General features: G+C 39.3%; 2 protein-coding genes and 1 long non-coding RNA gene across 3 annotated transcripts; all 3 read right to left on the bottom strand.

Annotated features, from left to right (window-relative positions):
* Positions 1-22,025: 22,025 nt before the first annotated feature.
* On the bottom strand, positions 22,026-22,895 carry LOC130990677 (uncharacterized). The gene has a single exon (XM_057914900.1). It carries the CDS (start codon positions 22,893-22,895, stop codon positions 22,026-22,028), a length of 870 nt encoding a protein of 289 aa, XP_057770883.1.
* Positions 22,896-41,752: 18,857 nt separating this feature from the next.
* On the bottom strand, positions 41,753-47,659 carry LOC130990933 (cytochrome P450 81Q32-like). The gene is made up of 2 exons (XM_057915154.1): positions 46,572-47,659; positions 41,753-42,507 (listed from the first exon to the last, which is right to left on the bottom strand). Exons 1-2 carry the CDS (start codon positions 47,439-47,441, stop codon positions 41,896-41,898), a joined length of 1,482 nt encoding a protein of 493 aa, XP_057771137.1. The 5' UTR covers positions 47,442-47,659; the 3' UTR covers positions 41,753-41,895.
* Positions 47,660-53,577: 5,918 nt separating this feature from the next.
* LOC130990931 (uncharacterized) lies at positions 53,578-55,235 on the bottom strand. Its single transcript, XR_009090984.1, has 2 exons — positions 54,576-55,235; positions 53,578-53,818 (listed from the first exon to the last, which is right to left on the bottom strand). It is a non-coding gene; the product is annotated as an uncharacterized LOC130990931 (long non-coding RNA).
* Between the last annotated feature and the right edge of the window lie 16,854 nt (positions 55,236-72,089).

The following is a 72,089-nucleotide window of genomic DNA, read 5'->3' as shown; positions in this document are numbered from 1 at the left end:
TAACTGATTTAAAAAGTAAGCATTTAAAATACTTACTGATCAACTGAACATCGTAGTCAGTTGATACCACTTGATCCTGGTTGTTTTCATCAGGATGACTTCTTCTTCAGATGAGCATTCGGACTTCATTGCTTTCCACGTTGGCGATCGTTGAATCAGCAGTTGGTTGACCACCAGTCAGCATGACTGTTTGAGAAGATCTTCAAACACAGCATCACTCTTCAGGGTTGATGAGGCCGATCTTTGCACATAGATCATTGAACCTCTCTTCTGGAAGAGCCTTGGTCAGCAGGTCCGCTCTCTGAATAGCAGTGGGAATCCATTCCACAGAGACATTCTTCTTTTCGACATGATCACGAATGAAGTGATGTCGAATTTCAATATGCTTTACTCTGGTGTGGTGAACTGGATTCTGGGAGATTGCAATAGCACTGGAGCTGTCGCAATAGATAGGAACTTCCGTTTTGTCGATCCCATAGTCCTTTAGTTGATGGACTAACCACAGGATTTGTGAGCAGCAGCTTCCGGCAGCAACATATTCAGCTTCAGTTGTAGAAGTGGCGACTGAAGTCTGCTTCTTTGAAAACCAAGAAATGAGCTTGTTGCCTAGGAATTGACATGTTCCGGAGGTTGATTTGCGATCAAGCTTGCATCCACCGAAGTCTGAATCTGAATATCCGGTGAGCTTGATGTCGTCGTCTGCTGGATACCACAATCCTAAATCGGGCGTGCCTTTGAGATATCTCAGAATCCGCTTTGCTGCATTCAAATGAGCTTCCTTAGGATCTGATTGATATCTTGCACATACCCCGACTGCAAATGCGATATCTGGTCTGCTCGCAGTCAAATACAGCAAAGATCCAATGATTTCTCTGTACTTCTTCGAAGAGACAGAGTTTCCTTCTGAACCTGGATCAACATTCCAGTTTATGTTCATTGGAATCTTGACTGACTTCATGTGCTGAATACCGAACTTAGATATCAGTTCCTTGGCATACTTGGACTGACTGATCAGTATTCATTCGTTGGTCTGCTTGACTTGCAATCCGAGAAAGAAATTCATTTCTCCCATCATGGACATTTGAAACTTGTTGGTCATGATGTCAGCAAACTTCTTGCACATGCGTTCGGATTTGGATCCGAAAATTATGTCATCGACATAAATTTGAACAAGCAAGAGATCTTCTCCTTCTTTGAGAGTGAACAGAGTTCTGTCCACAGATCCCTTTTTGAAGCCTTGTTCAACCAGATACTCCGAGAGAGTATCATACCACGCTCTTGGTGCTTGCTTCAATCCATAGAGCGCTTTCTTCAGCTTGTACACCTTTTCTGGTCCAGCAACCTCAAACCCTGGAGGTTGTTCTACATAGACTTCATCTGTGAGCACTCCATTGAGAAATGCACACTTGACATCCATTTGGTGTACCTTGAAACCTTTGTGAGATGCGAAGGCTAAGAAGAGTCTGACTGCTTCCAATCTGGCAACTGGGGCGAACGTCTCGTCGTAGTCGATTCCTTCTTCTTGACTGTATCCTTTAGCCACTAGCCTTGCTTTGTTTCTCACAACGTTTCCTTCTTCGTCTTTCTTGTTCTTGAAAATCCATTTCAAGCCAATCACCTTTGCATCGTCTGGTCCATCCACAAGCTCCCAAACTGAATTTCGGTTGAATTCATTGAGTTCTTCTAGCATTGCGATGACCCACTGAGTAGACTTCAGAGCTTCTTCAATATCTTTGGGCTTTGTAGTTGATAAGAAACAACTGAAATTCTTATCTTCGTTGATGCAGTTCTGATTGATGTCGAAGACGAGGTTGCACATTGATCTCTGAGTCTTGACGCCATCTGATGGTTCTCCAATGATGTTCTCCTTTGAGTGGAGTTCATACCATCTTCGATATTTCTTGATCTCTTCTGGAGATGGTGGGGCTTCTTCGGTCAGAATGGTTCTGGGGTGTTGAGTACCTTCTGGAGCAGGGGAGAGTTGAGCTGGGGAGGCTTCTGCGCGTTCAACTCGAACTTCAGCAACTGGAGTTCCCCCTTGACTAATGCCGTCTACATTGGCTCCAGTCTGAACTTCAGACCTTTGGTTGATCTTCTGATACTGAAGCATCTCAGTATCTTCATCTTTGCCTGGTCCCCACACCAAGACAGTAGAGGGCTCGGTGTCGTGGATTTCAGCTTTGGAACCTTCAGTGTTTTGAACATACTTTTTAGCTTCTTGTTCCCTGAAACCATCTGTAGACTCATCAAAGATCACATGAGGTGTTTCTTCAACACAAAGTGTTTAAGTATTAAACACTCGATAGGCTTTGCTTGAACGTTCTGTTCCAGAGTATCCAAGGAAGACTCCTGGATCAGCCTTGCTATCGAAAGTGTTCAACCTCTTCTTATCATTGTTGTGTATGAAACACTTAGAACCGAAAGTATGAAAGTAGGCAATCGATGGCTTTCTGTTCTTCCATAACTCGTATGGAGTTCTTCCATGTCTCTGAGTGAGGAAGGAGCGATTCTGCGTGTAGCATGCGTTGTTGACTGCTTCAGCCCAAAACTTCAAGGGGAGTTTCGACTCGGCTAGCATCGTCCTTGCTGCTTCCTTTAGAGACCGGTTTCTTCTTTCTGCAACTCCGTTCTGCTGTGGAGTTCTTGCTGCAGAAGTTTGATGACTGATTCCTTGCTCATCACAATAGTTACGAATGACAGTATTGAGGAACTCAGTCTCACGATCTGATCTGATGCTGATGATGTTGACTTCCTTTTCAACGCTTAGTCTTCTCAGCAGCTTTGGCAGTTCCTCCAGTGTCTCTTTCTTTTTGAAGAGAAAGATAACCCAAGTATATCGTGAATAATCATCCACAACTACTAAGGTGTACTTCCTACCGTTGTAGCTTCTTGGAGTGATCGGGCCAAACAGATCCATGTGAAGTAGATGCAGAATCCTTTCAGAGGAGTGTCCTGACTTTAACTTGAATGACATCCGCGTCTGCTTTCCTCTGAGGCATGCTTCACATTCTTGCTTCTTCTGGAACACAATAGAAGGAAGGCCTTCTACCAGTTGATGTTTAGCAAGTTTGTTGATCGTCTTGAAGTTGAGATGGTTGAGTCTCTTGTGCCATAGCCAATTGAGCTCCGAGCCGCTCTTGCTGATGAGGCACGTTTCTGGTGGGCTGCCTTCCCAAGAAACGACGTAGAGACTCCCTTGTCTGAATCCTTTCAGAACCACCTTCTTTTGATTGTTTTTAACAGTGAATTCATCCTTATTGATCTTCACTGTGAAACCACTGTCACAAAATTGACTCACAGACAACAGATTATGTTTAAGACCAGAAACAAAGCTAACAATACTGATACTGGCGTTACCCATGTTGAGCACACCGTAGCCTTTTGTTTCTCCGATTGAGTTGTCTCCGAATGAAACTTTGGATCCAGTTTTCTCAACATACTGAGATAGATATTCTTTCTAGCCCATCATGTGCTTCGAACAACCACTGTCCAGATACCACGTTCTGATTGAAGCTTTGGCATCTTCCTTCTTTTTGTGTTTCCTGACATTGACCTGCAAGGAAGAGTTGCTTCAGGCACCCAATCAAGCTTTGGGTCCTTCGATGTTAGCTCGAGTTCCCTTTGGAGATCTCTTGCGCTTTGTTGAATGTCTGATTGACGTCATTGGCGCTTCCGGTGGCACATGAACATTCTTCTGTTGAGAAATCCTTTTGAAGGCCTCACTCTTGTAGCAGTTCTGTCTGATGACTGGTTGAGGTCTTCTTTGCTCGGTGAAGTATCTTCCTTGAGATACTCTAGTCTTTGCAGACTTTTGGAGACTTGGCTGATGTCCAGTAGCTAGTTGTCGTGGATGGCTCTTGGCTCGTCGGGACTCTGCATTGCTTGGTCTCCATGGATGTTGTTCCTTTTGAAATTGAACTGAAGATGTCAGTTTCTGACTGATGTGGCCTTTCTTCCCCCTGGATTGATGAGGAAGATTCTTCCTGACTCCTGATGTTCCTTCCCCGATCTTTGACTGAAATCTGCTTTCCAGCCTTCTTAGTAGGATGATCTGATTGGGGGCCTCCTTAGCTCGTCTGTAGCTTTGTGGAGGTGGAACATTTGATCTAGCCATCAGTCTGCGCTTGCGAACTTCATCCATATCATGATCTCTTGATCCTTCTGAGGTTGTGATTTCAGAAGGATCGTCCTTTGAGATGATCATGATATCCTTTCCTTTGTCAGCTGCAACCTTTCCTCCGATGCTGTTGAGCAAGCCCTTTGATGGAAAGTTGCTCATCATGGGAGACTGCATCATGCAGTTCTTGACTGTTTCTTCCAGCTTGTGATTTAGCCTCTTGATTCCCTGAGATGCTCTTTCACATTCTGAGTTGGAGATTCTGATCTCTTCTTCCAGTCGGTTGTTCTCCATGATTAGCTGATCAAGACAAGTTTCATCCGAAAAGTAGATGATTGTCTGATTCTTAGCTCGTTCATCATTGATCTCCTTGTCCATTTTCTGATTCTGCTTGAGGAGATCTTCGAACATTTTTCTCAGCTGACAGTGATCAGTCACGAGCTGATCAAACTCGTCAGTTTCATCGGATGAGCTACCTCCAGATTCTGAGTGGTCTCCTGAAAGAATCAGGAAGTTATCAGTATAAGGAGTTTTTGAGTGAGAGTTTACCTCTGAGCCATTCATTCCATTGTCGTAGCTGTTGTCAGCCACGCTTTCTGATTCATTGGCCATCAGGGCTCGGCTCTCATCATCTGAGCTGGAACTGTCGAAGTCGGATGATTCTGATGTGTCTTTGGAAGAGTCAGCATCGTCAGCAACCATCGCTTTCTTCTTCGAAAAACTACGATCTTTCTTAGCTTTCAGTTCTCTGCGCTCAGCTGGAGTCAGATCAGGGCATTCATGTCGAAAGTGCCCTTTCTTTCTACATCCAAAGCATTACATATCTTTGATGTTGTAAGCGGCTGACTTCCTTTCTCCGCTTCGATCTGTGGAATGTCTGGAGTTGTCTTCTCTTTCTTTTCCTTTGTAGTGCTGCTTGTGGAACCTTCTGTACTTTCGGAACTTGGATTCCATCTTGTTGAATCTTTCAGTCAACAAAGCATATTGACTGAAGAAGTCCTCTGGGTTGAGTTCCGTTGGCTCCTTGATCTGCTTCTTGCCTTCTCTGGTTGAGGCCTTCAGTGCAACTCCTCTTGAGGTTGATGGACCATCTTCGTCTGATCGTCCAGCCTTCTTGTTACCAAGATTTCTCAGAAGGTCGAACTCATTTGCCATGAGATCGGGGAAAAGCTTGTTTGTTGGGAGCTGACTGAATCCTGGCTTATGCTGATGAGCGACTGAGTAGATCTGCCATTCTCCACGTGGCAGTGCTCGAAGAATCTTCAGGTTGATTTCTCGTTGAGTGTATTTGTCTTTGGAAATGGATTGAACTTCATTCAAGATAAGATTGAATCTTTGTTCCATTTCCTCGACAGATTCATTCTTGAGCATGAGGAAGGAGTCGAACTTCTGGCAAGCTATTGATAGCTTATTCTCCTTGATTTCCTCGGAACCTACGCACATTCTTTCCAGAATGTCCCACATCTCCTTTGCAGTTCCGCACTTGATGATCTTCATGACATGTTTGTCGGGAACGGTGCCGGAGATGATGCTTTTGGCCAGGTTGTCTAACTCATCTTGCTTCCTTTCTTCTGTGGTGAAGTCTGCCTTTGACTTGGGCTGGACCTCATCGTAAGGATCCTGATGGAGATCAGCAGGAACCCTTTTGATAACTTCGGTGATGGTGATAGGTTCGCTGGTGATGACTTCCCACATTCGGCAATGTTGGGCGGTGAGGAAGCTTTCAAGCCGAAACTTCCATATGTCGTATTTTTCAATACTAAACATAGGTAGAGAAGATAATCTGCTGTGGTTAGTCTCCATAAAAAAAGAGAGAACAGATGACAGCAGATAGAGCAGAAAGCAAGCACAAAAAGAAAGAGTAAACTTTTTCGAGACCTTTAAGAAAAATGATCTAGTTCAAATAGAACCTAGTCAGATGCAGATAGTTCTTGCGAACAACCTGCTGTGATACCAATTGTTAGGTCCTGAGGGTCTCGAATAGGTGTATGGGGGGAGGAATACACCTATAGGCTATTTTTGCACAATCTATTGACCTCAATCAGAGGGATCTCAGTCAGAGATCAAAACGAAACTTTGCATGCAAACAAAGACTCCTGTTTTACTGAAATCAGTTTTGACCAACAGGGTTGACGACTGATACTGAAAGCTCTTCAGTAATGAGTTATCAGTTAAGTTGCTGGAACTTAACTGATGCAAGTAAGGGCTTCAGTCGTGTTTGCTAAGATAGAGATGATATCACTCTTCCTGACTATCAGAGGATAGTTCAGTCAGATCAATATCATACGCAGCGGAAATTAAACTTTGTTTCGTAATAGCCTTGGTGGAGCAGGTTGTTGGTTTAAGGTTTCTCTTTGCTGTTAGTCAGTGTTCAGTTTTATCAAATGAAATAGCACAAGTAAAAATGTAAAACTGAAAGCTGTAAACAACATAGAGACTTTTACGTGGTTCGGAAAAACCCTTTCCTACATCCACGATTGGTTGATCAGACCAACAATCCACTCCGCAAGTGCTTCACTGGTGCACTGCAAACCGTACCCGTGTGCTTGCCTGGTGCACACAGCCGTGAATTGAAGAAAAACCCTTCTTCAGCACCCACACTACCTCGCGTAGGATTTCCCTGCTAAGCACACCTCGTGCTCAGACTTTTCACTCAGAGTTCAGAGTACCTTCCTGAACTCCGAACCACTTAAACACTCTTATGGGGGGAGGTTTGAACGAGTGCCAACTATACTTACAAAGAACAAGTTCTTTGAAGCAAGTTTGACCTTTGGCTTCTGGGTAAACAGATATATGCCTAGGGTATAAGAGAATGTATGTAATCAGCAGTGACTGATTTTGGCTTTGGAATTCTCTTCTTCGATTCAAGCTTTGGGGCGGTTAAGCTTTAGGCTGAGTAGCAATTTTGGCAGAGCTTCAGCTTATGTCGTTGAATCGGTGAAGGTTGAAGTGATCCTCGAGCGCTATTTGTAGGAGAACTCTTGAATAGATCCGTTGGCGTAAATCGTCCTCATGATTTCTTCCGTTGGAGAGCAATTCGAATTTGGGCTGAGGCTTCAATCTTCGAGGTTCCTTGTCTGTGTGGAAACGGCTCTCTTTGATGGACAGGAGATGTGACGTCTCTGTAAAGTAACCACCAGATAGGAATGACCTCTGCAGAGATAAGATATTCTGATATCTCTGCATTTAATGTGGCTGTACTTGTGCGTACGTGGCTTCCTCTGAACGTTGGAAGATCAGTCCTAGGAGGAATAATGTTCAACTGATACTTGACTTTAGTATCAGTCCTTTGCGCGCATTAAATAATCAGTCTTCAACTGATTCTTCAACTGATACTTCAGTTGGTATCTGCAGTCTTCAGTCTTCAGTCTTCGTTCTTCAGTCTTCAGTCTTCAGTCTTCGACATCGCAACTAAACTAGAAACGAACTCTAACACTTGAGTTCAAAAACGATTCTAGTCTATTACATATAAGTCCTATGAATTTTGGTATCATCAAAACAAGGGTTAGGATATTCCACAAGGTTCCCAACATATTTATTTTATATAGCCAAATTCAATTGAATGTGGATAACTATTGCAATTATATAAAAAAAATAATATGAAAAACTATGTTCTTGAAATACATATTTAAGTATTTCTTTATCTAGATCTTCAGTGATTAAGTTCAATAGAATATTAATGCGAGAATGATGAAAAGCTAAAATATGAATGAAAATTAAGCTTTTTATAAGGTTATGAGTTTAATGTGAAAATGATGATTATTTCAAATTATATACATGATCAAATTAAATTGAAGAACTTATTTATTTAATATATATCTTACTATCATTTTCTTTATTTTATATGACCAAATTAAATTAAATTACTTATTTATTTAAAATATATCTAACGATCATCTTATTTACTTTAACCAAGTTCAATTTAAGATCTATTGCAGTTATAAAAACATGTGGAAAACTATTTATTTGAAATACATATTATAAGTATTTCTTTATCTATATTTTCCAATGATTAAATATAATATCAATGTGGAAAAAATAGATGGCCTAATGTCTACATGAAGATTGAGCCTTTTATATAGATTATGAATTGATGGAGTTTAGGATAATTTCAATGTGGGATGGATGAAGAAAAGATGTAAAAATGCCATATAATATAGAATTGAGAATGATCAAAATACTAACTTGTGGGAGTGCCACATAGGATAGAGAATGAAGGAGAGGTCTTCAATATATATGGACTGACATTATTGAATAAATTTTATTATTGGTCAAAGTAATATTAGATAAATTAAATTATTTTTTAATAAAAATATAACTATCTATTTGGCCAACTAAAAGTTAATTGATCAAATTAAATTGATGAAGCAAATATATAAATGATGAGATACTACACAAGTATTTATATAATCTTTGATCAAGATGGAGTTTAATTAAAAATCAATGTGGGATAAGAGATATGACTTGTGAAACGATGAGAATGAAGGAGAATAGAGAATTTTTAAAATTGTGAGATTCTAGATATGATACATTAGCAAGCATTTTGACTAATCGATATTTAATTAACAATTATAGAAATATAAATATAATCGATACATTTCATATTTTGTATTTTTTTGGATTGATCGTATGCTTCTTTATTGATTAGTATTTTTATATTTATATGTATTATGAATTACTTCATTAAAAATAGTGATTAGATATTATGTAAATATTATTATTATATATTAAATAAAAAAAGATAGTGCGAAAATCTGAAATTACATTATTATATGTATAATGGATATGAATTTTTCAAATTTATATGCATCTTGTATAAATGCACATTAATATTGCTTATGTAACGGTTAAATATATAAGGAAAGAAAAACAATTATATATATAATGATTAATTGAATTAATAATAATAATTTAAAACATTAAATGTAGGAAACAAAGAGAATACATAATACTTGTAGAATTCATAGAGTGTAAAATAAAGAATTGTGAGAGTGCCACATAGGAGAGAGAAAGATTGTGGACTCTTCAACATGTACTCCCTCCGTCCCATAATAAGTGGCCACATTCTTTTCGGCACGGAGATTAAGAAATTGAGTGTTATATGTTTTAATAGAGTGTGGCCTACAATTGTTGACCAAATTAGTGAGTAATTGTTGACTTAATTAAAGTAATTTTGGCATTTTTAGAAAGTGGCCTACAATTGTTGACCAAATTAGTGAGTAATTGTTAACTTAATTAAAGTAAACTTTTGCCATTTTTAGAAAGCAGCCACTTATAGTGGGACAGACGAAAAAGGAAATGTGGCCACTTATTATGGGACGGAGGGAGTATCTCTTTTATATATTAATAATAGATAGATAGATAGAAAGATTTGAGTTAGAGGGTTTTTTAGGACAGTAACTTAGATTGATTTGGAAATTAGGACAATAACTTTTGGACTTGTAAAAATAGGACACTAAATCTTTTTAGAGTAAAATAGGATACTAATTAATAAGTGTTGCATCCGCATGATATTTTTCGGCCAATTATTGGCTGGGAAATGTCTTATTTTTACGACGCTTATTAATTAGTATCCTATTTTACTCTAAAAAAAATTAGTGTCCTATTTTTACAAGTTCGAAAGTTTTTGTCCTAATTTCCAAATCAACATAAGTTATTGTCCTAAAAAATCCTCTGACTCGATAGATTTCTTGATAAGAATTATTGAGTTGTAAAACACGTCAAAATGAAGCAACACCCATAATTGTCAATATATGTATTAACGGTGATGCACGGAGGTGGGAAACCCTAATATATGATTATGAATCCATTGAGCTTTTGCACGGATCCCAATCAACCATGATCAAATTTATTAGTCAATTCAGTAGAGCTTCAGAGCCTATTGAGTTGTAAAATATAGAAAGATGATTTAATGCCCCACTTTAGTGTGGGCACGGAGACTAAGAAAGCTGAAAAAGGTGATATGGATGAAATATAAGGGTAGTTGACTAAAGTGATAAAAATAGTTGACTAAAGTGATAAATGTGTTGTGAGTGAGTCCATTAGTGATAAAGTGTAGTAAATATATAATATAAAAATGATAAAGGTGTTTTAAGGTGAGTCCATTAGTGGCAAATGGTAGTAAATATAGGAAAAAAAGAAGAGTAAAAAAGTACAAAAAACATAATAGGACTTTAATTTGTGGACAAAAATTTAAGAGCAAGTAGAGCTTTAAATTGTAGACGGAGGGAGTAGTTTTGATTGTAATTAGGTTTATGCGGTTTTACTGTTTACATTTCAAGTGTGCTCTTGGTTAAGGTTGGTATAATTCTATGATTGCTCTTGGTTGTGCTACAATTTATGAATTTTAGCTGGGATTTGAGTGATTTTTATGAGTTTTTGTATTGATTAATATGTTCAGCGACCGTGAGTTGCGACTTGCGAGTTTGCATATGAATTTTCTACTTGCATTTATATATATTTTTTGAATTTATTTTAATTTATATTTATTACTCCCTCCGTCCATCAAAAGTGGGGCACAATTACTATATCGGGCGTTCGTAAAGAGTGTACCATTTTTCTTTTAAAAAAATGGTCCCACCATCCCCTTTAATCTTTTAACCTTACAAACACTCTTTATTTACAAAAAAACTCACCCCAAATTCAATATCAACCACACATCTCATAAAGTGGTGGGACCCTTTCTCCACTATATCAAAATCATCACTAATTTTATTAAATCTCGTGCCCAATTAAAGTGCCCCACTTTTGGCGGACGGAGGGAGTATAATTTTGATAGATATTTTTTATTTTAACAATCTATGAATTTATAAAGTATATGAAAATAAAGATAAATCAATCTACGTAGAATTAAAACAATCCATGAAATTAACAGAATTCACGAATTATAAAAACTCTGTCAAAATCTTTTAAATTCTTAATTGAAAAGATTCTTAATTGAATACACCCCCTAAACTGAAGCAATTAGAACTTATGGTGTTGTGTGTGTGTGTTCTGTTGGTTGTGCGTCGGAGACAGAGGAAGGCCACGGCACGGCAGCTCCGCCCGTTGTTGCCGGGCCAAGGACGGAGAGGGAGAGATGAGGCGATGGAGCAGGGGCTAGGGCGCGGGGGATGTTTGGCCGAGTGCAGGAGAGAGGCGGCACTGTCGTCTGAAATTTGGGCGACAGTGATGTCGTTGAGCCAGAAAGAGAGATGGGGCCCTGGGTGGTGGTGGTTGGCCTCACCAGCTGTGAAGAGAGCCAAGCACAAGCGGCGACCATGGTGGTGGTGGCTGTCGCCAGAAATTTTGAGGGAGAAGGCCGCGGCGTGTTCCATTGTGTGTGTGTGTACTTCCGTGAGGGAGAAAGAGAGAGACATGGGAGGGGTTGAGAGGCAAGAGGGCGACGGCAGTCGGGCGGCGGAGGCGACGACGCTACCGTCGCCGGAGAAGAAGAGAAGAAGAGTGGGGGGAGGGTGCCTGCTGCGGCACAACTGTGTGTGTGCGTGTGTGTTTAAAGAGATGAAGAAAGAGTTTGGGCTTTAGACTACCCACAGTCGTGACACTCACCCAACCCAACCATACTCCACTTTTTAATAAAATATTCATTTCTCTCTCATCCACCTACACAACCCACAACCTAACACAATTTTTACTCCCAATGGTGACACCAACCCAACCTACATATTTTTCTTTTCACTTTATTTTTAAATTATCTTAATATCTAAAATAAAATATAAATTAAAATTACATATTTATTTATTATATTTAATAAATAAAATAAATATTTTTTTTAAAAAAATTGTAATTATATTATAATTAAACATTGTCATATATTATAATTGATATTTAACTCAATCACAAAGGAAGATTACAAGAATTAAATACACAACTGAAATTAAATATAGCAAAGATTTAAAGTACAATACGTGAAATTTAAAAATACAATTAGAAAATACTAATTGTCAGTGCCAAATTTTTCCCATATGTACTCAATCAAATCACCATGAAGAGTCCTATGAGCTTCTCTATTGCAAAGTTGATCTCTATTAGTCATATAAGTAGACAAGCTCGCAATACGTTCAGTAGAATAGCGAAAATGTTCGTCATCTTCTGTTTGTACTCTTGTAGGTGTATCCATAAAAAATTCTATTGGATGATAATAATTTTGGTAGGTATCTCGTGAAGGAATATTAAACTGAATTAATACTCTAATTGGCCGATGATCGTTTCTTGGATTATTATTAATTTATCATACAACGATTAATCCCTAACATGCTCCTATGAATTTAAGTGCTGCACGTTGGAGTTCAGAAATACCTGAAGAATTCAGAAGAATTCGTCAAAACTCGCAGCTGAACAGACCAGTCAGCTTCAAGCCTTCGTTTGAAGCCTCAAACGTCCTCAAATCGTATTTTGTCCAGAAATACGACTTCTTCATCTCCGAGGGAGCTTCCGTGGCCGCCTGTTTCGCCTGAATCAGAGTTCTGTGGAGGAAGTTATGGTCGTTCTCCCGAAACTGCCAGAACTTGATTTCCTACGAAAATCTGACTCCAGCTCAGATCTTCTGAACTGTATCCCGCTCAGCTTTCACCGTTGGATGGATAACGAGCTATGAAAGTCCCAAGAGAGAATTCTGCCTTTCACGCTGGCGCCACTCTGCTCTGCTCTCAAAACCCTAATTTTGTGTGTATTTCCTGAGAGCAGACAGCTGTATTTAAAATAAATAAATCAAGCTGTGGGGCACCAGTTATCTTGTGCTAGGCGATTTCTCTCCTGCTAGGGCAAGGAGACTTTGGGCTAGTCCAGGGACCAGATACAATGGGCCTCAAATAAATTAATTCTCCATGGTCAGCCCAGACCATAATTAATTTATAAATATTAGTTCATTCCACTAGAGAACCAATACTGACTTACCCCTTTATTGCCGGGGATGAGTCGGGGCTTGTATTTAGACTTATTAAATCCTCGTATTTAAAATATCCGACATCCACTAATTAATTACAGCTCTGACAGCTTAAATTAATTAATCTCTTTGTAATCCTTAAGTAGTACCACTCAAACCTTATTATTGCGCTTGAACTTAATCAACCTGCAGGGTTTGACGCAATAAACCTTATTGAGTTCCTTAAGGGGATGCCATTATCCTATACCGGATACGGGTACTAATACAGTTAACCAAATATCATATATTGACCGCTATCACCCAAGGTACAGAGTACTCAAGTTACTATATAACTCTCACCCATAGTAAATCAAAGTGATATACGAATCAACATATATATTTGAAATCTTATTAGTATTAAGATCTTATAAGTTACCGAGATCTTTGATTCTTCACTTAAGTCAGATAGAAGAATACATCTCATTGTGGTCCTATCAATACGTTATGACGTACCAGTATAGACAAGTAGTCAAGACAAACTACTTCCATCTATACCGCAGCCTAAACCAATGACTCGTCCTGAAGTCATCTCGGCTGTGATCATTTTTATATCTCTTAAGGTTATTCCAATTATATGATCTTCTGTGATCTACAACACACCATATAATATACTTATAAAGAGATAAGGGACATACATGTGCAATCATGAACACAATCAGATAGGAGATTAAATAGTGAACACAAGAATCATTGTATACAAGCATAAAACGTTCTTGCTTTCAGTATACAAATCCAACAATCTCCCACTTATACTAAAGCAAACTTTTAGTATACAATGTGTCTATTTACTCAACTCCTAACACTTCTCCCACTTATACTTAAAGTTTCCTAAGTGGGTGGCATCAATCGCATTCCCATCCTTCAATGAGCATTTGCGATAAGCCCTTTGTGAAAGGATTAGTTAGTTTCTCCAATACATGTTAATTCATTCTATGAGCACATAACCTCGATTTATGAATAATCGTATAACTTGGTACTTACTCTCCATGTGTTTGACCCCTTGTGGTTCTTGGATTCCTTAGAGTTTGCAACTGCACTTGAAGTATCACTAAGGTGATGCTCTAACGCAAACTAGGAATCACCTTAGATCCTGAAGGTAGTGGTCAAACCAAAAGGTTTTACCTCCCAAGGAAAACACATAGCTCGAGGTAATTATTCTTTGTTCCGGTCAGCATGGAAATCCAAAATCATATAATCCAAATAGGAACTAAACTGTCTAACTGGTAAACTATCCTTATTCTCTAGTCATGGACTTGAGAATATAATTTACCACAGTTCAGTGTCCTTAACTAGGACTATACTGATATCTTACAACCATGCTAACTGCATAGCAAATATAAGATCTCGTACATAGCAATCCATACATGAAGCTATCTACTGCGGAAACGTAGAATACTGCCTTCATTTCCTCAACCTCAACAGGCATCTTAAGACATAGTCTTTAGATAAAGGAACGCCATATCTAAAAGGTAGCAATCCTTTCTTGGCGGTATTCATACTAAAACGAGCATTCACAGTATCAATGTAAGACACTCGAGATAAGCCCAACATCCTTTTCTAGTGATCCCTTATAACCTTGATGACAAAGATGTATACTGTACCTCCTTAGTCTTTCATCTGAGACTGTTCGGATAACCATTACTTTATGTCTTGACAATAGCTCCATATTGTCGCCAATTAGGAGGATATTATCTACATAAAATGCAAGATAAACCACATCACCGATGACACGAGAGCGATTGACACGAGATACTTCTCTCCCTCCCTCACGTAACCTTCAGGTTGTTGCACATGGATGTCCTTACCTTTTTCAAGGTAATATATATGACATCCATTTGCCAGACCTCGATGGTTTAAGTGAGCTGCTATGGGTAAAATGATCCGAATGTTCTGAGCATGGCACTGGCGAAAATATCATCATAACCTATACCCTTATACTGGGCATAATCTTTCGCCACCAGTCTACCTTCGAAAGCTACGACCTTGCTCATTCGGGCTTGTCATTATCTTGTATACTCACTTACAACCTAAGGCTTTACTGCCTCCTGGTAGCAAGATTTTTCTAGTATACACCCATATTCTTAATGGATTGCTCCATTGAGGCGTGCCAAGAATCCACATTCTCGTCTCCCACTAATTCCAAGTAGAATCTGGGTCGATTCTCTTATATTCACTACCGGGGACTGAATCCAAAGATCTTCCCAAGAACATAAATCGATCGGGTTGTCCCACAACCCTCCCACTACAATGGATCTGTGGTGGCACATGTGTGTCAACAGTGCGTGCAGTGTCTTGTGGTACAAAACTCTTGCACACTTGGCTTGGGTGATGGAATCGCCCGTCTAATGTCTTCAATTTCTTGAAGCACACTATCTGACTTGGATTAGTGATTATTCCCATAGTCCACTTCTAAGAATCGTGTGTCATTGCTAATAACCACCTTCTGATTCTTTAGGACTAATTGCAAAGGTGCATAACTCATCATCGAACATATTTTTTCAAGAGTGACCTATTTCTTCTCTCCACCACACCATCTTATATAGGGATTACACGGTGTAGTAAACTGGGTTGGAATCCCAAACACTGATAATGAATCAGAAAAGATCATTCCTAACACATTATTGGCTCTTTATCCCCTTTGCCATGAATGACCCGGTCTCCATCTTTTCCTCTATACAGGATTCGCAGGTTCCAAATGGTACAACCTGGATTGAATCCAATGTACTATTTAGACACGAGTCTTTGGATCCTGTTAAGATAGATGTGACCTAATCTAGGGTATCAATATATGTGTAAGATCTTCATGAGAGATCAGCCTTAACTTTTCTCTTTCTTTTGTTCGATGATGTAAATGCAATATAAAGGTATTTTGTAGACAAGTTATAGTATGAAGAGAGATGTTCAAAAATACTAGAATAGACAACTTTGTCATTTCTTATGATAGAAACACCACTATCAAAAATGACATAAGATCCATCTATTCAAAATTTTGGAACATGATAAGGAACTCTCAAAAACTAAAACTATGTCTTTAGTACTTAAAGACAAGTCTCCAATTGCAACAACTGCGACTCTAGTCACGTTGCCTATGAAGACAATCATCTCATCACTTCTCAGCTTCCTTGTCAGCCTAAAAGCCATGCAAGGTGCAACAATCATTATCAGTTTCTCTCGTTATCCACTACTCACAACTGAGTAGAAAACGAGCTGACATGTCTCAGTTACTATAGCAAGTGAAGTACCTTAAACCTTTGCCTTGAGTATTGAAAGAAGAAATCTCCAATACTCAATCTTATCACACCACTACTCCCACTATTTCCCTTGTCTTTCTTGCCCCTTGGATCCTTCTTCTTCCCGTCTTTTGACGGAGAAGATGGCCATCCTTTGGCAATAACAAGTGTTTGCACATCTTTTTCCCATAACTTCCTTAGCTGTAACTAGAGCATTCAACAACTCAAAAAGAGTATCATCTTTCTTGCTCATAACAGCGTTGAGGCGGAAGTTCTTAATTAAAAGACTTGGGAAGAAAGTTCAGGATAATATCGACTTTTGCCTCACCGTCGATACTCCCACTGAGCAAGTCAAGTCCGTCAAAATTTGCATGACATGCTCGTGCACTGAGCTGTGCTCACTCATAAAAATAACAAGATTACTCTCATCAAATTTAAATGAGCAGCTCAGTCCGACTCTCCGAACACTTTCTTGAGATTCAACATGATGCTAATAGCATCGTCCATGCCCTGATGTTGGAGCTACAAGGTTTATGACATTATACTCATAATATAGCATATAGCCACATTATTCGTCTTGTGCCACCTTTTATGTAATTTTTTTTTCTCATCAGTTGACTCATTGTTCGGACCATAAGAACGTGGAGTAGTAGGCAACACAAAAAATTGTGTTTAGTTTGTGATAAAGATAAAAATCTAAAACTGCGTTTCCATTTTATATATGTGGACCGGTTAAAAGACTTTGTGCAAGAATAAATAAACAGTAAGAGACATAGACATATTTGAAAGTAACGAACATAAAGCACATAATTCGTAACAATAATATTGTAACATTTTGATAAAACAATATTAATGAAACCTCCAACTGCCCAAGGAATCTCATGAGTAAGCCACGATCGTGTGGACGTTTACACATGAACCCCTCAACCAGACTATTTACCTAGTCGTTTAATTTCCATCCATGTCAACTTAACCTTTTGACAAAGGAAATTAATAGTTGGACCTTAACTAGACCATATCATATTCAAGAAGGGACTCCGATGGGGAGTTGTACATTGTACTTGAAATGATATCTAAGCAGCGACCACAATTTAACCTCGATAGTTAAATTCTCGAAATTAGCATACTCACGAGGACCATACCGCTTTCAATTTAACCTCTTGGTTATCTTATTTAAAATCCATCCTCTAAAGTACTTATGAAAATCATGCGAGTAAGCCACGATCGTGTGGACGGTTACCGCATAGCTCCCACTACTTAAATGGATTTAAATATTTTTAATAGAAACATCAACTTAACAAACTTGTGAAATCGAACATGAAGTAAGCCACGATCGTGTGGACGTTTACTCACATCCTCAATCACTTTGTCTTGAGACCGCATGTGGAGGTCTATATAATTTTAAGAATAAAAATTATTAAACAATAACCACAATCTAACTTTGAAATTAAATTCTCGAATTTGACATACACACTAGGACCATGTCGCATTCAATTTAATTTCTTAGTTATCTTATTTAATTCCATCCTCTAAAGTACTCGTGAAAAAATTATACGAGTAAGCCACGATCGTGTGGACGTTTACCGCATAACTCCCACTACTTAAATGGATTTAAATATTTTTAATAGAAATCTCAACTTAACAAACTTGTGAAATCAAATATGAAGTAAGCCACGATCGTGTGGACGTTTACTCACATTGTCAATCACTTTGTCTTGAGACCGTTTGTGGAGAGTTTAAATAATTTTTAATCATCTATAAAATTATTAATAGCATAGTCTTTTTCTTTCAAAAGGTTTGATCATGCTCAACACATAATCCTAAACATGCTCATCTAGAACGCAACATGTAAAACATGCTCGCAGAATTCTAAAACATGCTTAAGAAAACGATAAACCTAGCATGCTTGTCTAAGCGCAGTTAATAAACACATATTAACAAGCAAAGACAAAAACAACATGCATAGAGCATAAAGGATTAACACCACGACATGTAAAGAACAGAATAAAAGAATAAAGTTCTTCGTGACCCATTCGTGGAATCCCAATACTAATCTATTACTCCCTCCGTCCGTCAAAAGTAGACCACTTTGGCTGGACACGGGATTTAATAAAATTAGTGATAATTTTGATGTAGTTGAGAAAGGGTCCCACCACTTTATGAGATGTGTGGTTGAGATTGAATTTGTGGTGGTTTTTTTGTAAATAAAGAGTGTTTGTAAGGATAAAAGATTAAAGTGGATGGTGGGACCATTTCCATAAAAGGAAAGTGGTATACTCTTTGCGGACGCCCGATATAGTAAAAGTGGTCCACTTTTGACGGACGGAGGGAGTACATTTTAAAAACAAATGTAAAACTCGGCCCGAACAGCTCCATCAAGCCCGTCTTTGAAATTAGGGTGGGTTTGAGAATCGCGCCACCTAGGGTTTGAGACCCCCTAGGCGCCGGCGCCGCCGCCGCTTGACAGCAGCCAGACGGACTCGGCAGCAGCAGCCCGGCGCGACAGCAGCCTACCCGACGCGGCAGCAGCCTGCCCGGCGCGGCAGCAGCTTTCCGGCGCGAGCAGCATCCTCCCCGGCGCGAGCAGCAGCCTGCCCAGCGCGCAGCAGCAGCAGCAGCAGCACCTGGTCTCGGCGGTCTCGGAGACAGCAGCGGCAGCGCAACGCCTGACCGGGCGCGCAGCACGCAGCGCGCGCACGCGCAGCCCTCGGCGCGCGCAGCCCCTGCTTACCGCCTGTCCTGCCTCGCCTCGCCTCGCCTAACCAGCCACGGCAGTACCCAGCACCGAGAGCAGCAGCATCCGCACGGCACCGGACCGGGCGCGCAGCATGCAGTGTGCAAGCACACACGCACGCGCAACCCTTAACGGCGCACGCAACAGCGGCCCCGTCTGCCCTCGGTCCGCCAGCAGCCATCCAGCCCAGGAGTTTGTGCGCGCGCCGTGGCGCACGGGGCTCACTCAGTGCGCAGCCCTTCGTGCCCTCGGTGCCCGCCGTCTCCCGGCTCTCCAACCTCCGTTCATTCGATGTTGATTCGTCGTCGTCTTCGTCTCATTTTGCAATTTTTACAGATTACAATGGAAAAATAAATACAATTTGAAATCCTAATCTAACCACAAATTTTCTCGTGGTGAAAAACGATTACAACGTCAAAACGACGTACCCCACGAATCAACAGACCACGAAGAACAGCAGCAGTAAAAATAACGCATATTATTAATCGTACATAAATTAATAATAGAGCCAAGAAATTAATCCTGGGCTCTGATACCAATTGAAGGAATATTAAACTGAATTAATACTCTAATTGCCCGATGATCGTTTCTTGGATTATTATTAATTTATCATACAACGATTAATCCCTAACATGCTCCTATGAATTTAAGTGCTGCACGTTGGAGTTCAGAAATACCTGAAGAATTCAGAAGAATTCGTCAAAACTCGCAGCTGAACAGACCAGTCAGCTTCAAGCCTTCGTTTGAAGCCTCAAACGTCCTCAAATCGTATTTTGTCCAGAAATACGACTTCTTCATCTTCGAGGGAGCTTCCGTGGCCGCCTGTTTCGCCTGAATCAGAGTTCTGTGGAGGAAGTTATGGTCGTTCTTCCGAAACTGATATACGAATCAACATATATATTTGAAATCTTATTAGTATTAAGATCTTATAAGTTACCGAGATCTTTGATTCTTCACTTAAGTCAGATAGAAGAATACATCTCACTGTGGTCCTATCAATACGTTATGTCGTACTAGTATAGACAAGTAGTCAAGATAAACTACTTCCATCTATACCGCAGCCTAAACCAATGACTCGTCCTGAAGTCATCTCGGCTGTGATCATTTTTATATCTCTTAAGGTTATTCCAATTATATGATCTTCTGTGATCTACAACACACCATATAATCTACTTATAAAGAGATAAGGGACATACATGTGCAATCATGAACACAATCAGATAGGAGATTAAATAGTGAACATAGGAATCATTGTATACAAGCATAAAATATTCTTGCTTTCAGTATACAAATCCAACAATCTCGTTCATCCTCGACTATCATATTATGCATGATTATACAAGCCATCATAATTTTTCCCATCAAAACTTTGTCCCAAACAAGACATGGGCGTCGTAGAAATGTAAATCGAGCTTGTAGGACTCCAAATGCTCGCTCAACATCTTTTCGGACAGACTCTTAGTGTTGAGCGAACAACTTATGTTTACGGATCTGTGGGGAAGTAATTGACTTGACAAATACAGCCCATGAAGGGTATATACCATCAGTTAAATAATATGTCATATCATAATGACGGCCATTCACTACGTAATTAACCTTTGGTGCTCGACCTTCTAAGACATCATTAAAAATAGGAGATCGATGGAGTACATTAATATCATTACACGAACCTGGTGTTCCAAAGAATGCATGCCATATCAACAAGTCGTATGAAGCAACAGCTTCCAAAATGATCGTTGGTTTTCCACTTCTCCCAGTATATTAGCCGGCCTATGCATTAGGACAATTTTTCCACTCCTAATGCATGCAATCAATACTGCCTATCATGCCTGGGAAACCACGTTGTTCTCCAACATAGAGCAGCCTTGCCAAATCTTGTTCATTAGGCCTTCTGAGATACGTACCACCGAAGCAAGATATAACACCTTCCACAAAATGGACTAAAGCATCTCTTATAGAAGATGAACTCATTCGCAGATACTCATCGACAACATCGGAAGATTTCCCATACGCCAACACCCTCATGGCTCCAGTACATTTCTACAATAATGAAAGACCTACTCTGTCGGTGGCATCTCATCTCTATTGAAAAAACTCATCATTAGCAGTAACAGCTTCCACTATTCAAATGAATAGCGATTTCTGCATGCGAAATCTCTGCCGGAAGATTTCTGGAGTATACGTTGGGCTGTCACTGAAGTAGTCGTTGATCAAACGCTCTGCACCAAACTCGCGTTCCCTATCACAATATCTCCTATTGGCTGTTGGAATTTGATTTCCTACAATCAGATTATGATTGTTTATGATCATATTTTGGATGATGCTATCAAGTTGACGATTTTGTTGATAAACTTGTTCTTCCCATTCATCAAGTTCATTGGAATGGGAAACATCAGAACTTGAGTCTGAATCAACTGAAGAGTTTTCATTCACAGATATATTTGTATGAGAAATGGAAAAATAATAGGGTGAAGGTATACTTGAGCAAAGAGTGAGATGTGTTTGTGTTTTATTGAGATGTGTTTCATCTGGCATTTATAGACTAATATTGAAAAGTGGGATAACAAGTACATGTGACTGCACTTAAAGCTTTGTCAGAATTGGTCAAATGCTTTGGGAACCTAACGGATCCAATGTTATTCAAGTTTACATGAAATGACAAGTGCATGTGACTGCACTTAAAGCTTTGTCAGAATTTGTCAAATGCTTTGGGAACCTAACGGATCCAATGCTATTCAAGTTTACATGAAATGACAAGTGCATGTGGATAGGAAAAAATGACAAGTGCATGTGACTGCACTTAAAGCTTTGTCAGAATTGGTCAAATGCTTTGGGAACCTAACAGATCCAATGCTATTCAAGTTTACATGAAATATACTTTTTCATTAATTAAACATAAAACAAGTACATAACACAATTTACGAAAACTAAAATCAGACAAATAGAAAGCACACAAATTAAAAGCACACAAAAAAAGTACATAAACTAAAATTACATAGAAAGCACATGATTAAAATACATTCACTCTCCAAACACAATTTTAGTTAGTTGACGTTTCATCTCTTCGTCTTCTGGAGATAAGTGATCTTTCGCCAACAATTGAAGCAGCATTTTTTCTTTCATCTTCATTGCGTTTCTTTGCAACTTCTCGCGCTCCAGTTCGATTCGAGTCTTTATTAACTCAGCTTTGGTATCTCTAGTGAGTCTCATTACACGAAGTTCTGCAGCAACAGCAGATTCATGAGTAGATTCAGATTGTGAGACCTTACCTTTTCCTTTCCTTTTTGCCTTATCTCTTCCAATGGGACGAGTCGCAGTTGACTGTTCAGATGTTGGAGTTTCTGGATTAGAAGGGATAGAAAATCCCCCATCTTCCGAAGTCTTTGATCTTTTCGAACTGCCACCACTTTCCTGGTCATCAACATCTTCACTTTGACGACGGAAAACATGGGTGGTATCATGAACATTCCACTTGGGATGTATACTCATAACTTCATTAAATACAACCAAGTCTAGAAACTTATTTTCACTTGCTTCGTAAATGGAATGAGCTTCTTTCTCAACATCGTTGTCGCTCATGCCACTCCTTCTTCGAGCATTTTCTTCCCTGCAAGCAGTAATCCATTTGTTTCCATTTTCGTTAATACGTTTCCAGCGACCTTTCATCGATTCAATGTTTCGTTCGTTGAGCTCATTTGGATTTTCTGCTTGGGTGTTGTGATACAATTTATGAACACGTGCCCAAAGCGATTCCCCTCTTTGATTTTTTCCTCGAATGTTATCTTCGCTAGCATAGATCCAAGATGACATAAGGGCAACCTCTTCCTTCACACACCAAGCTACATTTTTTGCCCCTTTATGATTTTTGTTTGGGCGTTGTTGAACACCCATAAACAAATTACGGGAGACATTTTCTGGTGTGGAAATTCTTTGAGATGTAGGAATCGGACTTAGATTTGGAGAAAATTGAGATTCATAAAATTGAGAATTTGGTTGATTTTCGAAATTTGGAAAAAAAGGAGGAGTCGGATAAGATGAAAAATTTGCAGAATCTTGAGGATTAGGATAATCTTGGGAGTTTTGATGATTTTGAGAATTTGGATAATAATAATTGGGATAATTTGGATCCATAATGAAAATATAGTGAAATGAAGAAAGAGAGAGTTTTTATTTGGGTGTAAAAATATAGTGAAGTTAGGCTCTATTTATAGAGCAAAAAATAAGAAAAATTTTAATATAATTTTAATATATTTTTTATAAAGAAAAAACATTATACAATTTTATTTATTCAAATATTTCATCCACCACTCAAAACTTGACAAGTGGCATGAAAGAGAAAATGTGGAATGGCGTGACTTTGGGGCGGCAGATCCCCCAGGTCAAGCTATTTTCATGACTTTGCAATTTTTTTTATCACTCCATTTTGTCTTTTGTGGGTGACTCTCCCCAAATGTCACCATTCGGAGTTGTCTTAGGTTTAATTAGGTTTGGGCCCTTCAATTATTTTCCAATTGGGCCTCTGAATTATTATTAAATGGGATGCTTATTTATAATATTGGGCCCTAATTTTAATATATCATTGGGCTGCCAATTAATCTCTTTGATTGGACTAAAGATTTACGCCCAAGTAATTAATTATTTTAATGCCTGATTTGCATAATAATATTATATTATTATTATGTGCATATATTAAGTATGATTACTTACTATATGAGTTGAGCATGAAATGATTTGCATTATATATTTTGCAAATGAAAGTATTCATGATTTAATTGGTTCTGTTTATAAATCCAATTATTTAAGAAAATTGAGTAAGGATATTGTTGGTGTCCTTAACTCAAGAAGTTAGCTTTCAATATATATTATTAAACTTTGAAAATCCGGCGTGATGTGTTAGGTCCGGAGGGTCTCGAATAGGTGTATGGGGGGGGAATACACCTATGGGCTATTTTTGATTTAAACACAAATCAAACGAAACTTTACAAGCAAATTATGACACCTGTTTACTGAAATGAGTTTTGACCGAACAGGGTTGACGACTGATACTGAACAACTCTTCACTAAGGAGTTATAAGTTAAGTTACTTACTGAAACTTAACTGATGCACATAAGGGCTTCAGTCGAGTTTGCTAAAACAGAGATGATATCACTCTTCCTGACTATCAAGGGATAGATCAGTCAGACTGATATCATACGCAGCGGAAATAACTTTATTTTGCAATAGCCTCGGTTGAGCACGTTGTTAGTCTTAAGTTTCTCTTTGCAGTTATTCAGTATTCAGTTTATCAATTGAAACAACACAAGTAAGAATGTAAAACTGAAAGCTGTAAATAACACAGAGATTTTTACGTGGTTCGGAAAACACTTCCTACATCCACGGTCTGTTGATCAGACCAACAATCCACTCCACAAGTGCTTAACTGGTGCACTGCAAACCAAACCGTGTGCTTGTCGGGTGCACACAACCGTACCACTGAAGATTCCACTCTTCAGTACCCACACTTCACTCGTGTCGGATTTCTCACTCCTAGCACAACCCGTGCTAAGATCACTCAGAGTCAGAGTACCTTCCTGAACTCCGAAACACTCAAACACTCGACTCTTTCTTCTCGAAAGAAGGTTTGAACACTTGCCAACTATACTTCAAAGAACAAGTTCTTTGGAGCAAGTTTGACCTAGGCTTCTGGGTAAACAGAGGTTTGTCTAAGGTATTAGAGAATGTGTGTAATTAGCAGTGACTAATTTTTGGCTTTAGAATTCTCTTCTTCGATTCAAGCTTTGGGGAGGTTAAGCTTTAGGCTGAGAAACTATTTTGGCAGAGTTTCAGCTTATGTCGTTGAATCGGTGAAGATTGAAGTGATCCTCGAACGCTATTTATAGGAGAGGTCTTGAATAGATCCGTTGGCGGAGAACGCCTTCAAGATTTCTTCCGTTGGAGAGCATTTCGAATTTGGGCTGAGGCTTCAATCTTCAAGGTTCCTTGTTTGGTGGGAACGGCTATCTTGAAGAGCAGGAGATGTGACGTCTCTGATAAAGTAGCCACCAAATAGGAATGACCTCTACAGAGAGGGATGATCCTGAGTACTCTGCATTTAATGCGGCTGTCCTTTTGGAGAACTTGGCTTCCTTGGAACGTTTAGAACTTCAGTCCTAAGAAGAATGTTTAACTGATACTTGACTTTAGTATCAGTCCGCTGAGTCCACACGGCACGTATTAAGTAATCAGTTCCAAACTGATTCTTCAACTGATACTTCAGTTGGTAACTTCAGTCTTCAGTCTTCAATCCTTCGTCCTTCAGTCTGCAGTCTTTAGTCTTCAGAACCGCAACCTAAACTAGAAACGAACTATAACACTTGAGTTCAAACAGTTCTAGTCTATTACTATTAAGACCTATGGATTTTGGTATCATCGAAACAAGGATTAGGATATGCCACAAGGTTCCCAACAATTTCCTCCTTTTTGATGATGCCAAAACCATACAGCAGTTCTAGACAAACAAAAAGACTGAACTCAGAGCACAAGTTCTAAAACCGGGGTGAATACAGTTCTCCCTTAACAATAGAACCTAAAAACTTGTACTTAGAGTTAAGAACGCAACAGTTCTAAAACAGAACAGGGAGAAGACAGTAAAACATTAATCAGAGCATGGACAAGGAGTCATTGTCTTCAGGTTGAGATAAAAAAGAAGTTCTTTTCATTAATAGTGCGACTGATAAGCCATCAGTCGAGGTACAGAGCAAGACTTACATTGGAGTAAAAATAAAAACAAAAACATCATGGGAAACCCATGGAGACTCCAGCAGTATGCTTCGCTGCGCCTTGAACTTCTTGTTCTTCATCTTCTGTCTTCGTGTTCCTAAGCTTGTTCCACTCTCACTTGTTTTCCGTTGATTTGAGGTCTTTACTGGAACGTCATCCTTACAACTTCTGGTGATCCTTTTGCTATCCCATCTTCAGTCAAGAAAGAAGATGCAGGGAAAAAACATTTCGAGAAGGTTTTCCTCTGACTTCCTACTTTCCCTCTTTTTGGCAACATCAAAAAGAGAGCTGATGATGGAAGCTATGATCGGATGGGACTTCAACTCCGACTCTCAAGCACTCGTGGGAGGACTTGAGAAAAGGAAGAGTCCCGAGATGCAGAAGAAAGAGGACGCCAGTGGAGAGGTGGACAGATGAGAAGGGAGACGGAGAAGTGAAGGAGACGGAGAGATGGAGAATAGCAGTGTGAAGGAAAGGAAAGTATGCATAGCATTTTTGAGATATTCATGTAATGCGGCTATGCATACAAACCTAAGGGAGAGGTAGAGAGACAAGGAAAGATGGGAAAGAGGAGTTCGAGAAGGGGGAAAGGAAAATGAAGGAAATGCATGGCGAGCTGTTGATGAAAGAATTAGATCAAATCGTGGCTCGTCATACATGTAGGAAAGAAAATGTGAGGATGAAAAATCGAATCAGTGGTAGTCGTGAGGACTAGCACTGTCGACGTTGCGCCGGTTGACAACGAGCTCTTGCTCATTGTTGTTGCACCACACGGAAGCTTCACAAAAAGGTGAGAAGCTCGCCTGAGAAACAGGTGAAGTCCGTCTTCTTGAGACAGGTACTTCAAACCGTATGGTCCGGGCATGAGGATGGAAAACACTCGCTTCGCTGGATACAAGTGAGGGTAGAGCAAACTTTGACGTCGGAGAGACGTTGAGATCCAGTGGAAGGGTCCAGTGAAGACCAAGTATGTGAGCGTCATTCTCCCACTCCATGACTTTGCAGTCATTGATTTTTCCGTTTGTCGGAACAAATTTTCTCTGCAAACTTTTGAAAGATTGAAAGATTGGAAAATTTTCTCATTAGTTGATGCAGAAAATATGTGAAGACATCATGGTATAAATAGACAAATTTTACCAAGTGAGAAGATGAAAAGTTTTTCAAAAACTGTGCCTAAAATGTTTTTGAAGTAAAAATTCACGTCCGCCGTCACTGTAGGGGACGGAAGCTTCAAAAGGTGAGAGATATCATTGCATTATGCCATGTCAATGAGGTTCTCAAGAAATTTGATCACAAAGGCAAAAGGTTGGAAAGATTTTTAGAAAAGATCAGGACAATTTTAATCGAATCACTGAATTTTCCCTTTTTAAAAAAAACTTGTCCTTCTCGGATATTTCATTTCCAACAATCAGTTAAAGACTTAGAAAAAAACTGATCAGTTAGAAAAAGATTTTGAACACAACACTCTTAACTGATATAATTGATTTTAAATAGCAAGCTTAAAAATACTTATTGATCGACTGATCATTGTAGTCAGTCGATACCACTTGATCCTGGTTGATTTATCAGGATGACTTCTCTTCAGATGAGCGCTTGTCTTCATTGCTTTCCACGTCAGCGGTCGTAGAACAGCAGTTGATTGACCACCAGTCTGCATGACTGTTTGAGAAGATCTTCAAACACATCATCACTCTTCTGGGTTGATGAGGTCGATACTTCCACACAGATCGTTGAACCTTTCTTCTGGAAGAGCCTTGGTCAGCAAGTCCGCTCTCTGAACAGCAGTTGGAATCCATTCAACAGAGATATCCTTCTTTTCGACATGATCACGAATGAAGTGATGTCGAATAGCAATGTGCTTGACTCTGGTGTGATGAACTGGATTCTGGGAGATTGCAATAGCACTGGAGCTGTCGCAATAGATTGGGACTTCCTTTTCGTCTATCCCATAGTCCTTCAACTGTTGGACTAACCATAGGAGTTGTGAACAGCAGCTTCCGGCAGCAACATATTCAGCTTCAGTTGTGGAGGTGGCGACTGAAGTCTGCTTCTTTGAAAACCATGAGATAAGCTTGTTGCCTAAGAATTGACAGGTTCCGGAGGTTGATTTGCGATCAATTTTGAATCCTGCAAAATTTGAGTCTGAATATCCGGTGAGCTTGTAGTCGTCGTCTGCTGGGTACCAGAATCCTAGATTGGGTGTGCCTTTGAGATATAGCAGAATTCGCTTTGCTGCATCCAAATGAGCTTCCTTTGGATCTGACTAATATCTTGCACAAACCCCGACTGCATATGAGATATCTGGTCTACTCGCAGTCAAATACAACAATGATCCAATGATTTCTCTATACTTGGTTGAAGATACAGATTTTCCTTCTGATCCTGGATCCACTTTCCAGTTTATATTCATTGGGATCTTGACTGATTTCATGTGCTGAATACCGAACTTGGCTATCAGTTCCTTGGCATACTTGGACTGATTGATCAGTATTCCTTTGCTGGTCTGCTTGACTTGCAATCCTAGAAAGAAATTCATTTATCCCATCATGGACATCTGGAATTTGTTGGTCATGATGTCAGCAAACTTCTTGCACATGCGTTCGGATTTGGATCCGAAAATTATGTCATCGACATAAATTTGAACAAGCAAGAGATCTTCTCCTTCTTTGAGAGTGAACAACGTTCTGTCCACAGATCCTTTCTTGAAACCTTGTTCAACAAGAGACTCAGAGAGAGTATCATACCATGCTCTTGGAGCTTGCTTCAAGCCATAGAGCGCTTTCTTCAGCTTGTACACCTTTTCTGGTCCTGCAACCTCAAAGCCTGGAGGTTGTTCCACGTAGACTTCATCGGTGATCACTCCATTGAGAAATGCACACTTCACATCCATTTGGTGTACCTTGAAACCTTTGTGAGCTGTGAAGGCTAAGAAGAGTCTGACTGCTTCCAATCTGGCAACTGGAGCAAACGTTTCATCGTAGTCGATACCTTCTTCTTGACTGTAACCTTTTGCTACAAGCCTTGCTTTGTTTCTCACAATATTTCCTTTTTCGTCTTTCTTGTTTTTGAAAATTCATTTCAAACCGATCACCTTTGCATCGTCTGGTCGATCCACAAGCTCCCAAACTGAATTCCGATTGAATTCATTGAGTTCTTCTTGCATTGCGATGACCCATTGAGTGGACTTCAGAGCTTCTTCGACATCCTTGGGCTCTGTAGATGATAAGAAACAACTAAAATTCTTATCTTCATTGATGCAGTTCTGGTTGATATCAAAGACGAGGTTGCACATTGATCTTCGAGTCTTGACACCGTCTGATGGTTCTCCAATGATGTTCTCCTTTAGATGGAGTTCAAACCATCTTCGATACTTCTTGATCTCTTCTGGTGAAGGTGGGGCTTCTTCAGTCAGAATGGTTCTGAAGTGTTGAGCATTTTCTGGAGCAGGGGAGAGTTGAGCTGGAGCTGCTTCAGCAAGTTCAACTCGTTCTTCAGCAACTGGAGTTCCCCCTTGACTGATGCCATCTGCATTGGCTCCAGTCTGAGCTTCAAACCTTTGACTGATCTTCTGATACTGAAGCTTCTCAGTATCTTCATCTTTTTCTGGTCCCCACACCAAGACAGTAGAAGGTTCGGTGATGTCGATTTCAGCCTTGGAAATTTCAGTGTTCTCAACTCATCTTTTAGTTTCTTGTTCCCTGAAATCATCTGTAGACTCATCAAAGACAACATGTGGTGTTTCTTCAACACAAAGAGTTTGAGAATTAAACACTCGAAGGCTTTGCTGGATCGTTCTGTTCCAGAGTATCCAAGAAAGATTCCTGGATCAGCCTTGCTATCAAATGTGTTTAACCTCTTCTTATCATTGTTGTGGATGAAACACCTAGAACCGAAAGCATGAAAATATGCAATTGAAGGCTTCCTGTTCTTCCATAGCTCGTATGGAGTCTTTCCATGTCTTTGAGTGAAGAAGGAGCGATTCTGCGTGTAGCATGCGTTGTTGACTGCTTTGGCCCAAAACTTCAAAGGGAGTTTTGATTCGGCTAGCATCGTCCTTGCTGCTTCCTTCAAAGACCTGTTTCTTCTTTCTGCAACTCCGTTCTGCTGAGGAGTTCTTGCTGCAGAAGTTTGATGACTGATTCCTTGTTCCTCACAATACTCACGAATGACAGTATTGAGGAACTCAGTCCCACGATCTGATCTGATGCTGATGATGTTGACCTCCTTTTCGACGCTCAGTCTTCTCAGCAGCTTTGGCAATTCCACCAGTGTCTCTCTCTTGGTGTAGAGAAAGATAACCCAAGTATATCGTGAATAATCATCCACAACAACTAAGGTGTACTTTCTACCGTTGTAGCTTCTTGGAGAGATTGGACCAAACAAATCCATGTGAAGTAGTTGAAGAATTCTTCCAGAGGAGTGTCCTGACTTTGACTTGAATGACGTCCTTATCTGCTTTCCTCTTTGACATGCTTCACATTCTTCCTTCTTCTGGAACACAATAGAAGGCAGACCTTCTACCAGTTGATGTTTAGCAAGCTTGTTGATCGTCTTGAAATTGAGGTGGTTGAGTTTCCTGTGCCACAGCCAGTTGAGCTCCGAGCTGCTTTTGCTGATGAGACACGTTTCTGGAGGGCTGTCTTCCCATGAAACGACGTAGAGACTTCCTTGTCTGAATCCTTTCAGAACTACCTTTCTTTGATTGTTTCTAACAGTGAATTCATCCTTTTTGATTTTTACTGTGAAACCGCTGTCACAAAATTGACTCACAGACAACAGATTATGTTTAAGACCAAAAACAAAGCTAACATTACTGATACTGACGTTACCCATGTTGAGCACACCATAGCCTTTTGTTTCTCCGATTGAGTTGTCTCCGAATGCAACTTTGGATCTAGCTTTCTCAACATACTGAGATAGATATTCTTTGTAGCCTGTCATGTGCTTCGACCATGTTCTGATTGAAGCTTTAACTTCTTCCTTCTTTTTATGTTTCCTATTTTTGACCTGCAAGGAAGAGTTACTTCAGGTACCCAATCAAGATTCGGGTCCTTCAATGTTAGCTCGAGTTCCCTTTGGAACCCATATCTGCTTCAGAACTGGTTTTGCTGATCTCTTGCGCTTTGCTGGTCGTCTGACTGAAGTAGTTGGCGCGTCAGTTGGCACATGAGCATTCTTCTATTGAGCTTTCCTTTTGAAGGCCTCACTCTTGTAGGAGTTCTGTCGGATAAGTTATTGAGGTCTTCTTCGCTCGTCGAAGTATCTTCCTTGAGATACTCGAGTCATTCCAGACTGATGGAGACTCGACTGATGTCGTGGGACATGAGTCATGTGATGTCCAGTTGCTTGTCGTCGTCTGGACTCATCATTGTTTTGTCTCCATGGATGTTGCTCTTTCTGAAACTGAATTGATTTCAATTTCTGACTGATATGGTTGTTCTTCCCCCTGGACTGGTGAGGAAGATTCTTCTTGGTTCCTGATGTTCCTTCCCCAATCTTTGACTGAAATCTACTTTCCAGTCTTGTGAGTAGGATGATCTGGTTGGGGGCCTCCTTTGCTCGTCTGTAGCTCCGTGGAGGTGGAACATTTGTTCTTGCCATCAGTTTGCGCTTGCGAACTTCATTCATATCATGATCTATTGATTCTTTTGATGTGGTGTTTTCAGAAGTATCGTCCTTTGCATTGATCATGACATTCTTTCCTTTATCAACTGCAACCTTTTCTCCAATGCTTTCAACAAGGCCTTTTGATGGAAAGTTGCTCGTCATGGGAGACTTCATCATGCAGTCCTTGATTGTTTCTTCCAGTTTGTGATTGAGCCTCTTGATTTCATGAGATGCTTTGTCACATTTTGAGTTGGAGATTCTGAGTTTTTCTTCCAATCGACTGTTCTCCATGACTAGCTGATCAAGACAAGTTTCATCCGAAAAGTAGATGATTGTCTAATTCTTGGCTCATTCATCATTGATCTCCTTTTCCATTTTCTGATTATGCTTGAGGAGATCTTCGAACATTTTCCTTAACTGACAATGATCAGTCATGAGCTGATCGAACTCGTCAGTTTCATCGGCTGAGCTTTCTCTAGATTCTGAGTGGTCTCCTGAAAATATCAGGAAGTTATCAGTATAAGGAGTCTTTGAATGAGAGATTACCTCTGAGCCATTCATTCCATTTTCGTAGCTGTTGTCAGCCACACTTTCAACTTCATTGGTCATCAGGGCTTGGCTCTCATCATCTGAGCTGGTAGAGTTGAAGTCGGATGATTCTGATGTGTCTTCGGAAGACTCAGCATCGTCAGCAACCATCGCCTTCTTTTTCGTAAAGTTGTGATCCTTCTTGGCTTTCAGCTCTTTGCGCTCAGATTGAGTCAGTTCAGGGCATTCATTTCGAAAGTGCCCTTTCTTTCTGCATCCAAAGCATTCCATGTCTTTGATGTCGTAAGCGGCTGACTTCCTTTCTCCGCTTCGATCAGTGGAATTTCTGGAGTTGTTTTCTCTTTCCTTTCCTTTGTAGTGCTGCTTGTGGAACCTTCTGTACTTGCGGAATTTGGACTCCATCTTGTTGAATCTTTCAGTCAACAAAGCATATTGACTGAAGAAGTCCTCGGGGTTAAGTTCTGCTGGTTCCTTCGTTTGCTTCTTGCTTTCTCTTGCTGAAGCTTTCAATGCTGCTCCTCTTGAGGTTGATGGACCATCTTCGTCTGATCCTCTAGCCTTCTTGATTCCAAGATTTCTCTGGATGTCGAACTCATTTGCCAAGAGATCAGAGAAAAGCTTGTTTGTCGGGAGCTGACTGAATCCAGGCTTATTCTAATGAGCAACTGAGTAGATCTGCCATTCTCCTCGTGGCAGTGCTCGAAGAATCTTCAAGTTGATTTCTCTTTGATTGTACTTGTCTTTCGAGATGGATTGAAGTTCATTCAGGATTTGATTGAATCTGAGTTCCATCTCTTCGACAGATTCATTCTTGAGCATGAGGAAGGAGTCGAACTTCTGGCAAGCTATGGATAGCTTATTCTCCTTGATTTCCTTGGAACCTACGCACATTCTTTCAAGAATGTTCCACATCTCCTTTGCAGTTCTGCACTTGATGATCTTCATGACATGCTTGTCAGGAACGGTGCCGGAGATGATACTTTTGGCGAGGTTGTCTAGCTTATCTTGCTTCCTTTCTTCTGTGGTGAAGTCTGTCTTTTGCTTGATCTGGACCTCATCGTATGGATCCCGAGCTGGATCAATCCCTTTTGATGGTTTCAGTGATGGTGATTGGTCCGTTGGTGATGACTTCCCACATTCGGCAATGTTGGGCGGTGAGGAAGCTTTCAAGCCGAAACTTCCATATTGATGTGTGTATTTTAGCTATTTAGTTTGGTGGGTGTTTCGCCATGATTTTACATGATTTTACATGGTTTGTAACATTTTGGCGCAGGATTTAGATGAATTGGAGATGGATGCTCGTGGATGGAAGAAGTTGTGAAAGTCGAGAATTGTCGAAAGAAGTTGGTGAAATTGTGGAGAGAATTAGAGATTTGGGCTTTGGAATAATTATCTTGTAATTTATTTAAGCCTAATACTCTTTTAATTAAGCTTTTTTGGGCTTTAGTTTTAAAAAAAGGGGCCGAAACCCACTTTGAGTAGAGGTGTCCGGCCACTTAGGTTAATTGTTAGTTTTTTGATTCCATGGGGCTCTTATTTTTTTAAGAGTAGCCGCACTTTTAGACTAGGAAGTTTTATGTTTGACTTTGATGAGAATTAGATATACACTTTTGCTTTTAATTTCAATGCTACAGACGTTTTTTTCCTTTAAGATTTCCATGCATGCAACCTTTAATTTCATGCAATTCTCGATTCCTACGTTTTTTTAGTCCTTTGCTTTCATAGTTTTATTTAGTTTGAATTCTTGTTTATTTGGTTCATCAATTGCGGCTGGATTGGTTCGAAGGAGGCAGACGATTTCTTCTTCAATTGGTTCAAGTTTGATTTAATTTCTTGCAATTTATTTTCTTAGTATTGTTCGTTATTTTAATTATGTTTATTTTCATTTATTTGATTGTTTTTATTTTAAGCATGAGTAGCTAAATCTTTTAATTCGGCGAGAATAATGAAACTCTAATTTAATGATCTGTGAGACCTAATTGGTTTTAAAATTGATTCCTATTAATTTCGATTAATTCCTAGGTTTAAAGATAATTCCAATTTTATTTAAGTCTGATCAACTTAGGTTTAATTGGATTATAGTCAATTAGCACCTCCAATCCGTAATTGTTGGAATAGGGCTTATTAGTGGCAAAACTACCATGTTCGTAGTAGGAATTAATTGGTATATTAATTATTACTAGCGTATCTATGATAATTGGTATAAATTGGGTTCCTTCACCTTAATGCTATTAGAATATTAAATCTAAGACTGGCGTATCCAGCTAGGTTATATTTTAATAAGGGAAATAGACAAGACTAGCATATCTAGCTGTCTATCGACACAGTAAGTAGGAATTGGGGTATGTCAGTGCGTATCACGGTATCCTATAACTAATTGGTTGATAGGGATTAATTAATTATTGCGTCGAGGATCAGAGTTGAATTAGAGTGGATTTATTTGAGCCGAATTACCCTTTTTATTGATTTATTTCAAAAGTTATTTTATTCGATTTAATTTGCTTTCTTAGGTTAATTAATATTTTCTCCAAATTAAGGCGTGGTGGCATCACCAATTTTATAGATTTTAGGGAATTGAATGATTTTACCTACTCTCTGTGGGATCGACCCTGCTTATCATCATACTAATTTATTTTGATAATTCTGCAGGAATTATTTGGTGGTATACGACGTCCACCACATATGTCGTATTTTTCAATACTAAACATAGGTAGAGAAGATAATCTGCTGTAGTTAGTCTCCATAAAAAAAGAGAGAACAGATAACAACAGATAGAGCAAATAGCAAGCACTTTTTGAAAGAGAAAAGTTTTTCGAGACCTTTGAGAAAAAGGATCTAGTTCAATTAGAACCTAATCAGAACAGAGTGTTCTTGTGAACAACCTGCTCTGATACCAATTGTTAGGTCCGGAGGGTCTCGAATAGGTGTATGGGGGGGGGGAATACACCTATGGGCCATTTTTGATTTAAACACAAATCAAACGAAACTTTACAAGCAAACTATGACACATGTTAACTGAAATGAGTTTTGACCGAACAGGGTTGACGACTGATACTGAACAACTCTTCAGTAAGGAGTTATCAGTTAAGTTATTGAAATTTAACTAATGCACGTAAGGGCTTCAGTCGAGTTTGCTAAAACAGAGATGATATCACTCTTCCTGACTATCAGAGGATAGATCAGTCAGACTGATATCATACGCAGCAGAAATAACTTTGTTTCGCAATAGCCTCGGTTGAGCACGTTATTAGTCTTAGGTTTTTCTTTGCAGTTATTCAGTATTCAGTTTATCAATTGAAACAACACAAGTAAGAATGTAAAACTGAAAGTTGTAAATAACACAGAGATTTTTACGTGGTTCGAAAAATACTTCCTACATCCACGATCGGTTGATCAGACCAACAATCCACTCCACAAGTGCTTAATTGGTGCACTGCAAACCAAACCGTGTGCTTGCCGGGTGCACACAACCGTACCACTGAAGATTCCACTCTTCAGTACCCACACTTCACTCGTGTCGGATTTCTCACTCCTAGCACAACCCGTGCTAAGATCACTCAGAGTCAGAGTACCTTCCTGAACTCCGAAACACTCAAACACTCGACTCTTTCTTCTCGAAAGGAGGTTTGAACACTTGCCAACTATACTTCAAAGAACAAGTTCTTTGGAGCAAGTTTGACCTAGGCTTCTGGGTAAACAGAGGTTTGCCTAAGGTCTAAGAGAATGTGTGTAATCAGCAGTGACTGATTTTTGGCTTTGGAATTCTCTTCTTCGATTCAAGCTTTGGGGAGGTTAAGCTTTAGGCTGAGAAACTATTTTGGCAGAGTTTCAGCTTATGTCGTTGAATCGGTGAAGATTGAAGGGATCCTCGAACGCTATTTATAGGAGAGGTCTTGAATAGATCCGTTGGCGGAGAACGTCTTCAAGATTTCTTCCGTTGGAGAGCATTTCGAATTTGGGCTGAGGCTTCAATCTTCGAGGTTCCTTGTTTGGTGGGAACGGCTATCTTGAAGAGCAGGAGATGTGACGTCTCTGATAAAGTAGCCACCAAATAGGAATGACCTCTGCAGAGAGGGATGATCCTGAGATCTCTGCATTTAATGCGGCTGTCCTTTTGGAAAACTTGCTTCCTTTGAACGTTTAGAACTTCAGTCCTAGGAAGAATGTTTAACTGATACTTGACTTTAGTATCATTCCGCTAAGTCCACGCGGCACGCATTAAGTAATCATTTCCGAACTGATTCTTCAACTGATACTTCAGTTGGTAACTTCAGTCTTCAGTCTTCAATCCTTCGTCCTTCAGTCTTCAGTCTTCAATCTTTAGAACCGCAACCTAAACTAGAAACGAACTCTAACACTTGAGTTCAAACAGTTCTAGTCTATTACAATTAAGACCTATGGATTTTGGTATCATCTAAACAAAGATTAGGATATTCCACAAGGTTCCCAACATGATGAATCATAGAATGTTAAGTAGCACTACACTGACTTAAGATTAGATTGAGGAGACATATTAAGAATAGAATTTCTTGTAGGCTTTATGGACCAAGGGGATTAATGCTGCTTTCCCAAGACGAGTTTATGTGATTATGATCTTCAGGCTTTGCCTAACCAGGTGGGCTTACTTTCCAAATGTATAAAGTATGATTGAGTTATTAAGCTTTAAATGTTTAATGAAATGCAAACTATTTACCCAATAAAATGTCTATGTGCACTCTGCTCTGTTTAACGCTCGCCACAACGAATCGTTCGAGGTTCTCTTATGGCCTAACACGTTATTGATTCTAGTGGAATGAATTAATTGTGATTTGGGCTTATCATATGAATTAATTCATTTGAGGCCCATCTTTATTCCTTGTATTTGATCCCTGGGCTGGTCCAAAGATTCCTGAGCCTGGCCCATATCCTGTATTTATAATTATAAATACAGAGCAGCTCTAAGAACAGAAAATAGACATACGTAATTTCATATTACAAGTTAGGTTTTATGTGAAAGTTGAGCGGCGACTGTTGAGTGGGTATTTTTTTCGGGGAATCCTCGAAGATCGTCGTCCATCCGACTTTGGGGATTGAGCGGGACACAGTCCAGAAGATCAGAGTTGGAGTCAGTTTTTCGCAGGAAATCAAGTTCTGGCAGTTTCGGAAAAACGATCATAACTTCTTCTACAGAACTCCGATTGAGGTGAAAAGAGTAGACACGGAAAGCTCTCTCGATGACGAAGAAATCGTATATCTGGGAAAAATACGATTGGAGCACGTTTGAGGCTTCAAACGAAGGATTGAAGTTGGCTGACCTGTTCAGCGACGAATTGATGAATTCTTAGGAATTCTTCAGGTATTCTGAACTCCTCGGTGCAGTATTTAAATTATTAGGAGCATGCTAGGTTTAATCGATGTATTGTGAATTAAGATAATCCAAGAGACGATCCTCGGGAAAATCGAGTATTAATTAAGTTTAATATTTCTGCAATCTTAGCGGTCATAACATCTTCATCCCAGAAGAAACATTTCTTAAGAACCCGGGCTAGAAAAGAGTTCGGATGTTTTATGAGTCACCAAACCTGTTTGGCTAATAACACCTGATTGAAAGGGATAAGTTGGCGAAATCCCACGCCTCCCCTCGATTTTGGCTGACACAAACGAGCCCATTTAGCCCAATGTAACTTTTTCTCCTACTCATTGTAACCCCACCAAAACTGAGCACAAGCCTTCTCAATATCCATACATAAACCCGTCGGAATACGGAAACGCGTAGGTTGGGATCGACTGAATAACAGACTTGATAAGAGTTTCTTTTCCCCCAGTCGAGAAAAAATTATGATCCCATCCATTAAGCTTCTTAAAAACTTTATCCCTCAAATAATCAAAATGCAACTTCTTTTGTCGAGGGATGAAAGTAGGCAGACCCAAATACATAGCGTGGCCAGCGGTCTCGCGAATACCCAGAATATCCGTCACCACATCAATGGCAGGGGGCTGCATATTTGGACTAAAAGAGATGGTAGACTTCTCAAAATTTATAATTTGACCCGACGCTTGAGCATACTTTTGAAGAGTCGTGCCCAAACACCTAGCACTCTCCTCGTCTGTCTTGAAAAAAATTAAGCTATCATCCGCAAAAAATAGATTAGTAATGGACGGACAATAGCGAGCCATAACAATACCGCTAAGAAGACCCTGGTTTTCATAACTTCTGAGGAGAGATGAGAAGCCTTGAGCACAAATAACAAAAAGAAACGACGAAAGGGGACACCCTTGGCGCAATCCCCGCGAGGGGGTAAGAGAACCGTACACCTTACTGTTAATAACAAAAGAAAACTCCACTATAGCAATACATTGCATAACCAAATCCACCAAATGCAAAGGGAATCGAAGGACCACCATCATAGCTCGTAAGAAAAGCCATTCAACTCTATCATACGCCTTACTCATATTGAGTTTGGCAGCAACATAGCCATCTTGCCCCAGCTTCTTATTTCTGATCCAATGGATACACTCGTACCCCAGAATAATATTATCCGAAATAAGCCGACCCAATGAAACCACTCTGGGATTCATCGATCACCAAGGTGAGAACTGTGCGTAGACAATTAGCAAGAACTATCGCCACCATCTTATACACTACAAAAAAACGCGTATTTACCGGCGAAAATTACCGGCGGCTATTTTGCCGTCGGTAGATAACGGCGGCACGGCGGCGGCAAAAACGGCGACCCGCCTTTTGACTATTACCGGCGAATTACCGACGGCAAAACGGCCGCCGCTAATTAGCGGCGGTTACGCCGCCGCTAATTTAAATATATATTAATATAAATATATATTATTTTATTACCGACGGCAATTGCCGTCGGTAATTACCGAGGGCAAAATGCCGCCGCTAATCACCACCACCGGTGCCATCCGGCGATAGTACCACCGTCGTCCGGCCAAAATTACCGACGGCATTTTGCCGTCGGTAATTACCGACGGCAAATTCCAATTACCGACGGCAAATGCCCTCGGTAATTAATTTTATTTTTTTTTTATTTTTTTTATTTTTTTTATTTTTTTTTATTTTTTTTCATTTATCATCTAATAAATTGATCAAAGATAATAATACAAAAACATTAAAATTAAATATATATTGAAATACAAGTGAAAATTTAAACATTGATTATTACTAAGAATTCAAGATTCTTAGTAAGAATCTTATAATTATAACTTAAGAATGTTAATTACCTTAGTGATTTACTCATCAATCATCACTAATCCAAGATTATTACTGAGAATTCAATATTCTTAGTAAGAATCTTATAATTATAACTTAAGAAGGTTAATTTGATTAGTGATTCACTCATCAATCATCACTAATCCAAGATTATTACTAAGAATTCAAGATTCTTAGTAAGAATCTTATAATTATAACTTAAGAATGTTAATTACCTTAGTGATTTTCTCATCAATCATCACTAATCCAAGATTATTACTAAGAATTCAAGATTCTTAGTGAGAATCTTATAATTATAACTTAAGAAGGTTAATTTGATTAGTGATTCACTCATCAATCACTAAGAATTCAACATTCTTAGTGAGAATCTTATAATTATAACTTAAGAATGTTAATTTGATTAGTGATTCACTCATCACTCATCACTAATCTAATATTATTATTAAGAATTGAAGATTCTTAGTAAGAAACTTATAATTATAACTTAAAAATGTTAATTTGATTAGTGATTCACTCATCACTAATATAAGATAATATTTCTAGTAAGAATTCAAGATTCTTACTAGATTGATAAAATACTTATGGTGTATAAACTAGATTGATAAAAAAAAAAAATGAAAATTAATAATAAATTAATAAATAAATATTTTTCTGATATAAAAATAAGAACGGAAACGAGCCCAATCCGTAATTAACAACATTTTTTGGATATTATCTCGATATATACTAAGGTTATGAATATATATGATATTGTATATTGAAGTAGACTTTAAATGAATTAATAGATACTATATATATCAATAATACGAGTGTTCTGTACTGGTGATCATTCGAAAAGAACTTCAAGGTTAAGCGTGCTTGACTTAGAGCACAACTAAGATGGGTGACCGACTGGGAAGTTCGTATAAATTATGCAATACTGTATAAATACGAAAATAAATTGTGGATATACGATAAAATAAATAAATAAAATAAATAAATAAAAAAAAATAATAATAAAAAATAAAAAAATAAAAAAATATTACCTAGGGCAAAATGCCGTCGGTAACGGCATATTGCCGTCGGTAATTACCGACGGCATTTTGCCCTCGGTAATATCTTGACTAACTCCGGCGGTGGCGCTCCGGTGGAAATTACCGACGACGGTGGCGCCGCCGCTAATTAGCGACGGCATTTGCCGTCGGTAATTTTCCGGCAACTCTCCCGCCGTTCAACGGCGGAAATACCGGCGGCGAAGCCGCCGTTAATTGCCGGCGGCGGCCGATCGCCGTCGGTAATGGCTTTACCGACGAGCCGATTAGCGACGGCGATTTGCCGCCGGTAACGCCGTCGGTAGCATTTTTACCGGCGGCCGTGCCTGATTACCGACGGCATAATGCCGTCGGTAATCGTACGTTTTTTTGTAGTGATAAGAGGTGTTACAAAGGCTGATGGGTCTGAAATCTTTCACCACTTTGGGCTTCTTAATCTTAGGAATAAGAACAATAAGAATTTTATTCCAGTGGCGTATACTAGTTTTCCCATTGAGCACACTCAAAACTTGCTCGTAACAGCATCACCAATCTCCCCCAGAACTTATGAAAAAAGAACTGGCCCGTCAAGTTATTTTGGGATATTTTAATTTTTTTTGCATCTAATTAAATATTTTGCTCAGCTCTCGACTTAGTAGTTAAATATTATTATGACTTTTTCCGTGTCATGTTTTAGAACAAAGATGTTGCTTGTTGGTTTTAATTCAAGATTTTTATTTAAAGGTTAGTTTTATTTAAAATATTTTATGATTTTCACATTAAATATTTTATTTAAATATAAGTTTAACACTTTAATTAGGTTAGGGTGTTACAAGTTAATGGATCTATATGATTTCTTATATACATACACATATATATATATATATATATATATATATATATATATATATATGGAAGGGCTACCGTAAGAGCACCTCTTAAAATAAGAAATAAGAATTAAGAAAAATGTATGAATTTTATGTATAACACGTATGAATTCGTTGTATAATGGTATGAATTGCGAAAAATAAATTTTTGCTACCTTTGAGATTCAAACTCAGGACCATGAATTCATCCATCAGGATGATGAATCAACCGTAGATCTTGATGATCGAAGGGCTGAAAATTATTCTTATTTTATATCTTATGAAGTGTACTTATTTTAGCCCTAATTAAAGGGAGTCTAGACAAAAACAAGTCTTATAGTGTAAAATAGGAATAGCTTTACACCATTGATCTACCTATAATCTAACGATTTAGATTTAATCTTAGAGAAATCGTATGTAAATATATGAATTTTATGTAGAACGCGTATGACTTCGTTGTATAAATATCCAAATTACGAAAATTAAAAATTTTGCTACTTATGGAGTTATTGTGAGAAATGAGAACCAAATTTCGTTCTCATTTCTCACAATAACCCCATAGATTGCGAAATTTTTTAATTTTCGCAGTTTAGACATTTACACATCGAATTCATACGTATTTTATATATATAGAATTGATATATTTACGTACATACCATTTCTCTAATATTAAATCTCAACCATTATATCATAGGTATATCAATAATATATATAAATCTATTCTTGTTTTATACTACTATACGAATAAGTAAAGCAAAACAATATATACATATAAAACGAGGGGTTCAAATGATGTGCATGTATAGAAGTTGCACATATGCAGGGTCAGAAGTCACTCGTGTTTGTAACACTGCTAAAAGAAATACAAAATCCAATTGAGTATTGATGAGAATCAATGAATAATAAGGTTGCTCATGATCTGTGTTGATCTACACATAGCTTGCAAAGGCACCAACTTAGGCATGGTGAGCCCCTCCCCTTCTCCCAAATCAACCTCCTCGCCGTCCACTCTCTCCCACTCAAAGCATTGGATCATCGACGCCAGCGCTAGCCCCACTAGCCGGTGCGCCAGCCCTGCCCCGGGGCACGCCCTCCGCCCCATCCCAAACGGCATCAGCTTATGCGCCTCAACTTCCACGCCCTCGAACCTCTCAGGCTTGAAGCTCGTGGGGTCCTCCCACACGCCGGGGTCCCTGTGTATCGCCCATGCATTCACGAATAGGAGGGTCCCGCGTGGGATGTCGTATTCCCCGACCCTGCAGTCGGAGGACGACTCGTGGGGCACGAGCAGCGGCCCGGCTGGGAAGAGCCGGAACGTCTCCAAGATTATGTTGTGGAGGTAAGGCAGCTTGGATAGATCTTCTTCTACTACCAATCGATCGTGTCCAATTTTTGCTTCCAATTCTTGTTTGGCTTTTGTGAGGATGCGAGGGTGGTTGAGAAGAAGAGACATTGCCCATTCTATGGTAATAGACGATGTGTCCGTGCCGGCAAAGAGTAAGCTCTGTATCAATTAAGAAAGGCGATGAGATTTATTTGAAAAATACATATGAAAATAATTGGAGCCAAATGGAAAAGTCTTGGGATTAGACTTATATATAGTTCCATAAAAGAATTTAGCTAGCTGTAAGATTGAAATAACTTTTAAATTGTTCTTTTTCATTTTCGTAATTGCAAATGGGTTTCAGTTGGCTTCACACACAGCACACACTAGGCATCTGTCCTCACCCAAGAAGAAGAAGAAAAAGTCAATTTTTTTTGTTGACCGAGATGAAAAGCACGTTAATTATTTAAGTGATTTAGTGGTCGTTAGGTTCGAATAGAGGAATGAAAAGAGAATGGAATCAAATAAATAAGTGAAATGGTAACAATAAGCATATTTTTATTAAGTGTTTGGTTTAATAATGGAAATGAATCATTAGTAAGAGATTCTCTTTCTTTTGATTCCCCTTTATTTTGAGGGGTAACAGATTGGGTGATTGAATTACCCTCAAGTAAGGGTAATGGTTACCTTATTATCCAAACCAAACAACAAATAATGGATTCAATTAATTGAATCATTTTCCAACCTTCTAAAACACCCAATCAAACATGGGCTTAGCCTATTATATTGTTTTAAACGATAATAAGCAAGTTGATATGAACATACGATAAACAATTTGTTATTTTTAATTTTAATTACTACCGAATTCATATTATTATATTCCATTCATCCACAAAACATCTTCCAAAGAAGAGTGGACATGATTTTATAAGAAATCAAATTATATATTTGACGAGTGGAAATCCCACAAATTAGAAAAAATGCTCATAGTTAATGGGTTACTTTCAAAAATGGTAGCACTGTTAGTGAAAATATGTTTAAATATGTGAGAACTGTAAAAGTGTTAATGGAATTATTTCTAAAAATGAATTAAGAAGATGTTTGATGAACAAATAAAAACAAAAATTAAAAAGATGTTTCGTAGACTAATAAAGTAATAAATATTTCGTTCTTGTCTCTATAAATTAATCAGTATTTTGACTGAGGACGGTTTAAAATAATTACTATGGGTCACTCTATACAACTATATCTGATAACATGAAAAAAAAATATTCAGGAGTGCAAGATCATACTCTCTCCGTTTCAACTAACTTTATCAATATTCTTTTTTTGATCGTCCAGATTAAATTGATAAATTTCTTTATATGGAATAAATATAAGCAAGGAAACATCTAATCACTTATTCATTTATTATATACCAAATATATTTAAAATACTAATTTTTTAAATCTCGTGCTATAAAGAAGTTGATCAATTTAACTGGGACGAAGAGAGTAGTTCTAAATTAATTATAGGATCATTTTAGAGTAACTCAAACTTGGTCAGTATATATAATTTAATCACTTTGTTGCGCTCTCTCTCTATATATATATAATGAGCTAATAACCTATGTTGCATAGGTACGGGGGTGCGGATGCGGGGGCGATACGATACGAGTACGGGGATACAGGTTTTTAAAAATTATAGGGTGCGATTCGGTAAGGATACATCTAATTATTAAGATTTTATGATATATAATGCTTATAAAATATATACAATTTTAATTTTCTTAAATTAATTATATGTAATTTACATTTTATTTTCCCAAAAGTTAAGTATTTTCAATTATATAAGTTAATTGAGCAACAATATAACGATTCAAATATTATTAGTCCAATATATAAGTCATAATTGAAAATAAAATTATCAAAATAACCTTGTGTAGGCCTTTCGTGCACGAGATACGTGAATTTCGCCTATGGAATTTGCGAATCCGATTTATTTTTATAAATTATTTTAAAAGATACGCCACGTAGCGAATCGGGTGCGAATCCGACGAGAATCCGAGAGAATCGCACCCTAAAAGAATCCGATTCGCCGTACATGCTAATTTTTGAAGAATCCGTGCATCATAGCTAATAACCCATTCATAATCACAAAGTTTCTAATCATTTAATTAATTCTATGTTTTGTTTAATTTATACTGCTGAAATAGAAATTTTATTGAAGAAAAACTATGTTTTGTTTAATTTATAACCACAGAACATTTTAATCTTGAATTAAATTAATTCATGTGAATTAAGGAAAATCAATATTTTAAGGGGACGTGTGATTTGGTTGATGAGACAGATAAAATTGATAGAATTGGAAATGTGATTAAATAATTCACTACCGTTCGGTGTGAAGGATTAGATATGATTGGATTAGATTAATCTTATAATATCTTGTTCAGTTGAGTGGATACGGCCCGTGATTCAATCTTGGATCAATGTCACATAGAAATAGTCTTGGCTTATCCTTTATGATAAAATTAATCTCGGGCCAACTCAATTCTAGGTAATCTCGAACTAATTTAATTTCGAAAACTGAATGCCCCAATGGTGATAAATAATCACTCAATTCAATCATCCAAACCAAACAGTTAATTAAGATTTATTATTTTATTAAGGGAAAAGTATCAAATAAGCCCCTGTCGTGGTAGCCCTTTTCACGTCTGGCCCCCTATAGTTGAAGGGGTATCAACTAAACCCCTGAACTAATTAAAATCGAATAATTTCCCCCATCTGACCTAACGTCGTTAAGTGTCCGTTAACGTTTGGGTTTAATTGCACCCTCTACTTCAGGGGTGGATCTGCACCTTTTTTTTTTTTTTTAAATTTCAGCAACCCACCTCCGACATCAACTTAACCGCCCCCCGTACTCATCGGCTCCAACTTACACTTTGTCAGCTCGCACGCGCTCAATCTCTTGATCGTCGACTGCTTACCGCCGACATGCAGCAGCATCACCAACTCCAGATGTGGACCTGGATCGAATCCTGCTTGGTCCAAATCCATATCCGTATTTTTTTACTTAGGTCAGGATCCGGTCCAAATCCTTTAGGTCCAAAAAAACGAGATTCATGTCCAGATCCATTAGATTCACAGGTTCTCGAGTCCTGACCCGAAAAAGAGAAAAAAGAATGGATTCGGGTCAGGACTCGAGAACATGTGAATCTAATGGATCTGGACATGAATCTCATTTTTTTGGACCTAATGGATTTGGACCGGATCCTGACCTAAGTAAAAAAATACGGATATGGATTTGGACCAAGCAGGATTCGATCCAGGTCCACATCTGGAGTTGGTGATGCTGCTGCATGTCGGCGGTAAGCACTCGACGATCAAGAGATTGAGCGCGTGCGAGCTGACAAAGTGTAAGTTGGAGCCGATGAGTACGAGGGGCGGTTAAGTTGATGCCGGGGATGGGTTGCTGAAATTATAAAAAAAATAAAAAAATAAAATAAGGTACAGATCCACCCCTGAAGTAGTGGGTGCAATTAAACCCAAACGTTAACGGACACTTAACGACGTTAGGTCAGAAGGGGGAAATTATTCGATTTTAATTAGTTTAGGGGTTTAGTTGATACCCCTTCGACTATAGGGAGCCAGATGTGAAAAGGGCCACCACGACGGTGGCTTATTTGATACTTTTCCCTTTTATTAATTATGCTTTATCATTCAAATCAAACGGCTCCTACTTATGTCTATTTTTAGAATAGTGGAAAACAATACTTTAAGAGTGTTCTTTTTGGATGATAAATTTATCATGAGAAAATAAGAGATAAAAAAAAAAATTCCCTTTAAATCTCTTCTTTCCTTTTCTTCATTTATAACAAAATAGAATTACTTTGTATATCCTTTCCCATCCCTCTTTTTTCCACTTCAATGAGCGATAATATTATAATTTTATTTTTTATGTGAAATATTATCCTTTTTTGAAGTGAAAATGAATGATGAGAAATGATGGAATTAATTTTTGTAAAAAATGAGAGAAAAGAAAAAAAATGAAGAACTTTTTATTATCTTTTTTTTTTCATAATAAATTTATCATCAAAAGAGAAGATATCCTACTAGGAAAGCAATATTTTAAGAAAAAAGAAAACATTTTAATCTTGAATTAAAGTTATTTTGGATCTAGCCATCCACATGCTATTTTAAAAGAGGAGGATGACTCTAGACCGATAAAAGAGATTAAAGAATAGAAATAAAGTTGAGGAGTGTTACCATGACAAGGCCCTTGATGGCTAGATCGGAATAAAACTCCGGCTCCGATTTCTGCAGAGACAGCAGATGTCCGATCATGCTGTTCCTCTTCTCCCGCCGGTGCTCATCCACCAAGCTCTGCAACATCTCGTCCATCTCCTCCGCCAGCGCCGCCAATTTCTTGGTGAAGCCTCCGTAGTCGATCCACTGCAGAAACGGCAAGAAATCCTGCGGATTTGACGCCTGCGCCACCACAAAAACGTCGTTGATCAGCCGCCGGAACTTCAGCCCCTGCTCGCTCTCCTTCTCCTCCACAAAGAATCTCTTTCCCGCCAGCATCCTCGTCATGTTGTTGAACGTCAGATTCGACAGCTTCGGCCTCAATTCCACCTTAGAGAATCCTTGATGACAAGATTTGTGGAGGCTAAGGAGCAAAAATTTCACTTCGTCTTGCCGGATTTCAAGGAACGCGCTGAGGCGGGCGCTGGAAAGCACCTCCTGGGCGGCGACGCGGCGGAGGCTGCGCCAGAGCTCGCCGTAAGGGGCGCCGGACATGGTGCTGTGGTCGTAGCCGATGTACTTGTCAACGAGGATGTTGGGCCGGTTGGCGAAAACGACGTCGTTTCGGGTGAAGCATTCCTCGACTAGGGCCGGCGACGACACCACCACGACGCGGCGGACGCCGAGCTTGAGGGAGAAGATGGGGCCGGCCCGCTGGGAGAGGCGGTGGAGGTTGCGGTGGAGCGGCTGTTTCAGGAGGTGGAGGTGGCCGATGACGGGTAGAGCCACGGCGGGGTTCGGAGGCAGGCGGCGGCGGGGAGCTGAGAGCTTGTAGATGACGAAGATGGATATAACAGCGAGGAATGTGTAGAAGAGAAGAGGTGTGTCCATGTTTGGCTTTGACTAAATTTTGCTCAACATTTGCAGCTATAATATATGTATATAGTTTGTATTTGCAATTCTAACTTATATTCATTTTTTTTTCTTTGATAGTTTTATTATTCTGTAAATTGAAAAACATTATTATATAGGTTTAAATTTAAAGTGGCCCGATCGACATTAGGTGAGTTGCTAGCTGCTCCTTCCTTTTGCATGCGAGCTTGCAAGCTGTCTTTATTTTTCCTATTGAGGAAGTTGACTATATATAATATACACGTGAAGATAAATGTCAATTTACGCGAGCAATGATTATCAATATGAATATAATATGCGTGTGGGTTTTGGATAGACAACTGAAGATTTCACACACGCCTCGTTATAATTTACACACAATTTGAACGTACCACCAAACATATACTTCAAAGGGGTAATTGCCCCTAAATACATTACGTAATACATTTGCTCAATGACGTGGACGCAATCTGGTACAGAGACGTGAATTGATTTATCAGAGAGAGAATATGCCCTAATCTGGTACAGAGACGTGAATTGAATTGGGGTGTAATCTGGGCATATTTTAGAATTTAGGATAATTAGTGGGTTTGAACTCAAATATGAAAAACTAGAATTTAATAGGAAAAAAAAGTAAAAAAATGTGTTATTTCCTACATGGTTGCCACATCAAATTTTTTTTTTCCGGCAAGTACATGTGACGATTCCGGCGTCCACGTCATTTTTCCGATCGGTGGTTGGCTGACCATGTGCAATTTCAGAAGAAAAAGAAAGGTTATGTATTAGGAGGCAGATTTTAAAGGTGAGGTGCAATTTCAGAAATTGAGCAAAGATAATGTATTTAGGGGCAATTACCCCTACTTCAAACTTCAAACGTATCTTCACCCAAATTAAACTCCAAAAAAAGAAGAAAAAAACAAATAAACAAAACAAACGTATGTGGAATCGAAATTGCTAGACTCATCGAGCAATGAGATTCATCTATGTGAAAAATGAGGTTAAAGGGTCATTAATCACCCCATCTTTTTTAATAAAAAATAAAAATTGTAGTAGACAGTAAGTTGATTTTTTTTCAAATTCCAAAACTTGCTCAACGAAGCTTAATTGTTAAAATATACAGGTTAATTGTCTATAAATATATGAAGTATAACAAATTTTGATTTTTAATTCATATTATTTTCATACTAAGAAATACATGTTTTTTTTTTTGAAGGTGAGCCAAAAGTAGAATTTGGGTCTAACTTAATTTTACGTGTAAGTTTGAAATTAATTATGTGATAATTCACGTGTCATGACTTCTTCTAGATCTGCATGCTAAAACGAATTTATTCGACAAAACTAATCTTTTTTGTCATATGTTTGCCATATTTTGTTACACAACTTAATTTATTGTAATAGTTAACTAATATTATGCTGATCATGGTGCTCAAAGTCTGACAAATAGTAGCACTTGTGCATGTGTAAATTATGGATTAGATATTTAGATTACCTAAATAAAAAGATTAATTAGTAGAGCACCGTGAGTCCATAATTATTTTAGTGGCCGACAGTAAGCTTCCTGAATTCCGATGGACATTAATATAAATTGACGGCCTTTGGAGTGTTTTGTATTTGCCTTTTCATTATAGTATTGGTAAATCTCATTGTTTAATGGATTAATATTTAGGTCATCAAACGAGTCGCAAAGGGTGTGTTTGGTGCCTCATGTAATCAAAGATTGTTAAATAATTTTATCTTATATAAATATTTGATGGTCATATATTGGGGGAGGACCGATGAAGTCTTGGAAGGCGCTCTGGCATTTGGGGGGGCGGGGGGAGGGGGTACTTATTTTAAGATCGTTATTTTTTTGTTAAGACGAGGATGGGGTGGTTGAGGTCGCCGGAGGCCACGGGGGTAGGATAGTAGTACTTCTGTTGAAACGGAGTTGAACTTAATTATTTTTGAAACAATATAGTCGTGTGGTCATTTTGAAGAAGGAAACACAATATTTGGTCACTAATTAAAAAAATATAAAATTTTGCCATTTTTTATGTTTTAGGAGTGTTTTGCCCTTAATTAAGGCGGACCAGATTCAAGTCAGATTCGAGTTTGCGCGGGGGTTAGGCACACATGGCACTATAAGTGTCATTGGTGCCATTAGTGCCATATACTCAGTGCTGCACCAATGATACTTATGGCCATATATTAGTGTTATTAGTCATATGAATGGTACTCATGGTCATATTAGTGTAATATACATGTGTGCTGATGATATTATTGGCCATATATTAGTGTTATTAGTCATATGAATGGTACTCATGGTCATATTAGTGTAATATACATGTGTGCTGATGATATCATTTAGATGAGTACAATTATATGACCATTTTGAACACTTCCCCGTAGCACTTAGGGTTTATATTCTCCATTTAGTATGTTGCACAAATAGTACTTATGGTCATATTAGTGCCATTAGTGCCATATATTCTCTTATGTAGTGTTGCAAAAATGGTACTTATGGTCATATTAGTGCCATTAGTGCCATATACTTACAATACGCCAAAAACGCACATACATAACGGATTTTATCCGTTATCTATGTGAAAAAAATGACGTAAAGTATAGTGGTGTTGTGTATGTGGCGCTCATACATAACGAATATTTATACGCTATCTATACTATTATACATAATGGTTATCCATAAATAAATAACGTCTGATAATATCTGTTATCTATAAGTCTTACACATAACGATTCTGATCGTAATGAAAGTCTATATTTCTCTGTTATCTATATAGTTATACATAACGGTTTTTTTTTTTAAATAAACAACGCTAGAGTTTCCGTTATCTTTAAGCCTCATACATGGTGATCGTCGTATACCACCAAATAATTCCTGCAATTCTACCAAGAATTAAATTAGTATAGCAATAAACAGGGTCGAACCACAGAGAACGGGTAAAAGTATTCAAATTCCTAAAGATCGAGTTTGGTGTAGCCAAAACGCCTTAAATTGAGAGATTGATTATAAACTAAGAAAAACAATAAATAAACTAAATAGCAAATACGAGATAAATCAAGAATAAAACGGACGCGATTCAAATAAATCCACACTAGTCACTACTCTAATCATAGACGCAAAGATAAATTAATTCTCATGTACCAACCAGGTATAGGATACCGTCAATGCAACGGACGTACCCCAATTCTCACTTACTTTATCGATAGTCAGCTGTAGATGCCAAACCTAATTATTTCTCTTATTAAAACACAACCTAGCTGTAAACGACAGATCTAAATTTAATGTTTCAATAACATTAAGATGAAGGGACCCGATTTAAATAAATTACCCAAGAAAAGCAAGTAATAATCCGTCTACCATTTTATTTTCTACTACCGATACGATAGCTTTGTCACTAATTAACCCGATTCCAACAATTACGGATCAGGTGAACTAATTGACACTAATTTGAATTAACCTAAGGTGACCAGGCTCAAGAAAGCACTCGGCTCAGGGAACAAATCAAAATCCAATTAAATCAATTAAACACCCAATTAGATCTCACAAATTTTGAACTAGTGTTTCATTATTCTCACCGAATCAAGAAATTAGCTACTCATACTAATAATTTAAAACATAATAAAGAAACGAGAAATCATAACTAAATAAAAGAAATAAAAATCAATTGATACTGATTACCAAATTGTTCGTGTTCTTCAACTTGTGCACAAAAGGAAAAACTAATAACTAAAATAAAATCTACCGCCGCCAATCCCTATTACACGTCGCCCAATCTCATGTCTCCTATCTTGAGCCACCAAGGATGTTCTGGCCCCCAAGTCAAAGCTAATTCCCCAATCTCTCCACACGTACAAACTTCCTAAGGCCATAAGGTATATTTAGAATTCCTCATAGTCCATTAACTCTCATGGGCTTAATTACAAAGCTACTAATAAATAAATAAAGTGGAGATATTGTTAGAAAATAGAAGAAATATCCAGTTTTGATGATCCCAAAATCATTAGATTTATCTTCTTTAGACTAAACTTCTTGCTTGAACTCAACTGTTAGAGTTCAATCGTTTGGCTAGAATGAAAGTAACTGATAGCTGTAGTTTCTCGATGACAAAGACTGAAGAACCTGAAGACTGAAGACTTTGAAGATCAAAGCTCAACTAAAGACTAATCAATTGAGGAAAGATACTGGAGATACAAAGGATAACCTTTAGTAAAGTCAACGACTGATCAAGTAAAATATAAAAACACAATTGATTATTGAAGCTTTATCAGTCAACTTTCTTCTTCGGACTAAAGCTCAGAGATCCGCATTAAATGCTCCTGCAACGACATTAAATGCATCAGATTTGAAGATCGTCATTTCCAGTACGCCAACTTTCCTTTTTGGTGCCAAAGTACCGTCGCACCATACTCCTAGGACAACGAAGATTCAAACTCTTGACCAATCAGGAGTCAAGCAGATTGAAGCCTCAGCCTATAGCACAGAATGTGTCACAACGGCAGAAATACTGAAGACCATCTCTCCAACGGATCTATTCAAGACTTCGCCTACAAATAGAGCTCGAGGAAAACCTTCAATCTGGGGAAAACCGATTCGAAGACATACGCTGAAGCTCTGTCAAATTAAAGAGCCAACATTTCCACATATAGATAAATTTCGAATCGAAGAAGAGAGTAATCATCGTTGTAAAATCAGTCTAGCTGATTACCTAAACTCTCTTAATAGACTAGGCACTTCTTATTTTATCTTAAGTCTAGAATGGATTACTCGAGAGCCTGTTCTCAGTAGTCTGAGTTGGAAGAGTCCTAACCTCTTTTCAAACAAGAGAAAAGTGTGTTTGAATGCTTGTTTAGGACCAAGAAACTAAACAGATGGTTCCTTGGCACCAGTTAAGCCAAGTGGTTGTTGTTTAGTACCAGGAAACTAAATAGTACGGTCCCTAGGCACCAGGTAAGCCAAGTTGTTGTTGTTTAGTACCAAAAAACTAAACTAGACGGTTACCTTGGAACCAATTAAGCCATGAGGGAGTTCAGATTAAAGGTTCTGTCTCCAAAGACATTAGCATTAGTTGATGGGATACGACAATGTCAGGGCGTGCTAAGTGTTAAACCTAATTCAGAGTGGATTGGTAGGTTTGCTGTGCACCTTTAAGTATAAGCCCACAGACTAATCATCTGGTCGTGGAAGTAGGAAAGTTGTTTTTGAACCATGTAAAAATTCTTATGTTCTTAATCTGCTTTCAGTTATTCCCTTACTCGTGCTAAACTGTTTTCAACTGAACTGGATTAACTGAAAAGTGTAACTAAGGATTTTATAAGTGGCAAACTCTTTTCTAAAGGCTATTCGCATTAAGTTTAAATTCCGCTGCTGAGTTATTAATCCTACTGACGACTCAACAGATAGTCAGAGAGATTAATAACTTCACTCTGTTTTACAAATTAGACTGAAGCCTTACTTAGATATCAGTTATGCCCAGTGCTCGACTGATGTCATTTTACTGAAGTATTTTCAGTATCAGTCTACAACCTATTTTGAACTGAAATCTGGTTACGTTTGTTTTGTTTGCGAAAAATAGCCCACATGTGTATTCTCTCCCCCCCATACACCTGTCAGTCAACCCTCCGGGACCCCAACAGATATTATGTAAATAAATTCTAAATTATTTTCCACTTTTAGCATCTTCTCGGTTCTTCATAAATTGCATCAAAAATTTCTTCATTCTCTACTTCTTTCCTCTTGACTCCATCAACATCGAACTCTTCAATTCCTGCATCAAAAATCACCTAAGTGTGTATATTAAATTCAATTAAAACACAAATAATCCAAGAATGTGAACAACTAAAATACATACATCAATACATAACGGTTCTGACCGTCATGAAAGTTTATATTTCTCCGTTATCTATATATTTATACATAACGGTTGTTTTCATATATATTACACTTGTTTGTGTGATCTTGGAATATTATAATAACGTCAAATTGTTGTTTAGATAACTCTTTTGTTTACGTTATGTATGTTTTTATACATAACGGTTGTAGTTGTTATGTATATTTTTTAAGTTTTCGTTATTTATGCTACAAACAGCTTTTTATAATTTATTTGCAATTAAAATTAATTCTAAAACAACCAAATAATAAAAACCATCCATAAATCATGTCATATACCATCCAAAATATTCATACAATCACCATCCGAATAGAGTCAACAAAAATACATGTTCTACCAATCGTATGTCCAAAGAAAGATAACAAAATGGTGATGTAACTAGCTAGATAATCATCTCGATCCGAATAACCTTTCTCGCGAAGATGATAGGTGCCCATTCACCTGGCTCCTGGTACAGTCCAAACAGAAGGCATGCTCACATGGGCTCTGCAATAAAATATAGTTTCAGTATATAAGTTAAACATAAATGCAGAGAAAATAGCTGCATTTAGCACTCCTCATAGCAACACTCTTCTTTATAGCTTCAAACAGATCAGCCACAAATGTCAAGATGTGCCAACAGGCACAACACATAGAAGCATAGATTCAGGTAAACCATGATAACGTGCTCTTGAAACACAAAATGGAGGCACATCATGAAGAAAACTAAAATACAAATACTAACTTTTCAATTATAAGATTATCAGTAGATAATGTTGTCCCAATAAAAGAGGCAATGTCTTAAAGCAAGATATTAAGAAAAAACCGATCATACACACACGTAAATGTTCATTTCTTCATGAAGTCAAAGTCTGGAAGGAAACAGATGCATCGCAAACACATAGTGGCAAAGATTAATAGTAAAAGAAATACTAAAAAAGAATACTAAATATATATGATAGATATATAATTTTCTTGACTCATGAATCGAACATTAGATTACTTTGAGTGATAGGATAGATTAATAAAATATAAGATTGAGTATATGAGGCATAAGATGGTCAAACAAGTTCAAAATTAATCAATCCATCAAACGGTCGATTAGCTTGAATTGTTTTTATCTATCCATCCTATCACTCCAAGTAAATGGCCACTTAGGTCATCTAAAGCTCAAATGTCATTAAAAGACTATAGATGTTACTTACCAGATGCCCATAAATAGCCACGGGAAATTCGCATCAAACACAGAAATGAACACACTCACCGAGCTGGCGACGGGAGCAACGTCTAACAGACTTGATAACAGTAGTTGCAGATGTTGTACCCAGACCCTTCGCCATAGGAAGATCAGCTAACACGAGATGATCGGGGCAAGCAACTGTGACGGTGTCCACAGGCACAGGTTTGCAGTTGCACCATGACTTGAAATGTCCCAATTTCCAGAGCCACATTACTTACTTCTCTTATATAATAGATTTCCAATTCAACATAAAATTTTTCATGGCAGCAGGTCCTAATAACATGCACTTGCCAATTTTGTTTTTCATTGAAAATAATATTTAAAATTCCACTTATCAAACACGTCATGGTAAAACGGAAAAGATCATTCTATAACGAGATACATAATGAAACCAGAACAATTTCAACTTTAGTATACTAACCATCTAAAACAGAACCAAATCTAAAGTAGATACTAGTAATTTACAACCAAATGTAAAACAACCACCAGCGGAGCAAAAAGAGTCGATCGTTTCACAACTTCGGGAAATGTGCTTGTAGATAAGAACCAAGCGAAATCGGTGAAGGAATATTAAATTGAATTAACGTTCCGTTTGCCCGATGATCGTTTCTTGGATTATTATTAATTTATCATACAACGATTAATCTTAAACATGCTCCTATGAATTTAACAGCTGCACGTAGGTGGTAGGAATACTTACTTGTAAAGCGGATGCAGAGGTCGTTGACGATCGTATCGAAAGACTCCAGTTCTGATCTTCTCGACTGTATCCCGCTCAGCTTTCACCATTGGATGGACAACGAGCTATGAAAGTCCTAAGCTGGAGAATCCCACACGTTTCCTGCGCCTACCAGCTCTCTCAAAAACTCTAATTTTATCAGTGTGTATTTCCTGAGAGCTGACAGCTGTATTTAAATAGAAAATACAGAGGGAGGGGGCGCAGGTTTAGGGCTAGGGACGATTTCCAGCTCTTTCTGGGCTAGGAGACTTTGGGCCAGTCCAGGGACTAGATACAAGGAATAAAGATGGGCCTCAAATAAATTAATTTATCTATGGTCAGCCCAGACCATAATTAATTTATAAATATCAGTTCATTCCACTAGAGAACCGATACTGACTTACCCCTTTATTGCCGGTGATGAGTCGGGGCTTGTATTTAGACTTATTAAATCCTCGTATTTAAAATATCCGACATCCATTAATTAATTATAGCTCTGACAGCCTTAATTAATTAATCTCTTTGTAATCGTTAAGCAGTACCACTCAAAACTTATTATTGCGTCTGAACTTAATCAACCTGCAGGGTTTAACGCAATAAACATTATTGAGCTCCTTAAGGGGATGTCATTATCCTATACGGATACGAGTACTAACACAGATAATCAAATATCATATATTAACCGCTATCACCTGATCACTAATTTCTTAGCAACAAAATACCGCAACTAACACGGTGCAATTGTAGCAAAAATTGGTAACCGAGTATCATATCCACAGGGACTGACACAACGAAACGACTTTAGCTATCCCCTAAACAGACTATAACAGTAGACAGGCAAACAAAAGTAGAGATTGATTTAATGGAACTAAAACGCAAATAGCAATAAATAAAAGCACGTAGACGAATTCAGATATGAAAGACAACTGATCCTAGGGTAGTAAATTCATTAACTAAATCTATGCAATTAATCTACTAATCCTATGTACCAGTTTAATCCAGTTATGATGAGAGATCACTTAATTAATCAATTACTCTCGCTAGAGCAGCAACGATCGTAGATTAGTAAATTATCTATCTCCGTTAGGTCTCAAGAAAATATACTAACTCCCAATAGCTCCTAAGAATAGCTCCGTATGATCCACCTATCTCCGCTAGGTCTCAAGGTTAAAATCATATCATACATTCCTGAATCCGCTAAGCAGTTATCTCCGCTAGGTCTCAAACCGAATAGCTAAACATGCAAACTATTGATCAGATAATTCACAAGAAATTAAGCACCAAGAATTATGAATCATAAACTGGAAGGCACAAAGGTATTAACAAATAAATCACATAAATTCAATCAACTATTTACAAACCCTAGAATCAGCTAAACGAAACTAGCCAGACATCGCAAAAGAAAACATAAACATAATAAATAAGAAAGCAATTGTAAAAACTAAATTACATAAAAACTGAATGAAAACGATTGTAGCGGCTTGAATCTTCAATCTTGATCCAAGCCTTGAAAACTGGAAAGCAAAAATATTTTAAAGCTATAAAACTGAAATATGAATGTTGGGTTTTCTGAATAGGTCAAAAGATGACCTATTTATAGTTTTCAGATTTCCTTCGATCACCATGGAAGTTGCCATGCAAAGTAGAATTCTAAAGATAATAGAATCGTGTAAAATAAGGCAACTCTCCAGCTGGATGCGCGCTCTGGAAGACACTCCTACTCTTGCCGAATTCGCAGCTCTCGCCAATGGAACGGCTGTCATCAGGGAAACGGCTATCGCCAGGGGAACGGGTCGCGCCAGAGAAAATAGAGTAATTTAAGCATAAATCAACTCCCCCACACTTAGCCTTTTGCTTGTCCTCAAGCAAAATCCATATGAATCTTAGGAAGAGATTGATTTCAACAATGTTAATTTCCATCCAAACATTCACAAAGTCAATTCAAAACTTTACAATCAACACACATCTCTCGATTATGCAAGTAACTCAAAGTTTAAGAAGTAACAAAAGAGTAATGCAAGTAATTCGATCAGACCCAATTCTCCGCTAGAAGTGAATTCCCTAATGTAATCGCCTTTATAATCAATATCACCATATTTTCACACTTTGTGTGCTTAAGATTTTCAACAGTTGAGCCATAATTCATGAAATTAAAACCATTTGGATGTAATCCAAAGTCTTTTCACTTGGTTTCCCATGCTCATAGTTAGACTAGAGGAGCAGAGACTCAGAGCTGCCACTTTTTCAGAACAGGCCAGATGTTTCAGAGCTGGCAATTTCAGAGTTGGCAATTCGTCCAACTTTTTCATTTTTCACAGATAAGATATGATCGTAGGCAATCACAATGACAACACTCCTTCTAGCATCTACCAGACAAATCACGTTTTACTAACTTACAAAAGTGTTGCAACAAAAATCATAATTCTTTGCACAATCAAGATACATATATCAAAAGTAAAATAAGAATAACCACCAAACAAACACAAACCCGAAATACACATCGAAAACCATCTTCTCTTCCACAAATTCATAAAAATTAGCAAGATTCGAGACCAAAAACTAAGCGTAGAAAGATTGATCTCACCCAATTTTTGAAAAATATAAGCAACAAAACACCCCCCCACACTTAAAGCATGCCATGTCCTCAGGGCAAAAGAAAAAGAATGAGAAAACATCCCTGATTATCGGCATTGACAAACTGAATCATCGTGAGAGGCGGTGCAGAGGGGAATTTGCGGTCTGTTGCAGAGGGGAGAATGGCGGCGCTGGACAGGGTAGTGAAGAGAGTGGCGGCGCTGGGTAGGGCAGCAAAGAGTAGAAAAGGCTGCGCTGGAAACATGAAGATTTCCAGAAATCTGGCAGAGAAACACAAGATCCACAGCGGTAGTATGAACAAAGCGCGAATTCTTTCAACTTCCAAACACCGCACTAAAAACCCAAACAAAACAAAGAAACAAAGAGAAACAAAATGAAACAAAACGAAACTAAACGAAAGAAAAATAAAACAAAGAAAAACAGTTGGGTTACCTCCCAACAAGTGCTTAATTTAACGTCTAGAGCTCGACGATACCTCAAAAACTCATGGAGGTCAGAAACAACACTCTAACCATTGGAAAGCTTTTCTACTCTTGGGTGCTCTCTCCACCAAAACACTTCTCTTGGCTCGAACATCCTCCACAAGCATTGCCCCCTTCTCATTCTTGTTCCGAAAAATCCGGAATTTCACTTTCTTCTTCTTGGGGGTATGGGTTTTGAAAGACCCCCCATCATGCTCCAAAAACAAACACATCTCAAAAGTCAGAAGTTCTTTTGGTTTTGGAGTCTTTTTCTTGGCTTCATACTTGGGCAGCTCATTTTTCTCAACTTCTTCATCCTCCGAATTTGCTAGAAAACTGTCAGCCAAATTAACCACTTCATTCTGGGGAACTTCCTTTGGTGGAGGTTTCTTGAAAATCACAGTTTCCCCATAGGCTCCCAAAGTCATCGTCCCCCTTTGCATATCTAGTTTTGCTCCACATGTGGCAAGGAAAGGTCTCCCTAACAGCAAAGGCATCTTTGGATCCTCCGGAATATCCAACACTACAAAGTCGACTGGGAAGAAAAAATCACTCACCTTTACAAGCACATCTTCCGCAACTCCTAGAGGTTTAGAGCAAGACTTATCAATAAGCTGAATTGTCTTGTTAGTTGGCTTCAAATCCCCCAGCTTCAACTTCCTATACACTTTGAGAGGTATGACATTTATGCTTGCTCCGGTGTCACACATCACTTTCTCAAATAATGACTTTCCAATCTTCACAGGAATATTGAAGCTGCCCGGATCTTCCCTCTTTGGAGCCAACTGATACTTATTCACTGCGAGCACCTCCTCAAATTCATTGAATGCACTCTTATTTTCCATCACAGCCTTCACAATTTGCACCTCATTTGGCTTATTTCTCAAGATCTCCACGGAAGGAATATTCACAGCTAACTTCTTAAATGTCTCCAAAAATTTGGAGCTTTGCTCATCTGATCTTGGCCTCGGGAATGGAAGAGGGAAAGGTGCTACAGGCTTGTACTCTGGCCTGGGAAACGTAGGAGTAGGAATAGGCTTCTTAACAGCAGAGGTATTCGATGATACCTTAGAAGTAGGCGGCGAATCGCACACAATCGTCTCCAGGTCATCATCCTCCATAATCTCTACATTTTTTTCATTGCCATCCTTACCGTCCTGCAGCTTTGGATGATCCCGCTGCTCTGGATGATCCTGCTGCTCTGGATGATCCCGCTGCTCTGGATGATCTCGCTGCTCTGGATGATCCCGCTGCTCTGGATGATCCCGCTGCTCTTCATCCTCAATTGAATTATCAACCACCCGGATGGAATGACATTGCTGATTTTGCTGAGGTTGTTGATATTGGCTCTTCGGATTGAACTGAGTGTTGCTAGGAAATTGGCCTGGCTTGTTCTGCGCAGCTGCCTTATTGGCCATCTGACCAACTTGAGTCTCCAAAATCTGCACTTGCTTGGACAGTGATGAAAAATTATTCCCAATATTTCCCACTTGAGACTCCAAATTAGTCATCCTTGAATTAACAGTTGTCTTCAGGCTAGACATCTCTGTTAACATCTGCTGCATCATATCCTCCAGTGATACTTTCTTCGGCTCATTTATAACTCCTCCGCTAGATACAGAAAATCCAGGTGGAGGCTGCAAAGCATTGTTCGGATTGCCGTAAGAAAGGTTAGGATGCGGGCGTGCTCCTAGCTGGAACTGCTGCTGGCTGCCCTCTGTTGTACATTCCTGGCTATTCCTTCTGAAAATTTCCATAGTTTTGGCCATTGACAAAATTTACGTCTTCTATGCATATGGGATCTCTCACAGTTTGCTCTTCATTTCTAATGGTCAAAGCATTAATCTTAGTAGTCAGCTCTGCCAGTTGCGTAGCAATCGCTGTCTGCTGTGTAACCATCGTTGCCATAGGATCAGAGATGGAAGCAGCTGCCACCCTTTTCAATTGTACTCTCTCTGATGGCCATTGAAAACTCGTAGCAGCCATACTCTCAATGATGCTCCACGCCTCGGAACTGCCTTTCTGAAGCAGAGAACCTCCTGCAGCTGTGTCCAAATGCATTCTTGTACGCTCTCCACAAGCATTGTAGAACATGATAATGAGCATGCCTTCATCAAATCCGTGGCTCGGACACTTTCTCAACTTCTCTTGATACCTCTCCCATGTATCTGCCAGCTTTTCTCCCTCAAACTGCTGGAACTGCACAATGTCCATCTTTAATTTCAGGGTCAGGCCAGGAGGATGGAACTTGCGTAGAAAAGCTTGGGCTACATCTTCCCACGTAGTAGTTGCACTCAAATTCAATGTATGATACCATGACTTCGCTTTATCCCGCAGTGAGAAAGGGAAAAGACGAAGACGGATAATATCATCAGATACTCCATTAATCTTTACAGTGCTGCAAAGCTCTAGAAATTGCGCCAGATGCGCATTAGGATCCTCTATAGCGTGTCCTCCATACTGGTTCTGCTGGACCATCGTGATCAAACCAGTCTTCAGCTCAAAATTATTGGCATTAATACGGGCGGTTCCTGATACTCATACTGAGGAACGAACATCTCTGCAATCGGAGGCTGATTCTGAGCTTCTTTAGCAGATTGAGCGTCCAACAACTGTTGCAGCTGCTCCTGTAGAGCACGAATTTGTTCATCAGTAGCCATCGTATGCAGTGCCTGAAGAAAAAAAAATGAGAATTAGAAAAAATAAAAATAAAAATAAACAGTAAACGCCTGAAGTACTACTAAGTCCTATCGAAAATATTAAAGAAACTTCTAATCAGTCCCCGGCAACGGCGCCAAAAAGTTGATCACTATTTTCTTAGCAACAAAATACCGCAACTAACACGGTGCAATTGTAGCAAAAATTGGTAACCGAGTATCGTATCCACAGGGACTGACACAACGAAACGACTTTAGCTATCCCCTAAACAGACTATAACAGTAGACAGGCAAACAAAAGTAGAGATTGATTTAATCGAACTAAAACGCAAATAGCAATAAATAAAAGCACGTAGACGAATTCAAATATGAAAAACAATTGATCCTAGGGTAGTAAATTCATTAACTAAATCTATGCAATTAATCTATTAATCCTATGTACCAGTTTAATCCAGTTATGATGAGAGATCACTTAATTAATCAATTACTCTCGCTAGAGCAGCAACAATCGTAGATTAGTAAATTATCAATCTCCGTCAGGTCTCAAGAAAATCTACTAACTCCCAATAGCTCCTAAGAATAGCTCCCTATGATCCACCTATCTCCGCTAGGTCTCAAGGTTAAAATCATATCATACATTCCTGAATCCGCTAAGCAGTTATCTCCGCTAGGTCTCAAACCGAATAGCTAAACATGCAAACTATTGATCAGATAATTCACAAGAAATTAAGCACCAGGAATTATGAATCATAAACTGGAAGGCACAAAGGTATTAACAAATAAATCACATAAATTCAATCAACTATTTACAAACCCTAGAATCAGCTAAACGAAACTACCCAGACATCGCAAAAGAAAACATAAACATAATAAATAAGAAAGCAATTATAAAAACTAAATTATATAAAAACTGAATGAAAACGATTGTAGCGGCTTGAATCTTCAATCTTGATCCAAGCCTTGAAAACTGGAAAGCAAAAATATTCCAAAGCTATAAAACTGAAATATGAATGTTGGGTTTTCTGAATAGGTCAAAAGAGGACCTATTTATAGTTTTCAGATTTCCTTCGATCACCATGGAAGTTGCCATGCAAAGTAGAATTCTAAAGGTAATAGAATCGTGTAAAATAAGGCAACTCTCTAGCTGGATGCGCGCTCTGGAAAACACTCCTACTCTTTCCGAATTCGCAGCTCTCGCCAAAGGAACGACTGTCATCAGGGAAACGGCTATCGCCAGAGAAATGCTATCGCCAGGGGAACGGGTCGCGCCAGAGAAAAGGCTATCACCAGAGGAATGGTGATTTCTCTGCTATGATGTCCCTCCGCTGCAAGAAACATTTAGCTCCTCTGCTCTGATTTCGCTGCTCTGACTTTCGACTTCTCTGACTGATTTCTCTGCTCTGACTTTCGACTTCGCTGGCGATTGGTTTCTCTGCTCTGGCTTTCGACTTCGCTGATCTGGGCTTTCACCAGAGGAATGGTGATTTCTCTGACTTTTCACTTCTCTGCTCTTGAGATGTCGGTTCCACTGCTCTGGAGACCAGAACACCTAGAAAATGCCAAATTCATCCAAAATTCTCCAAAATTGCATTCTTCCATCTCGAAAGCCTAAATCTCCTGCAAAGCATAAAATACACCATAAAACGCACCAATTTCCAGAAGATTATCTTAAAATACGCACATACAAACCCTTGAAAATAGAGCAATTTAAGCATAAATCATCACCCAAGATACAGAGTACTCAAGTTACTATATAACTCTCGCTCATAGTAAATCAAAGTGATAAACAAATCAACATATATATCTGAAATCTTATTAGTATTAAGATCATATAAGTTACCGAGATCTTGATTCTTCACTTAAGTCAGATAGAAGAATACATCTCACTGTGCCCTATCAATACGTTATGACGTACCAGTATAGATAAGTAATAAAGACAAACTACTTCCATCTATACCGCAGCCTAAACCAATAACTTGTCCTAGAGTTATTTCGGCTGTGATTATATTATATCTCTTAAGGTTATTCCAATTATACGGTTAACACACACCCGTCGTGCGGTGCGGACAAAATACCTGTGTATGCCCAGTACAGACAGTACACGCTCCTACGTCCCACAACAAGAACTTAGTCTTAGCGGTAAGTGTAGGGTCGAATCCCACAGGGAGTGAGGAACCACTTTGTTCTCCAACAACAAACTGAGGTGTCACAATTCCCAATCTGTATACTCTGCACAAGAAATAAACAAGATCAATAATAACAAAGGGGTGAGGTTATTCGGTTAGGTCATAACTGTTGTTAACATTCGCTTCGGTCATAGGCATACGGATGATCCGTCTATGATCCATATAAACCCAAGGCGTGGCCTAAAGACATTGGGGCGTTTCAAGGGGTTATACTTCTCATATAGGATGGTTGATCTCATTGTGGTCACTTGGTCCGAAGGTCACACAATCCCCGGTCACAAGGCAGTGCTTCACTTCTCCGTAGATGGTAGTCATACCCGTTACTCACCAAGTATGACCCTCACCAACCTTCTCTCCCGAGGTCCCCAACTCCGCGCTTTGAGTGACACACGCCTCCTGGACACAACCATTTCCGGCTTTGTCAGCCGACCAGTCATAGACGTGCTACGGCGCCGAGATTGCTTTCCTCGTTTGATAGACATGGCTTTATGCCTCGTCACAGTTGATGGATAGTCTCTAGAGAAGCCCAAGACTGAGAAAGAACAGTGTATCCCATCAATCCTTTCCCCACCTTCCAGATCTACAACGCCTTTTGTTGACGCTGCTCAGCTACTCGGTCTTGGGCATACCGGTTGTTGTACTTTTGTACACCCTGGCCTTTGCTTGACACGGACAGCGTTTTACCGAACGGAGATCACCCGTTAGGCCCCTACTGTCCATGGTTTCGAACAGATCCTTCCGGAACCACGAGATTCAACCGAAAGAACAAATGCCTCACGAATGTTTACATGTTAACAACAATTATTTCCACCCCTAAAACCTCACCTAAAGAATTACTCACACATAACAGAATTCATAAATGTAAAATAGATTGAACACATGATGAAACGAAAGGAAATGCTGGAAAAGATAAATAATACCTAGGCTTCAAGCCTTCGATCTTGTTCAAAAGCAAAACACAACGGAATAGGGAGAAGTAGTACTGAAACGTAAAATGTTTGAATGCCACACACGGCGAATTAAAGTAATAGCTAAGTAAAAACAAGAGTTTCAAGTGCCAAGAGTCTGTGCACGCCGCACACCATTAGTCTTTTATACTACCGAATGGTTGAGGTCCAACCCTAGCTGCACTAGCTCCAAATCTTCGCCGGGATCTTCTTTCCTTAATTAGCTCAATCTTTGATTGATCCGATTGAAGATGGCTTCCAGCTGCAAGCTCAGTCAACCTTTCCCATTCTTCTGATCCTTCTAGTTCTTTCTTTCATCTTCCACGTCCTTCTTCGAGATCTCCGAGATTGACTTTCCTTTTGTGGCTCTAGCTGTCTGCTTCATGTGGTAACGATCAGATGGATTACTCTCTTCGGTGTGGTGCATACCAGGTGGGTTGCTCCAGGTTCCCATGCCCCAAGTTAAATTGGAGAGGTACTTGTTGGCCGAAGCTCCATGCTGGTAAACATGACTTAGCAATTTGGGCTCGGTAATGCCCATTCTGACTGCATTTCCTCCGTTTCCGCTCTACTGACCTTCCTTCCTTCACAACTTTGTTTTTCCCCCGGACAGACCTGTACCGACACAAATAAAGAGAAAAATAGGGCCAAATGGCCCAAAATTCGAAGACGCATCACACCTACACACTTAAAGCATACTTGCCCTCAAGTATGTAGGTGGATTCACAGAAGACACGGACGAAAAGGTTGAAAGAAGAGAAATAAAACTAAGAGACACGAAACTTGCATAGATTCCAGGATCAGATCATACCAACATGCATCATTCAGTTTAGTCAAACCACAAACCCGAGTAATGATCATGCATAAAGTGTGATGGTAGTCTCTCTTCTCGCTCAAGCACCGGGCTAAGTGTTTACACTCATAATTTGCTGTGCCAGTTCTTCTAGGAATTTGATTGAAGACTACGAGTTAAGCACACTAGTCTGACTCATCAGAGGGTCTTTGTTGGGTTGTAATGGGGTATACGGAGCTAAGGTGAGGTAAATATGGTTCAGTGGCTAATTTCAGTATCACCCTTACTCAGTATACACGTTCAGTATAGCTACAACCAACCCTTTATTCCCCCATTTTCAATGGGGCTCATCTTTTCTCTGATTCTTTTGTGGGCAATAATTTTTATGCAATTTTTTTTTGTGCCCAGATTTTCTTTCTTTCCTATAATTCCTTGTTCACCATTTTATTCACTTCATAAATTCTTTCTCCTAGATATAGCAATAGCAAGGCTCAAGAAAGAATGAATTCGGCTCAAATTGGCATACAAGGGATTCTTTTCACATTAAACACAAAGAGAAATCTGGGGCCCTAAATCAAAGAATCGTGCCCAAATCACACAAGTCATGTACTAGCAAAATGAGTCTTCAAACAAAGTCTAGATCTCCTAGTCACAGCAAATTCTCACCAGAAACATGCATTTTTTTTTTCAATTTGATCCTGATCTCACCGGTGGGGTACTCTCAGTAACCTCATAACTACCATCATGCATTTCATACTCAATCCACCAACTCATACCAAGACTGAAATCAGCATGCATAATCTTTCACCACCAAACAATGCAAGTAGACTCGACTCAAACACAGATTAAGCAGACGCCAAAACAAGAAAAGCAAAAAGATAAAATAAAACCTAATCTACGAGTTCAGGGGAAAGGTACTTAGTCGTTTCGGTCGGAGGATCTTGCCTCCGCAGTCAGCATCTCCTTGATTTCTTTAAAACCAGCCTCCACTACTTTGAATCCTTCTTCCACAGTATCCCTCAACGTGGCCACTTCTCCTCCCAGCATCACCAGCTCGTCTTTGATTTCCTTAAGTTCGGCCGTCAGCTTGATAATCTCGCCACTGATTGGGCGAGAAGTTCCTTGTTCCTGTGCAACCTTCGGTTCAGGTCGAACTGAGCTGCCTTCTGGTTGGACCAAACGGTAGTCGCCTCCTTCATCCATCTCAACAATCCGCCAACGCACCAGCCGCCCGATATCAAAGAGTCGGGTTTCTGCCACGGCTGCCTCATCCGGGGCTTTCTCGTTGAAACCTGCAAGCTTCTTCGCCAGGAGAGTCACCAGCGGGCATAGGGAGAGATACTTGTTGGTATGGGTTACCCCATACTGAAACTGTAGTGCAGCTGTGAACCCAAAGTTCACCCTCTTTCTCTCCACCATACACTAGAGCAAAAAGAGCTCTTGTTGGGTGACTACGTTGGATCCCTCTATCCGGCCATAAATGTTATAAGCCAACCAACGATGGCAAATCTGCAGGGCTGGATCGCGGAGTTTATTGGATTTGCTGATATTCTTCACATATTTGGCCCCCGTTGAGAGTTGGGACCAGTACTGGTCAATCTGACTGCGCCACTCCGGTGGAGCCATGGTTTCAGCTTGTTTATACTCATCATCGTACACTTCCTTGTCCTCTATTACTCCTAGGTGGATGTTCAAGTCGTTGATGGACAGTGGGAACATCTTCCCCCGCAATTGGAAGCGGAGGGTACCTGGTGTTTCGATTGAGTAATTTCCCTTTGGCTTGAACTCTACCGTACTCATGAACTCTTCCGACAAATTCTTGAACGCCAACACATTCCACTTCAGAATCTTCCCCCAACCAATGCTCTTGAAATATCCCTCCACACGTTCTTTTATCCCGAAATCCTCCAACACTTCAGTCACCAGAAAATACCAAGGAGTTATCTCCCAATTCTGTAAAACGGCATACCTCTGACTGTCCCTCGGTATGACCGTCTCCATAGTGCTGGGTCGCACCACTCGCCTGCGCTTGACGCCCTTGGGTTTTGAGGTGATTGTGCTCGTCACCGGCTTAGCAGGGGCGACCACATCCTCCGAGTTGGAGCTTTCAACCATCTCGGTTCTCTCTGGGTCTACTTCCATCGGCTCCTCCATCTCCTTGGCCTTCCTTTTTTCGGCTGCAGTGGGTTTCCTTGGTTTCTTACTCTGTTCAGCTTTTGTTCGGGTCTTACTGCCTGCCGGTGCCGGTTTGGCCTTAACTGGTAGTGGGGGTTTGGCAACATCTAGCTTTCTTTTCACTCCGGGTCTCTTGCTCTGGGGTGTCGGGATTTCTACTTCCCTCTCCTGAACGGCCTCAACTTCCTCTGCTTCATCATCCTCTTCCTCGTCCACCTTCTCTTCTTCGCCCTTCTCCTCCTCCGCTTCCGTATCCTCGGAAGCTGTTTTCCCCTCCTGCATGGAGGTTTCTGGAATTTGTGGTTGCGGTTGAGCTTGAATAGGTGGTGGTGCGACAGTGGATCGCGCCGGAGTTGCTTTGCTCGCCCGAGCCTTCTTTGATTTCTTCACAGGAGGGGTGAGCTCGGGCTCCCCTTCTTCCGGTTGCGTCGACTCGGCGGCTGCTCTTGCCACTTCTTGTTCCTCTTGTTGGAGGACTTCGGCACGCCCTTTGTCCTCGGACTGGATCTTCAGCAAAGGGTCTTCGGTGATTTTAGTGGAGGTCTCCTCCGAAGCGGTCCGCCTTGTGGTACGCTTTGGAGGTGGGAGTTTGGCGCCTTTCTTCTTCGGCGGTTGGGTATTTTCGGAGCCTGCTCCTCCTTTGATTTTTGCCATTGCGATTTGCAGAGATCACAAGACTTAGAATTTGTGCGGAAGTTTTGGATTTTGTGGGGTTTTTGGAGGCAAGGTTGGTCTTTAAAAAGGGTGATCGGTAATTATAGGAATTTAGGGTTTGAGGTGAGTGGTGATCGTGGTGTAGCAGTTTTTTTTTCGGAGGTTAGGGTTTGTGGGGAAGGAGATCGTGGGTTGAGGCTTTGAATATGGTAAGTGTGACGGTTATGGCAGAAAAAGAATTTTTAAGGAAATAAAATCATGGCCAAAATTTGAAATTCAAATTTCTGCGGAAACCGAAGAGTTGCAGTCACATCGCCGCCTGCCTCTGACACGCTCGCGTCACCTTCCTTCGTAAGCCCTCTTCCAGACTGTTCCAACCCCCAACTCTCCACCTACACACTTTGCAACGCAAAGTGGGCTCGGATCAACCTCTGGGCCTCCTTCCAAATTCATCTTGGCCCGTCTCCCTGTAGGGTTAGTGCATCCAAACAAAAACAAAACGAAATAAAAGAGAAGAAACAAAAAGAAATTCGGTAAGACCATACCGAAGTAACCATACTGGGTTGCCTCCCAGCAAGCGCTCTTGTTTCCTGTCTTGAGCTCGACCTTCCTTCACTCCTCACTCGTACTCAGGGTCGAGAAGGTGGCATTCCTCCTTCTCTTTTTCTACTTCAGCAAGCTCATGATAGGGCTTTAGGCGATGCCCATTCACCACGAACGTATCAACTCCATTGTGATCATACACTTCAATGCTTCCGTTTGAAAAAATTTCTTTGATCACGAATGGTCCTGACCACTTTGAACGAAGCTTCCCAGCCATCATCTTGAAACGTGAATTGAAAAGTAGGACTTTTTGTCCCGCCAAGAATTCCTTCTTCCTGATCTTGGCATCATGGATCCTTCTGGTTCGCTCCTTATAGAGTACCGCATTGTCGTAAGCCTCCAACCGAAGCTCTTCTAACTCACTCAACTGCAACTTTCTTGCTTCTCCAGCTAGGGTCATACTGAGATTAATTTGCTTGATTGCCCAGTATGCCTTATGTTCGATCTCCACAGGCAAATGACATCTTTTCCCATAAAGCAAACGAATCGGGGACATTCCAATGGGTGTTTTGAAAGCAGTTCTGTATGCCCACAACGCATCCCCTAAATGATCACTCCAGTCCTTGCGGTTGGGGTGCACCACCTTTTCCAGGATGCTCTTTATGTCCCTATTGGAGATCTCGGCTTGGCCATTCGCTTGGGGGTGATATGCAGTGGTGACCTTGTGTGTCACCCCCATCTTCTTGGTTAGCGCTCTGATAATGGCATTACAGAAATGAGACCCCTGATCACTGATTAGAATTTTGGGTACACCATATCTCCCGAACACTTGTTCCTTCAGGAAAACTGCCACGGTATGAGCATCATTGCTTGCGGTTGCCTTGGCTTCAACCCACTTTGATACGTAATCCACTGCCACCAGAATGTATTCGTAGTTCTTTGACCTTGGGAAGGGCCCCATAAAGTCAATCCCCCATACGTCGAAAATTTCGACCGACATGATTGGAACTTGTGGCATTTCATCCTTTGCGGTAATACCTCCAGTCATCTGGCATTTCGGGCAGCTCTGTACCCATTTTCTTGCATCCGCAAATATCGTGGGCCAGTAGAATCCACTTTCCAAAATTCTGTGGGCCATGCGCTTTCCTCCAAAATGACCGCTATTTGCTGTTCCATGACACATGTCCAGGATTTGGGCATGCTCATCCTCAGGTATGCATCTCCGTATGACCGGATCTGCTCCAGTTCTCCAGAGATGCTCCTAACATGCTCCTATGAATTTAACAGCTGCACGTTGGAGTTCAGAAATACCTGAAGAATTCAGAAGAATTCGCAGATTCGTATCTGAACAGACCAGTCAGCTTCAAGCCTTCGTTTGAAGCCTCAAACGTCCTCAAATCGTATTTCGCCCAGAAATACGACTTCTTCGTCTTCGAGAGAGCTTTCCGTGGCCACCTGATTCGTCTGAATCGGAGTTCTGTGGAGGAAGTTATGGCCGTTTTACGGAGACTGCCAGAACTTGGTTTCCTGCGAAAATCTGACTCCAGCTCTGATCTTCTCGACTGTATCCCGCTCAGCTTTCACCGTTGGATGGACAACGATCTATGAAAGTCCCAAGAGAGAATGCTCTACACGATTTCCTGCGCCCCACACAGCTCTCCAAAACCCTAATATTTTATCAGTGTATTTTCCTGAGAGCTGACAGCTGTATTTAAATAAAATTAAATACGTGTGGGCACAGAATAAGTGTAGTAGGCGTCTTTCTCTCCTTCTAGGGCTAGGAGACATTGGGCCAGTCCAGGGACCAGATGCAAGGAATAAAGATGGGCCTCAAATAAATTAATTTATCTATGGTCAGCCCAGACCATAATTAATTTATAAATATCAGTTCATTCCACTAGAGAACCGATACTGACTTACCCCTTTATTGCCGGTGATGAGTCGGGGCTTGTATTTAGACTTATTAAATCTCCGTATTTAAAATATCCGACATCCATTAATTAATTAGAGCTCTGACAGCTTAAATTAATTAATCTCTTTATAAATCCTTAAGCAGTACCACTCAAACTTTATTATTGCGCCTGAACTTAATCAACCTGCAGGGTTTAGCGCAATAAACCTTATTGAGCTCCTTAAGGGGATGTCATTATCCTATACCGGATACGGGTACTAATACAGATAATCAAATATCATATATTAACCGCTATCACCCAAGATACAGAGTACTCGAGTTAGTATATAACTTTCACCCATAGTAAGTCAAAGTGATATACGAATTAATATATATATCTGAATACTTATTAGTATTAAGATTTATAAGTCACCGAGATCTTGATTCTTCACTTAAGTCAGATAGAAGAATACATCTCAAACTGTGGTCCTATCAATACGTAATGACGTACCAGTATAGACAAGTAGCCAAGACAAACTACTTCCATCTATACTGCAGCCTAAACCAATAACTTGTCCTAGAGTTATTTCGGCTGTGATCATATTATATCTCTTAAGGTTATTCCAATTATATGGTCTTCTGTGATCTACAACACACCATATAACCTACTTATACAGAGATAAAGAACATACATGTGCAATCATGAACACAATCAGATAGGAGATTAGATAGTGAACTTAGGAAACATTGTATACAAGCATAAAACGTTCTTGCTTTCAGTATACAAATCCAACAATCTCCCACTTATACTAAAGCAAACTTTTAGTATACAATGCGTCTATTTACCAATCACCTAACACTTCTCCCACTTATACTTAAAGTTTCCTAAGTGGGTGGCATCAATCTGGCATCAATCGCATTCCCATCTTTCAATGACCATTTGCGATAAGCCTTTTGTGAAAGATTAGTAGGTTTCTCCAATATGTGAGAATTTATTCTTTGAGCACAAAAACCTCGATTTACGAATAATCGTATAACTTGGTACTTACTCTCCATGTGTTTAACCCCTTGTGGTTCTTGGATTCCTTAGAGTTCGCAACTGCACTTGAGGTATCACGAAGGTGATGCTCCCACGCAAACTAGGAATTACCCTTAGATCCTGGAGGTAGTGGTCAAACCAAAAGGTTTTACCTCCCAAGAAAAAACACATAGCTCGAGGTAATTATTCTTTGTTCCGGTCAGCCTGGAAATCCAAAATCATATAATCCAAAAAGGAACTAAACTGTCTAACTAGTAAACTATCCTTATTCTCTAGTCAGGGACTTGAGAATATAATTTACCACAATTCAGTGTCCTTAACTAGGACTATATTGATATCTTACAATCATGCTAACTGCATAGCAAATATAAGATCTCGTACATAGCAATCCATACATGAAGCTATCTACTGCGGAAACGTAGAATACTGCCTTCATTTCCTCAACCTTAATAGGCATCTTAAGACATAGTCTTTAGATAAAGGAACGCCATATCTAAAAGTTAGCAATCCTTTCTTGGCGGTATTCATACTACAACGAGTATTCTCAGTATCAATGTAAGACACTCGAGATAAGCCCAACATCTTTTTCTAGTGATCCCTTATTACTTTGATCACAAAAATGTATACTGTACCTCCTTAGTCTTTCATATGAGACTGTTCGGATAACCATTACTTTATGTCTTAACAATAGCTCCATATTGTCGCCAATTAGGAGGATATTGTTTACATAAAATGCAAGATAAACCACATCACCGATGACACGAGAGCGATTGACACAAGATGTTTCTCTCCCTCCCTCACGTAACCTCGATGGTTTAAGTGAGCTGCTATGGGTAAAATGATCCGAATGTTCTGAGCATGGCACTGGCGAAAATATCA

The sequence above is a fragment of the Salvia miltiorrhiza genome, chromosome 6 (genome assembly GCF_028751815.1).
Source record: "Salvia miltiorrhiza cultivar Shanhuang (shh) chromosome 6, IMPLAD_Smil_shh, whole genome shotgun sequence".
Taxonomy (NCBI): domain Eukaryota; kingdom Viridiplantae; phylum Streptophyta; class Magnoliopsida; order Lamiales; family Lamiaceae; genus Salvia; species Salvia miltiorrhiza.
This window is presented reverse-complemented; position numbering and strand designations above follow the sequence as displayed.

Coding starts and splice junctions, on each gene's coding strand:
- LOC130990677 (XM_057914900.1), bottom strand. CDS start 22,895: ATGGGTGTTCAACAACGCCCAAACAAAAATCATAAAGGGGCAAAAAAT.
- LOC130990933 (XM_057915154.1), bottom strand. CDS start 47,441: ATGGACACACCTCTTCTCTTCTACACATTCCTCGCTGTTATATCCATC. Junction 42,508..46,571: donor CCATCAAGGGCCTTGTCATG/GTAACACTCCTC, acceptor TAATTGATACAG/AGCTTACTCTTTGCCGGCAC.